The sequence below is a fragment of the Drosophila sulfurigaster genome, chromosome 3 (assembly GCF_023558435.1).
Source record: "Drosophila sulfurigaster albostrigata strain 15112-1811.04 chromosome 3, ASM2355843v2, whole genome shotgun sequence".
Taxonomy (NCBI): domain Eukaryota; kingdom Metazoa; phylum Arthropoda; class Insecta; order Diptera; family Drosophilidae; genus Drosophila; species Drosophila sulfurigaster.
The window spans coordinates 44,988,753-45,049,964 of record NC_084883.1 but is presented as its reverse complement, the minus strand read 5'-3'; the positions used below and the strand labels follow the sequence as shown (position 1 = coordinate 45,049,964).

The window sequence follows — 61,212 nt, the reverse complement described above, 5'->3', positions numbered from 1 at the left end:
GTCGGAGCCAAAAATTGAAGCTGCCGCGTTCTCAGCTTTTTTCTCTTTTCATTTTTATCATCAACGAGTTGCAGCTGAAGCTGTTGCTGTTGCTGGCGAGCAGCACAATATGACCCTTGGGTCTGTGTTGTGGATAAGATAAATGAAATGAAGTTTCAGTCAGCAAATATGTGCTCACATGTATGTGCAGCTGATAATGCCCTTAAGTGCTATACTCGATAGCACAATTGTGCTGCTAAGTGAAGGAAACTCTTCTCTACTTCTCTGTTTTCTGCTAACCCTATCGAGCAGAACACTGGCTAATCATATCCCATATCCCATAACCATGCCATAACTGTCTTCGCATCCTCAACTCTGTCATGTAAATAGAATCATGCATGCCACATGACCCAGCTGACCCATTTACCATTTACCATTTACCATTTTTACCATTTCACAGCGCCACAATGCCAATAAATTAGCATATAAGAAGAGACAGGTAAGCAACTTCAAAACTCCAAGCTTGAAAGAACAACAACTAAAAAAAAACACACACTAGAGCGAAGGCAAATAAAAACAGGAAACGAAGCGGTGCACAAACATAAAATCTGCACATGAAAGGATTTTGGAACAAATGAAAACATAAACAAATACATTTTTAGAGTCTGTGTCACACACAAAAATATTCTCAGCCAGATGCCAGGCTCCACACACACACACACACACACACACAAGCACTCAATGAGAACTACTAGTTGCATGGCTTCCTAAAAGTAGACTACGATTTCTATGCTTACGAAAGCTAGAGCAAGCGGGTGGATAGATTTCATTATTATACTTTGTTAAGTAATAATATAGAATTACTCACTTTACTTCTGAAGTTTTGTAGATAGATTAGTGTATAATTTCATTGCATTTATATAATGTCACCCTCATACATACATTTTTTAATATTATATAATTATTGAATATTATATAAATAACTGCATTGTCATTTAATTATTGTTCTTTTTTGTATTCATCGACACACTATTAGTATTCTTGAAATATTTAGCAATTTGTTTATTTGAATTTTGTTCATTGAATTATCAATGCTACACATAATTTAAACAGTTGACATGAATTTAAAGAATTTTGATTTTATTAATCATTTTAGAAAATAAATGTTAGTAAAACTTAAAATTTAAGTTAAAGTTAATTTCACAAATCTCATATATAAAATATATTTACCAAAGTCTAACTCTAACTTATGTAAATCTTCTATTAAATTCTACAAAATTGTTACGTCTCTTCTATTAAATTCTACAAACTTTTGTTACGCCTTAAATGCTGCCATCTACATTCAAATTTCCGGCTACAGGGTATAAAAATGTAAAATTTATTTAATTTGAAATATTCGTTGTGTTTTTCTTTGTGCCGTTTTATGATGCATACACAATTTGCCAAAAGGATTTGCTTGCGAAAAATCCGCAATACATGAATACAAAAATACAAAATACACAAAAGATACAAAGTAACAAAACGAAAGAGTAGAGAAATTGTTAACTAAGCTTCAAGTAAAACGAAGTCTAGATACGCTTGCATTAAACATATTACAAATTGAATGTTTTATATATGCAGCATGTCAGATATTAAATTAATGCAGCTGAGATACGTATCTGTAGATTAGCAGCTGCCACAATTTAATCGCATGCCACACATAACTGCACTTGGTGAGGGCATAAAAAAACACACACATTTCTTTTTACACATGCAGCAAAATCAACTGAATTTACAATCACATACACACAGAGATAAAACAACAACAGCAAAGAGACAATGTACAACGAAATTTACAAATAACTTAACAATTTGCTTTTGGCCCTGTTGACGTGGTGCCATGTGGGCCAAGGGTGAAGGGCGAGCGACCGAGTCATCACGACGATGATGATGATGACGACAGCAGCAACAACAGCAACAACAGAAACAACAAAGTCAACAGCAGGGAACAGAGAACAGCAACTGCTGGTGAAAGTTAAGGCCAATCATTGCAGCCAATGCCAACAGAGTGACATCAACAAAAACAACAACTACAGCAACAACATCTCAAACAACAACAACAACAGCAGCAGGAATTGCTAACAGAGACATGAATTTCAATACGTACGAGTTTAAGCTCAAGTTAGTTGGCATTGGGTACCATATGTGATACACGAACCCATTGATAATCATCATACCAAAACTCAATTCTCAACCTGAGTTCTTTTCGCCGGACACAATGCTAATTTTTGTATTTTTTTTTTGTTAGCATTCTCTGAAATTTTGATCAACCTGCCATAATAGGACATTGCTCTGTTTGCATAACAACAGTTAACAGAAGGTTTTCTCTTGATTACTTGCCCGATATCTATTCTTATCTTTCGGTTTGTTAAAATCATTCTCATACTTTCATATCTCTGATATTTGCCATTTTTGTTTAATTTAAAGTTGCATTTTTGGCTTATCCATGAGCGATTCATCATGAAATCCACCCCAGATCTAGAAGTAAGCCAGTGCCCATAAATTATATAGTTTCAGCTTATATTTTTACCCATCTTTGTTGGTCAAAAAGGGTTGCTTAAGATTTAACATTCATTACATATATTTTGTAGTTTTATTGAAGCTAAATTTTGGAAGCATCTTCTTGTCTCCTACTTTAGTAATATATCTTTTCCTGAAATATTTTCTTCCTTGTAAATTTTCTAATCTGAAAAAAGTTAGCTGAATAAGAGATAGATCATTCAGGCAACTTTTTAGTTATATTCCTTTTCGCATACGCTCCCATCTATTATCTTTCTTTACTTTATAATCATTTTATTTATAATTAACATAAGTTTTGTTTTGTCTAATCAATTGCCATCTTCACACACTACTTTATTAATTTCATAGAGTATATTTACGTCTTCTACTTGAGCAACTTTTCCTTCCCAGTAATATTTTTCTTCGTTGTGAATTTTCTCATCCGCTCCTATCTCTCAATCCATCGCCCATTTTCGACTTGAACTCGTCATAAATTTTAATACACATTTTGGTTTGCAAATTGCTCAAAAGATGCATTTCTCGCGGTCTTCCCCGCAGCCCTTTATCTCTCTCCCTCTCTCTCCTCTTCATTTCTGCCCACTTTGTATCTTCGCCAACAGTTGTCTTTGCTGTTGTTGCCGCTGCTGCTGCTGTTGTCCTTTTGCAGCGACAACTGTGACGAGCCCGTCAACTTTTGATTGACTGCTAAGTTCAACCGTTGTGGCTCTTAGCTCGTTGGCTTTTGGCTCCTTCTATATCCCAAGCCTTCTTCTTCTCCACTCTGAATCCCTTTTATCCTCTCCCCCTTTCGTAGCCACTCACAACGCACTGGGATAGAACGGCAGCAAATTGCATAATTTTTACATAAATATGCTGACGTGCATTCATAATCATAAAAAGGGTTAAAATTCCATTCTTTTGCTTCTCCTTGTGTTCCATCCATTCTTTTGTTATCCCTCAGCTCTTAGCTCTTAGCGCTCAGCTTGTTGCTTGTTGCCCAGTTATTTATTTGGCCGCCTCGTACTCTCGACTACGACTATAGTAAAGACAGACATACAATATTCCATATAATATGCAGCCTAATAGGCATTCGCTATAAGGTCTTCCATCTCCTCACTCGCCAGTTTCCAATTGACAAAATGTATGCAAAGCTAAAACAACAACAACACAAACAACAAGCAGATCAGAGTGCATAAAATATTTATGATATCGTATTGTATTGGCATTATTTTCAGCTTGAATGCCAGCTTATAAGTCCGAAACTACTCTACATGAATTACCAATGCGTAAAAGTGCAGACATTTCTTATGGATAATACAGCCAAACATATTCCTTGTTCTACAGGTGCAGTCAGCATTTGGCAAATCCACAAATTCTTTGCCTGGCATCGACTCTTTTATTTAGCCGCTGGTTTTCCTTTGAATATTATGATTACTTTTTTTGATGATGAAGCTGTAGAAAGAGAATTTGCAAAATTCTTAGAAAATATGCGGAATATTTGGGAATTCGATTAGTGAAAAGCTCATTGTATAAAAACTGTAAAAGATTGAAGAAAATATTAGTTGGTTAATTATTGGAAGCAACTTTATTTCGCTTTTATTTTATTAGGCTCTAAAATATATCAGTAATGAATTTGAAATTTGTGTTTCAGCATAAATACTAAAACGTAAAAACCAAGAATAAACTGTATGAATCATAAGCATCTGATGGTCAACCTTTTGTTTAGATTATAATTTATTTTAAATTGGAATCGATGAAAATCGAATAACAAGTGAAATTTTTAAGCGATACAATACAATAACAACTAAAATCTTTACGAGTCCTACGAATTTGGCTGACATCAGATAAAAACTCTATAAATTTTTAAAGAAATAATTTTCTATTGGCAAAAACGCCTACTTACTACTACCAAATGTATTCGATGGTACATTTTTTAGAATTTTTTTGCGGTATATTTTAAATAAATACCGCACTCACAGTCGAGCAGTCATAAAATTGACTAAATTTTTACTGAATTGAATTATATTTAAAACGAAAGCTTAAATTTGTACTTAACATTATGAATAATGCGTTAGCAACAAGGGTAAAATTTATGAAAAATAGGCACCTGATTAACTAGTTTGTATTTCGATTGTAATCTTCATTGAATTGAGTTCAAAAATTTGTTTATTATAAAATTATATTTATTTGTTTGAGTTAAATCGATAACAACATGATAAAGTTAAATAATTCGAGTAACTACAACTAGTGTATTTGATTCGGCAAAGTTCTAAACAACTTATTTGCTAGTAACTAATTGTTTTAATCTTTCCAATATCAAAGCATCTAGTCACTTTCACTAGTTTCTTTAAAAAATTCTTTAATTCTCTTGTTTCTACTTTAACCACGCAACTTTAACATTTTTTCCTTCTGCAGTCGTGTGAAATATATGGGTAAGCTATGTGACTCTAAGGGTCGGCCATAAGTTTAAAGTTGCCGGCAGTATCCAATACTCGTAGCAATATTCTTTGGTGCCAAGGCTGTGGATATGTGTGTGCTTCGTATCCTTCCTACTGCCCATCCATAACGCACATTTGGACAGTTAAAAGCAACGAGCTGTGAGAGTCAATTGCATGCAAAACTGTGCCATTGTCAGTACGATGTTGTTGCTGCTGCTGCTGTGACAAAGGCCTGGCCATGACTATGTGACGACCTAGGGATAAGAATAGCGCGATGAGCGTTGGCGGACAAACAAGGGCAACCACAAAATGGCCACCGCAACAGCAACAACAGCAAGCGTTGGCCATAAACGACATGTGCGGGTCAAAAAGGACGCCCCCACAACCGAGCAACAACCAAACAGCTGCAGCAGGAGAAACATCAACAGCAGCAGTAGCAACAGCAGCAGGATGATGATGATGATGGCGACAACTACAAGCAGCCAGGCCAATGAGCCAACCAATGAAGCCGCACTAAAGGCGCGCCCTCTAGGACCCTTGTCGTCTGCCGCCTGCCAACAACGAAAGAGAGCTCATGTTGTTGCAGCAACAGCAGCAGCAGCAACAGCAACAGCAATTGTCGTTATAAATGGCAGTCATAATAAGTGGGTTAAATGCCCAAGCGAACATGCCTGGCCAGAGACTGGGTCTCTGTGTCAGCTGGAAAGTGTGGAAAATGTGTGGCACAGGAAAAACAGAGGCAAACGAAGAGGAGTGTTGATTCGTTGTTGATTTTGTGTCTTGTGGTTGCGGTTGTGGTTGAGTGTGTAAGGGGCGCAAAACTAATTACCGATAGTTCAAGAGGTCACTTGTTGTCCATCGACAAACTCTTTAAATTGCAATTAAATGCCACTTGGCAGCCAAGGCGACGGCGGCGTCTTGCCAAGCTCAAGTAAAATTGAGCTCGAATTCGACCCGAACTGAGGCGATTATAAAGCAATCAAGTACTTAGCTTGCCTTGCCCCCGGTTGCCGTCTTGCCACAGCTTCCACAGCCACAACCACTGGGAGCACATTCACAGCATTCACATCATTTGCAAAATCATAATTCGCGTGTTAAGCGCGCATTAGTCTCACGTTGATTTATCACAGCAGGTACAACACAGCTCTCTAGAAACTGGGTCTGCGTCTGAGTCGAAGTCTGGATCTGGATCTGGCACTGGCTTTGACTCTGATTCTTAGTCTGGATCTGGGTCCTGGCAATCGCTGCCTGCCTGCCTTCATCTCTATTCTCCTCTCTCTTGCTCTCTGGCATGCGGTTTTAATAACCGAATTCGCAGCTAATTTCAAGCAGAAAGTTCAGAGCCAAAGGCATGTGGGTGCATGCGATGATGCCCTAGAGATGGCAGCGTGATTTGTTGCGTGAGGTAGGAATCTAGGTGTTAAGTATATAAAGTCTAAAATATTTGTAAAGTCGAAGCCTTTTTAGTCTTTTCTATATAAATATAAATTCAATAGAATAAAAACTAAACATAGTATGTTATGTTCAAATCATCATTTTTTATTAGCCGTCGATAATAAGATACTACAATAAAGTTTTACAAGTTAGAAAAAATTTAAATATAAAATATGATGTATGGTATGAATTCGAAACTCCGTTAAAATTTTATATTTTTAAAAAATGTTATTATAATTTATCTATCCAGACTATTTCATTTTCTATTGTTACAAAAAGCAATTATAACAATATAAAATATTTTATCTACTACAAAATGTAAAGAAATTTAATCTGGTATATTGCACACTATGGTATTTTTAAATGTAGGTCACCTAAAATTGTATTTTTTTTTAGTATTTTTGAGCAAAAATTAATTCAGTATATTTGAAAATTATTTTCACTGACTTGTTTTTAATGAATTTAAGTAACTTTATATCAAGTCAAATAATGTATATTTCATTTGAAATTGATGTAATCTAAACTAATACTTTGTAAAAAGGATTGAATAAATATAAATAGATCTCTTTCAATTTAAAATTAAAAGAATGTAAACATTACTAATACCTTGTAAATGTGATGTATTTTAAGATTACATTGTCCAGTAATCTGTTAAGATAAATATCTTTGAATACAATCCATTTAGTTGCTGTATCTGAGGTCTAGTATATCGATGCTTGACTGTATTGTCATACACATATGACTGCTGCATTTTAGTTTAAATGCAAAGTCAACTGGCTGCGTGGCACTTTTTTTTTGCCTGCCACATGGCTCATCTCTAAGGGGCATACATCAAGGCAGCGCCTGATGTTCGGTGTCCCTGCCCCTGCCCCTGTCTCTGTATCTGTATCTGTGTCTCTTTGGCTTTGCCAGCTGCGCATTCGTTAAGCCAACGACTTACTTTTTCGGCTGCTTCACAGCGGTGCCTCTTCCCCTCCCATCTGCTCCCTCTGTCCCCCCTCTTTATGAGTTTTGGCTGCAAAGTGGAGCAAATTTATGCCCAATTTCATGCGAGTGGCAAATGATTTATGCGACAGGCCGTTGCAATTGCCAAAAAGGATATGTGCGTTGATTTCGCCTGGCCCCAGGACAAATAACTTCATTACGTTTCTCTCTCTCTCTGTGAGAGCTTCTCCGACTTCATCTGCCTTTGTTTCTGCCACGGCAAAAGGTTGCCCCCTGTCTCCGCTTTGGGTAATGATGTGCCATGTTGTTGTTGTTGCTGTTGTCGATGTCGTTGCTGTTTGGAATTGGGTTTGGATTTGGTATTGGTATTGGGATTGGTATTGGGATTGGGTTTTTGGGATTGTAAAATATATGCAAGGCAAATCGCACGATTCTCGTGATGTTGCTCATATTTGGGCACCGTAACAAGCGATGCAACACGCGACAACAACAACAGCAATAGCTTGTGAAGAGCAACAACAACAGCAACAATTGCTGCGGCAACTAGCAGCAACAACAACGCGCGAAAATCACATTCTACTTATGGCGTGAATTTCGCGATCGTCTGTTGAGTATTTTTTCTGTATTTTTTCATTTTTTTTTTTTTGTTTTGACTTTGGCACTTGGCACAAACGAAATTCGATTCAAATTCCCAAATTTAAATTTAAATGCAACTTCGACGACAGCAGCAACAGCAACAACAACGACATTGAGGCAAGAAATTGGCAGGAAGTCACGCCATTTGAACCATTTGTTTGTTAACAATAAACCGTTAGTAACATGACGCTGATTACACATGCATCCATGCTAAATGACAACATTTATCATTAGGAGGACAGCAGCAATTCCAACATTAACAGCAACATTAACATCAACGGCAATAGTAATAGCAATATCAACTTGCAACAGCCACAGAAATGTGGCACCAACGATTTGCCGATAATTGCACAGCAACTGCATCGCAGTTTCAAACTCATTGGCAACTGTCGGCTTAAGGGATTCAATTGACAGGCATTGCCAATGCCCCGATCAAAATGCCCCTAAATCCGTTGCATGCCACAGGGTACCAGTGGTTGTGGTTGCTGTTGTTGCCACGCACTTAATTAAGACGACAAGTGAACGACCTTAGCTGTCAGTGCGGTGCATGTGGCAAGCTGTGAATTGCGCTCAAAATTGCTGTGGTTCAGCGTCTTAACTTATTAAATATGTGGTTTAAAGTGCAGCGGGATATCAGCTCAAAAGGCAGCTTAGCTGAGCGGAGCTAAGGCATGAGATACATTTCGAAGAGGTGTCTCAGAGGGGTCCTCGAAAATCCAAGCATACAGCAGTAATTTCTTAATTGAGTATCATTCTTTTCTGAAAAATATAGAATGAAGAGAGTGAAGTAGAAAGATACGAAATGATGCAATGCGTAAGATAGATTTCAGAATTGAAAATGAGTAAATAATATGGGCAAGAGAGAGATGCATCTTTAATATTACCTTACTTCTTAAATTTGGTGATTATCCTATTTAAAAATATAACAGGACTATGAGACACTCGCTACCTATTGTGAATAAAAGCAATCCAAAGCGGTATTTATTTCAAAATATATCATATTAATATAATACCATAAAATCTCATCATTTATGAATATTAATAATTTCTTCATAATTCTTTGAAGCGAGAGTGAGATCAGAAAAGAAATAAAAAGGAAAGCCAAACATATATTTCAAGCAATACGCTTCTACTTCAGCTGGTTCAACCCTCTTTTTGCTTTATCAATTCCTCATGAACAACTCTGCCGTCGTTTTGACAAACTGATGCGAAAGCCAACCATTGATTAGCCCCATAAAAAGCACACAAATCTTCAGAGCTGCAGATGAAGTTGAAGTTGAAGCTGGTCTCTCTTTCATGGCTTTGGCTTTGGCTTTCATGTCGAATCGATCAGCAACTGGTAAAAGAGAACAAGAACAACAAATAAAATATGTTTTGTGTATTAATAAAAGGCCAGCCACAACGATTGCACTTCACACCTCATTGAGATTGGCCATAAAGATGCCTTAATAACTCAGCTAAGCTGGACAACGATCCAAAGACGACGACGCCACGAAAAGGATGCCCCAAACGGAGGCATGCCTCTTCCCTCTCGACTCCTTCGTCTGCTGTCAGTATCGTTTATGGCTGCCCATATTTAATTTGCCGCTTCGCGTCGATGGCCAATTGAAGCGTTTCGATAAGGGGCCAAATTCATAAATATGAAAATGGCTTCATTTCGTGCTCGATTCGAACTGAAATCGTGTGTTGCTGCGATGCCTTTTGGACTGTGCTGCGTTGGACTTTGTGGACTGTGTCGATTCGCCCTTGTTCATATCGCTTAAATTAAAACTTAAATTTCAACACGCTACTCACTGCATTGGCGATACGGGGCCATATTTTACGGCCAAAGCATACACAATAACAATAACAGTAACAGTAAGAGCAGCAACAACTGAGGCAACAGTCAACTCAGTGGCAAGCTGACAATGGGAAAGGCGTTGCAGCTTTATCTGACAAATGCGCGTATATCTCGAAAGTTGTTGTTGATGTTGCTGCTGCCGCCGCTGCTGCTGCTGTTGCTGTTGCTGTGCTGAAATGTGGCAGCAACATTCAAAGCCAAAACGAAAACTGACCCTCACATTCATTTATCAATGCGTCTGAATATGTCGCCGTTGCAACGCGTTGGCCAGGAAGAAAGTGCTAGCTGCTAGCCGCACCTCTAACTAACAACAACGGTTGCTGCTTCATGTTGCTGTCGTCTCCAACAACAGCAGCAGCCAACAACGATCGTCGTCATAGAACCGAAGCCGGCTTGTCTTGATCTACCGCCGTCCAGTTGCAGTTTGCTGTGGCAGAGCGTCGGCTACTTCATCATCATCTAAAATGTGCGGCGCGTAGTCAAGGCCTGACATTTTTGAGTCGTTGTTGGGCGCTGCCATAGACAACAGCAGCAGCAGCAGCAGCAAAAAGGTAGCAACATCAACAAGAGCAACAATAACAAACAAACTGGGCGAGCGAAGCAAACGAAGCAAGCGAAGCCTCTCACAATGATTAATTGACTTTCAAAATTGCTGAAATTTTTAATTTATTATACGCGCCAAAGTGATTAATCAGTAGACAAAGCTGCGACCAAGGGAGCGACCAGCAGAGAGCTGGGCTCAGACTGGCCCAAGTAAAAAGGTAAACAGCAGCAGCAGCAGCAGCAACCACAGCAACAGCAGCAATCAGAGTCAACGGCAATGCACGTAGGCAGCAAGCTGCGGCGACGAGATTGAAAGTGCTGGACAGCAGCAACAACCACAGCAACAACAACAACAACCACAAGTGGTTTGCTTGTTTTTTTATGATGTCGCTGGCAATTCTTTTGCTGCGCATCAGTCAGCGTCAAAGACGTTTAAAGCCTTTAATTGCCGCCACTGTAGCGATGTTGTTGCTATTGCTGTCGATGTTTCTGCTGCTGCTGCTCGTCTGCAACATGTTGTTGGCTTAGCTTAGATTATTCAAAGCACTTTGATTGAGTTTAAAGCTACACACACACGATTCTTTTGGGGGGCGTGTCGTAAGTAGAAAACCCTCAATATGTGTATTAATTAAAGTGAGTGCAACAACAAAGGAAACATAAATTTACCAATAAGACACTTTCATTGTGTCGAAGCATACAAAACTTCAAAACCGTTAGTTTTCGGCTGCGTTCCGTTTCTCATTTCTTTAAGGCTTTTGATGTTTGGCGCACAGACACATTAACATAAATATGAGCCTGAGATAAGTGCGCAAACACACCCAAAGCGCCTCCTTCTCCTCCTCGAACAGATTTAGGAGAAGATTGAGGAGGAGACAAGGCGGCACATCTGCATCTGGAGGCCAAGACTCCTTGGCTCGCATTGACATGCGTTAGACAGCCAACTCGCGAGTCGCAGAGTTGAGAGTCGAGGGGCGTGACCTGTTGCAGCGCTGCAAAAAATAAAACAGCAACAACATAACAAGTAAGAAAACTGGAGAGAAATGTGATCGACTGAGAGATACTCACTTGAATAGGATCGATATCACACTCGGTCTTAAACAAATTTCCTAACTGCAGCTTTAAAATTTCGCAAGTTTTCTTTCGATTATAAAGCAGAACAAAGCGTCGTTAAATTCAGAACTAAATCTGCATAGAATCTACACAATTATTGTCACCAACTTTGGTGTCTAGTTCAGAAAAATATTTACATATTCTATGGTCTTAATATTTCGTTAATTTTCTTCCAATTTTGAATCAGAAAAAACGTTGTTTAATTCTGAAATAAATCTCCATAAAACCTATTCAAATATTGTCGCCAACTTTGGTCTCTAATTCCGAAGAATAAATATAGTTTGTCTGCTTGAAGATCTATCAACATTTTTCTTTAACACATAATCATAATTCCCTTTCTTACACTTCAAGCTAGCGGGTATCGAAAAGAGAAAAGTGCACTGCGCTTTGGAATCTCAATAGATAGATCGTAAACACAATTACGTTTTGCGGTCAGAGCAACATAAAAGTGGGTGTGGCACAAGCGCTGTGGTACAAACGCCGTCCACATATTTGACGCATCGCTGCAGCAACATTCAAATGTTTTGGTGCATCGCAGCTAAGCTAAAGATGTGCCAAGGCACTAGACGAGGCAATCAAATGAAGCAGCTTCATTGCCATGATCAGCCTGTTGCTGTTGGTGTTGCTGTGGATGATGATGTGGTTGCTGTTGCAGTTGTTGCTGCTGCTGCTGATGAGTAGGACAATATCAAGGCTTGTTGCCGTTGTTGATGGGGCCCAATGTTTCGGTCAGTTGCCATAACGAATCGCACAACACATTAAGGGTTGTCTGCTCCCATGCTCTCTCTCCCTCTTAGTATAAGCAAGTCAAGAGGCGGCGGCAAACAACGCGCAATTTATAAAATGTCTTAATTTTGTACGTTGCCATTGCCACAGCAACATTGGCAACAGCAACATTCGGGCGGGCGTCAAGCGAAAAACGCCGCAGGAAGGCGCAACTTGCAGAGAGTCCAGTCCGGTGAAGTTCGGATCGTTGCCAGTTGGCTAAAATGACTGACGCTGATGCCTGTCAGTTGGTCAGACAGCCGGCAACTTGTTGCTGTTGCTCTCACTGTGTGTGTGTGTGTTGCTGCTGTCGCCTTCATCAATTGTGTTGGTGCCGTGTTGTTGCTGGCGATAAATTGCATTTTAAGCGCATTTTCCCTGGCATTATTATGACTTTATAAACTCTGCGGGCTTTATGCCATCGCGCACAATGGGCACTTTGCATTCGCCGTTGTTGTTGTCGATGTTGCTGTTGTTGTTGCTTTCTCACCGCCCCATGCAACGCCTATTGCAAGCAAGGTGTGAGCTATTTTTATATATATAAAAAAGATATATATATTTAGTGAATATCCCTTTGATTGCCTCTGTGGAGAGTCAGGGAAGTAGAGACGGGGCTGGGCTGGTCCAATCGCTTGGCCACTTGATGTGCTGCTGCCATGTTGCCTCGTCTGTGCTCGTAACAAGATAATTGCTTAATTTGATTAGCAATTGTTGCTGCTGCTGCTGTTGTTAGTATCGCTGTTGTTGCAGCCGCCTGCTGCAGCTGTTGCTGTTGTTGTTGCTGGCGGCCAACGCACCGCTGGGCGTGCAAATTGCTAACAATTTTGATATTTAAATTATTGAGCCTCTTGCCAAGTCGAAACGCAACGCAACGCAACACAACGAAAGCGCAGCTCAAGCTGAACATCAACAGCTAAGGCAACAGCAACAACATGACAGCTCAATAAACATTCCATCAAGAATGGAGTGTAAAAATCCAATTTTCATAAGTGGCCGCCAGCCAACCATTCGACCAGCCAAGCCAACTGATGACCACTGACTACTGTCCACAGTTTTGTCCTCTCTTCCTCTCCCTCTCTCCTCTCTCTGTCTCTGTGTCCCCACTGCCCTCGTCCTTGTCCTCGTCCTTTGCTTTGCATTGGCATTGAGCAAAATGGCATAAATTAGCAACTGTTGCTATCCCGCGAGCAGCAGCAGCAGCAACAACTGCAGCACGCTGACAACCAGTTCCTAATTATGAAATGCACTTTTTATAAGTGCACTTAATTTGTCAATTATTCCAAAGGGGGAAATATACTACACACACACACACATACAGACAGAGCGACCTTTACCAAGCAAAAGGTAAAAATATAATCAAGGAAAAATGCAAAAGTCAATGGGCAAATGTACTTTGTGTGTACGAATTATTAACTCAAATTGAATAAGTAGCTCAAGAGCACATTTAAAATTAATTAGTTATATTTTAAGTACATTTAATGTGAAAAAAGTATGTAGAATAACATATATATAAATCTATTTATAAGCTAAGGATGCATTTAAAAGATAATTTTTATAAATATAGACGAATGTATCAAATCAGTTACGTAATAAACAATTACGCCAAAAAGTAATTATTTTCAAATATTTAATATTCGATAATCCGATAATAACAAGTTCTTGGTCTGAACCACTTCCAACTTCCGGCTATTGACGAATGTAACATATTTTTAATGATTATTAACAAGGTTCCAAAATAATCCTTTCATTAGATTTCATATGACACTGATATTTATGCCGCAATGCATAAATTTCTAGTATTGACTAAACATTGTCTTTTTTAAATAGAAAACAAATGTTTAAAAATAGTATGTTATATTCGTTTTTTAAGTCTTTAACTCAAGAATAATAATCTACTTTATATTTATATTACATTGTATAAGTTATTTCAGAAATTCATTTGATTCGCTAAAATGTTTTTTAGTTTCCTTTAGTATATTTTAAATGTTATATTATATCAATATACCAAATAAAGCCTTCGATATATTGTTACTATAATTGTAGACTATCTCGCAGTCTATGTTTTTAAATAATTTATGAAGTTAATGAAAGAGTACGTGCTCTTTTGTGAATTAAATTCTTATTTTTAAAATGACAGTCAAAAATTTAGAGATTTACTTTATTACTCATTTCATTATAATATAATATTTTTGTTAATTTAGTTAATATTTCTGACTTACTTTCTTCCTTTTGTTTAGCTGCTTGTATTTAATCACTTGATGAAAAATAGTTTCAGAAGCATAATGAAATTACCCACTAATCAGGTGAGTAAGATGATAGCTCTACTTTCATAAACTCAATGGCTGGCCATTTCTCAATTTGCCGCTACAATTGCAAGACTTTTTCGATAAATTTTGTGGGTAGCCGCAAGAGATGTGCTTAAATTTGATATTTTAATAAATTAAGCGCAACGAAACTAATGCAACCAACACCAGCCGTGACGGCTATTCGGGAATTCAAGAGGCCTCCAGAAGAGGAATCCACCTCCCCGCCCCTGATTTAGTGACCATGGAGATTGGAAGATCAACGATCCAGTAGCTAAAGTTGGGGCGCTGGCCACAGATGCCTGCCAACTGATTGCAATTTGAAATATTCAACGAGCGCTGAACAAGTAACAGGAACAAACGACAAGAACTTCTGTTTGGTCGGACAGATGGGCGGACAACTCGAGCAGCAGGTAGAGAAAGGGGAAGAGAGAGGGGTAAGGAAGCTATCTGGTGGTAAGGCGACCCAAAACATGATTGGCATTCGCCCAGGCTTAGAGACCCAATCCCAGTCGCTAGCTTGACCAGCTCAGTCGCCAGTCAGTGTAATGAGCACCTCTCACTCTCCTCTCTTTCCTCTCTCCCACACACCTCCCGCTCGTGTCTCTCTCTCTCTCTGTATTTGGGTATGCGAACCCACAGCAACGAACTTGTACCTACCTACCAGCACGATCAGCGATAAGTTGAGCCTCTGCTCATATACGAAATGGTTTTAAATTTTTCGTCTAGTGTTTGATTCTTATTAAAAGATTGGCGAAAGCATCTTACAAGCGCATGTCGTTTACCTCTTCTCCTAGAGACAAAAACTAGATACGATGCGCTCTTCCCTCAGCCAGCAGGCAAACCTAGCTCAACCCAACCCAAAATCCAAATCACACTCCATTCTCCCCATTCAGCGTAAAGGAGAGACTCCTGCATACAATTAGCCCACAACAATTTGGAGGCACACAAATGCAAAATGTGCTTGTAATTTATTTAAATCTCGCAACGAAGCATCAACAGGTCCATTTCCACTTCCACTTCAAATACTCTCTCGGCTCTTATGAGCCATAAGTCCAATCAGCTAAATAATCAGCAAAAAACAGCTAAACGACAAACAGCACAAGCTGAAGCTGAAGCTTAAGCTCTAAGCTGAAGCTGAGACTGAAGCTGAGGCTGAATCAAGGCTTGGCAAGGCCTCTTCCATTCATGCACTCTTGCCACTTGACATTGCCAACAGGCAACACAGACAACAGGCTCAACTCGCAACCGAAAGATGAAAGTCATGAGGCTTATATGTACTTTCCAAAGTGTACTGCCATTGAGTGGATAGTTTAGTTTTGTGTGCAATTCAATAATGACCAATTGAAGTTGAGTTTATGATCATTATTATCACATCGTAAAAACAGACTTTATTTCAGCTATCAAAGAGAAAAAAGCAATAGTTTATGTACAAATGATTACAATCGCTTTCATAAGTACTGAAATTGTACATGAGTATTATAAACTCATAACAACAAAAATTAGTGGAATTGTTGAATATTTGCAATTATGGTAAAAGTGGCTTTTATTCTATTTTTAAAGAGAAAAGTTTGAGTCTGTATGTTTGCACCTGTTCTAAGAAGAGTGTTAAATAAATAAATTAGTTTAATTCTATATGTATTAATATGGATAGCGATGGAAAGTTCCTTAAATAAACCAAACAAAATAAGAACATACAAACTTTATATAATTCTTTCTTAATGATGAGTTCGGAATGCTCTATTAGAAATAATCTTTTCATACAGATTATAAGGTAATTATATAAGATTATATACGTATAGTACGCTAATTATAAACAAACACATTACTTAACAAATACAATTATATTTTTATTATATTTTTAATTTCTTTGATTTCAAGATTATCTCTCAGAAATTTTCAAAGCAACATTTTAAAAATTTTTGAAAGATAATCTTGAAATCAAAGAAATTAAAAATATAATTATATTTATGCTGAACTTTTCGTAAAGATACTTAATATTTCTAACATTATATTGTTAATATTAAATAAGGATCCACAGACCCTTAAGTAACACCTTATTGTTATCTTGTCAGGCGACTATTAAACTCGAACTTTTTCTATACTTCCAGATATGTAAATTAGCTAGAATATGAAATGTTTCGAGATAATCAATAGGATTTTGAAGATACTTAATGTTACTTATTAGCAAATTAGATACATTTTTATTTATTTCCAGATGATCAATAAGATTTTTGAGGCACTTTTTGTTATTCATTAATACATTAACTGTACTTTAGCTGAGCAATTTAAGAGGATCCCTGCATCAGGGGATCTTGAGCTTTTAAATGTTACTATAAATGGAGAGAACCACTAATAAGTGTTATTTATTATTACGTCTACGAAACTCTAATTATTTGTAGACTTTTATCTTTGCAATTTAAGTAAATTTTTTAAATAGTTCAATAGGATCTTTAAACGAGCAGAAACTTGCTCTTCGTCAACTTGTTGGTTATTTATAGTTTCTAACAGTTTACAAATTGCTTCTCACGTGAACTAGACTTTTAATAACAAGAAACAGTCAATGCCATCCAGATGATACACGTACTCGTATCTTTTGCAAATTTATGTGGTCGACTCCAACTGTTGTGGGGCCAAATCATGAATGAAGCCTGCCCCAAATCGTCGTATAAGAGTATGTGTATGAGTGTGGAACGCAATGCAATTACTTATCACAGTTGGAGTTGGAGTTGAATCCGAAGCTAGCAGCTAGAGAGAACTGAGAGACTGGCATTGAAATTACTCCACAGTACTTCACAGGCTAACCGAATAGACGAGACCACGAGAGTTAAGTTTGAGTCTACGTATGCAAATGGCAAATGGGAAATGGCAAATGCCATGTGTCTCTCGTTCTCTAGGTGCTATGCTGTGCCGTGGACACGACTATTACCTGTCACATTGTCAGGTGATTGCGAAATTGTTGCGTTACGCCAGTGCCCAATGCCCATTGCACCAACACCAACGACAACGAAGACAACAGACAACAGAGCACATCGCACACATTGGCCCAATGGGCGCGACGGCCTTTAAATTTGTGGGAAACATCAACTGCAGCTAAGTGCTGGCCCATTGATGAGGGGCCCCCAGTTGGAAACGTGACTCGAACGTGACGTTTGTGCAAACAGGAAGATTCAACTGACAGCGGCAATAGTCCGCGGCAGCAACAGCAACAACACTGGCAACAGCACCGGCAACAGCAACAGTTGGCGCTCTTGGGACTCTTAGTCCCAAGTCCAAGTCCAACTCACTGTCACAGTTACAGACAGACAGACAAGAGTTAATACAGTTCAACTCAAGATGGAGCTGCAGTTCGAGTTGCAGTTGAAGTTGCAGTTCGAGCTGAAGCTGATCTGTAGTTGAGTTGATTGCCAGCGTCGCACAGTGGGATCGGATGCGTAGCTAACTAAGCTTCAAAATTTAATAGAATACTGTTAAGCTCAAAAATTGTTAAGATTGTAAAGTCAAAAATGATGTGAAAAGATTATTATTATTTATATATTAGGTTGGCCAAAAAGTCTTGCGGTATTTTTATTGAATTTTCAATTGTTCATAAAATTGGTTATAATAATGCGATTTAAGTCAAATATGCGCCGTTTTGTTCGATGACGAGTTCCCAACGAGATGCCAACTTCATAATGCCCCTCTTATAGAAGCTCGCTTTTCTATTGGCAAAAAACTCAGAGAGCCAATTTTCACAGGACTCTCTTGTGGCCAATTTCCGACTACCAAGGTCGTTCGCCATGGACAGAAATAGGTGGTAATCACTTGGTGCGAGATCCGGACTATACGGTGGATGCAATAGAACCTCCCATCCGAACTCCCGGAGCTTCTGGCGCGTCACCAAAGATGTGTGTGGCCTGGCGTTGTCCTGATGGAAGACAATTCGGCCTCTGTTGATCAAAGATGGACTCTTCTGCATGAGTGCTGCATTCAAGCGGTTAAGTACAGGTTCGAATTGAGCGTTTGGCCATAGGGGAGCAGCTCATAGTGGATGATTCCCTGCTAATCCCACCAAACACACAGAAGAACCTCCCTGGCCGTCAATCCAGGCTTGGCCACCGTCTGGACAGCTTCACCGCTTTTCGACCACAACCGTTTGCGCTTCACGTTATCGTAAGTGATCCACTTTTCATCGCCAGTTACCATCCGCTTCAAAAACGGGTCGATTTTGTTGCGATTCAGAAGCGATTCGCATGCATCCATACGGCCAAAAATGTTTTTTTGCGTCAAGTCGTGTGGCACCCATACATCTAGCTTTTTAATCCAAGCTTCTTCAAATGGTTTAAAACGGTTTGATGACTCATGCCAAGCTCTTGGCCGATGCTACGGGTGCTACTATGCCGATCTCTTTCGATCAATTCGGCGATTTTATCGCAATTTTCGACGACAGGCCTTCCGGACCGTGGCGCATCTTCGACCACCTCCGCACCAGAACGAAAACGTTGAAACCATCGTTGTGCGGTGGAAATGGAAACTGTATCGGGTCCATAAACTGCACAAATTTTATTGGCAGCATGAATTGCATTTTTGCCTTTATCGTAGTAGTACTGTAAAATATGCCGTATTTTCTCTTTATTTTGCTCCATGTTTGTGACGCTATAACTCACGAACGACTCAAGACAAACAACAATAAATCAATGTTAGCGCGGGAAAAGAGCTTTCCAAAAAGGTATCGCATGAACCGATTCGATAAATAAAACTAGAACTACGCGCTTGCAAAGACACCTATCGGAAATACCGCAAGACTTTTTGGCCAACCTAATATAATGTATAGTTAAGTAATAATAATTTACGTCGTGGAAATAAACTTATAAGGAAAACATACTAAACTTATCAATAGTTCAGAAAAGCTTATTCATATTACCATGACTTTCTATCACTATGAATATAAATACTTATAAACTAATGCAAAAGTGTCTACATCACTTAAGTTCCACTAAAATATATTAATTGTTATGTTGTATAATAATGTTTTTTTAAACTTTTATTATGAAAAAGTTTGTCTCAATTGTATCTTATTATATTAATATATTTTATTTGAGAATCATATATTGAATGAAATCATTATTTAGTAGTATTAAACTTATGGCCCTAAAAATTCAACACAATTTTAGAAAATCTATAAAAGCTTTATATATAATATATGGTAGATTAGAATGATCAAAATAATTATTGTATTTTTAATATTATGTTTCTTTGATAAGGCTTTTTGGTTATCAATTTAGCACTCGTTAATTAAGATTGTAAAGTTTTATAAACATCATAATTTTCAAAATTAATAAAAATGATGTCAACTCTTAAGGTCACTTTACGTCGAAGTGAACCACTGTGCCAACGTTGCTGGTGGTCAAGGCAAAAGGCAAACTGCGAAACCCAAATCCAAAACGGTATTCGCAAAATTACTCGTACTTAAACGTTTGTTATTGTTGTCGGTTGTTGGCCAACGACTTTGAATGCGTTCAAGCATCGACTGAGGCTGAGACTGCGGCTGAGACTCAGGCAGCGACTGCGACTGAAGTTAATGTTGATGTTGGTGATGTTTGGCAGAAAGCCGCAATGTCTGGGCCAAGGCGTTTTCGCCAAGTTTTCGACTTTATCAGGGCGCTTACATCATCTGTGGCGAACAGAGAGCAATGCTCAGGCTTTCAAATCATTTGCATTGTAATATTTTACAATTTGCCGAACCGCAGACTCAATGCGTAGGCCGAGATCAAATGGGCACCATGTCGAATGGAGTAAGCACAAAAGCTTGGTGTGTGTGTGTGTGTGTGTGTGTGTGTGTGTAATTGATGAAAGTCTCAAATCGCTATTAATGTCATCGATAACAACATGCTGAATGCTGACTGCAGACTGTCCGAGGAGAGAAGAAGAGGGAGGGAACAACTGTTGCATCTGCATGTGGTGGGTCCGTTTCTGGTGACGACCCAAGCTAGACGTTAGCACAGCGACTTGAGGCTCATAAACATTGGCGACACAAATCAAAACATGTCACAAACAGTTGCTACGCCTCAAAAATTCTTGGAAAGCGTTTTTCTTCGTTTACTTCCTGGTGCCAACTGTCAACATGTCTCGCTTTGAGCCCGACTAGGTTAAGTTCTTGTTCCCGTTCGCGTTCTCGGTCGCAGTCTCAGCCCTTTGGCTGATTTATGAGCCGCGTCAATCGCGCTCAAGCCTAAGTAGCTAGCCAAACAATTACCAAGTCATAAACGTTGCCCATAAACCGTCTCTCTGCAAACAATGTAACTGCATTTCTTCAACTCCATTTTCCCTTCAGTCTTCTCTCCCTTTTCACATGGGAAAGCGAGACACACACTCAGTCAGTGATCAGATGTCCTGTTTTCTGCTCACAGCCACAGCCACAGCCAACGCCTTTATTTCGGCTGTTGAACAAACACTCAAGCCCTAAATGACGGCCCATTGTATTAACGTGGCTTATCGCCACGAAGAAAGCCTTTTAATAAACCATATACGTGCATTTAATGTGCAGACCGTGAAGATTCGTCGACGCATTCTTCAACAACAACTAAATAATCACTAAAGCAAAACTTTAGACATGAGTAATATGAAAATTGAAAAAACATTTTAGCGCTGCAGAAAAATATATGAATACGTCTTTTTTGACGGATTCCAGGAAACAGCCAAAAGCCAGAAGAATTTCCAAAATGAAAAGAACGAAGAGTTGTTACACTTCTTTATTATTTTAAGTGTAATCATAAATTTGAAGACGTAATACAAGTAACAAATGTTTCTTTCGATAAAATTAAAATTCATAAAGTTCGCTCAAACATTTACATTTTGTTTATAGATCTTAAAAGTATTAATAAAACTAATATTATTATTATTAATGTTAATTAATTAATAATGTTTTGTCCAGGTAAAGTCCTCTTTACTATATTATGCCGATCCCCAGCTGCATCGCTCAGTGTTAACTGCAGCAACATTGTGAAGCCCAGCAATAACATTGGTAGAAAAATCTTTATCCTTAGCATAATGTAAAACACCTTCGCTCTTTAAAACTGCGTTTTATTAACTAACTTGACATTCTTTCCTAAACACAAAATAGAGTTTGTGACAAAATATAATCAGATACGTCAACCGCAACCAATTAAATTAGATCTGTAGTAGAGTGAAGCCAACACTACGTCCACATAATGTCATTACCTCTTTTTACAATCGAAAAAAAAGGATTTAAACAAATAAGTAAACAACAAATTAAATCGAAACCAAAATACTTAAATTTTGTAGTACAATTACCAGTATATATTTTTATAAATCTGACATCGTTACAAGCTTTATTTGTAAATTATAAATCATTCACGCCGGACGACGACAACGACCTGCATACACTTCAAAGCCACTTGGACATTGGGGCTCCCTGGGTAAGGTCCTTTTTAACACCCGATCTAGAAAACAATCCTCATTGCTCAATGTAAACGGTAACCGCAGCAAAGTTGTAAAGCCCAGCATTAACATTGCTAGAAAGAACTGCAATCTTAGCATATTGTAAAAAAACACCTCTTATTCAATCTAAGTTCTCAAGACTGACTACAAATGATTGCCAAGCTTTCTTCGCTTGAAATTTTAAACGAACAAAATTATCCTCATCTAATGGAATTAGGTTTATTCAATTTATAACAAATTCAAGCCGATCTGTGTCCATATAATGTCATTACGCCTTCTCAAGAATGCAGATCAAATTATAACAAGTAAGAAAGTTACAGTCGAGTGTGCTCGACTGTGAGATACCCGCTACCCATTTTTAATAAAGGCAAAATATTGCGGTATAATTTTCAAAATATACCGAAAACACTAAAAATACTAAAAATATACCAAATGATATGTTTGATATATCGATATAGTACACCATTCAAAATATACCATAGGCGGCACAATATACCAGATTGTTAGCCAAAGCAACTAAGACGCCTAGTAAGTAGGCGTTTTTGCCCATACCAAAGTATTTCTTTAATAACTTCCACAATTTTTATCTGATCGCAACCAAATCATAGCTTTAAAATTAGGCTTGTTATCCGTTTTTTTTTTTTTTGATTTGTGGGGGCGGAAGTGGGCGTGGAACAAACTTGATCTGCCTGCAAACATCAGAAATGTTGTCGAAAAAAAAATTATAGCTCTATCTCTTATAGTCTCTGAGATGCAGTGTTTCATACTGACGGACGGACAGACGGACAGACACACAGACGGACAGACGGACATGGCTATATCGTCTCGGCTGTTGACGCTGATCAAGAATATATATACTTTATTGGGTCGGAGATGCCTCCTTCCACCTGTTACATACATTTCCTGCCGGCACAAAGTTATAATACCCTTCTATCCTATGGGTAGCGGGTATAAAAAGTGTAAACAAATAAATAATGAATAAATAACTTGCCTTTTTTACTATAATTTCAAGAACATATTCTTAAACATCGCTGAGATCGTTACAAGCTACTCCAGCAAATTGTAACAACTCTGTAGTGTATTAAAATTGATGTGATGCGATATCTGTAAAGAGAGCCTGACGTGGAGACGTGCAACCGAAATGGCCCAAAGCGCGATACTCAACACTTTAAACAAGTTTTTGACACCGCAAACTGATTTGCTCAGTCAAAGAAAAGAACAAAAAAAAAACAAGATTCTTTTGAGCCATACATAAAATGAAAAAGGAAAACTTTTTATATTGGCCATTTCAATTATCTTAATGCACTTTAATATGAACAGGCAGAAACGACGTGAACTGAAGAACTGAAAGAAACCCTTTTTACCGTTTGCTGTTGGCTCTCTGACGCACCTTTTAGCCAGTGTCTGGCAGTCTTCTTCTCTACGTATGTGATTGTGATTATCAGCTAATAAGGCATCAATAAATTTTGGTAAGCAGCGAACTCTGCAGCGGCAGCAGCCGAAAATGCCATGAGGTCTCGGGATCGCCTCGAGATGATGCCGCAGATTGCGCCAGGCAGATTGCAATTAATTTGCAATAACTTTTGATAAATGCTCAAGTGTTGCCTTTTGTTGTTGTTGCTGTTCTTATTATTATTCTTCTTTTCCTCAGCTGGGTGTGTGTGTGTGTGTCTGTCTTTGTAAGCAGGAAAGTGGAATTACCGTCGCCCGATAAAGAGTTGACGCGATTAAATGCCAAAGATTGCATAAAGGGGCTCCATAATAACTACCGTTAACAATGTGAGCCACAAAAATCTTAAGCAACTTGGCTGAAAAGTTAACAATTCTTAAAAATTTTATCAACAGTAAGTACATAGTGAAAAGGATGTATTTAAATTTAAGTTAAAAAAATGAAATAAAATACAAATAATTAAAAGATATTGTAAATAAATTAATAATAAAAACTTAATTAATAATCTCAGCCTTTTCCAGTAATATTACAAGTAAGAAGTGAGCTCGACTGTGAGATACTCGCCATTCATTATGAAAGACAAAAAAACAAAACAATATTCATTTTAAAATATGGCAAAATTATTATACAACAAAAACTCTAAATATAGATTCAAAATATACCATAGAATGAAAAACATACCAGATTGTCTGCCAATACAACTATTACCCGTAGTAAGTAAACAAATCAATATTCAACTTTCGATAAGTTATAAAAAATCCATTTTAATTCGTCTCCCAAAATCTCACCACGGTATAGAAATGAAATGTTTTTAAAATTTATTGTCAAGCAATTGCACAATTTATGGATTACTTATTGATTTCATTAACAGCTGCTAAGTTTATAAGATGTGATGTAAAAAGAAATATCTGTGCATTCCGTAATTCCCTTTTTTGCAGCATACAAAAAAAATCTCAAAAAAAGGTAAGAAAAAACGATGCCAAAGGCTATATCATTTTATTAACTTGCCATCAAATTTTATATGCAGCCGCTAAGAAAAATGCCAAACGATCAGCATAAAAATCGCATGCGACAAATTTGCCAATGACGTTGCAGCAATGCGGCAAATGTTGCAATGTGGCAAGCAACGTTGCACAGTTTTCTGCTTGAATTGTGAGAGAGTACGAGAGTATGCTGGAAATTTGAAAAATGTCATCAATAAGCGAAAAGTTAATAAAAAATAATTAATTTAAGCGAGCAGCAACTGTTGCTGACTGGTCTGGGCGGGTCGCAGTCTATTCATCCGCATGTGGATGTAGCTGCAAGCGCATTTAAATTGAATAAAAGTCGCTGAAAAGCCAAACCAACTGACAACGCCTCAAAAACATTGGGGCAACAGCAATGGCAACTGTTGCTGTGGCAACAGCAACTGCTGCTGCTGCTGCTGCTGCTGTTGCTGCCGTTATGCGCTTAACATCTTGGCATCCAATCAATTAGTTTTTATGCGCTTCATTGCCAAGCGCTGGCTGTTCCTGTCCCAGGCAAGAGCTGGCCAAACCCAGAGAGCTCCCTTTCCCCCTCTCCTCGGACGAAGCTATGGCTAAGTCGTCAGCAGTGTCAGCAACAAATTGGCGAAGGGACAACGACAACTACAGCGACGACGATGATGACGACGACGACGACGTCGACGACAACTCGCAGCTGGCAACCAGCAGCTTTTGCCGCCAGCTTCTACTAAAACGTAATGCGCCATACTTTCTCAAAAAATAGCAACAAAAAAAGTATAAAATTGAGGGAAAAAAAAAGAAAGAAAACATCAAGAGCTACAGCTACATTCGATGTGAACCCAGAGTTTGGAACAAGTCAAGAGTGAGAGAGATATTCAAATGGCTTTCAAATGCCAACGAAATGTGCGCAACTTTTGCGGTTTTCAACGATTGACAAATCAATTTGGTTGCTTGCTGCCTCCTTTCGACTCGAGGTTTGGGGTTTCGAGGCTTTTGTTTGCACAAAATGCAACACCTGCTGGTCGTTGTTGTTGTTATTGCTTGTGTTGATTTTACTCGTAGCTTAGCTGAAGGCCAAGAATACCCGCTAGCTGACACCTAAGCAAACGAAAGACGAGTCGAGCCAAGTCAGTCGATTCAGCCACGTCGATCAAAGCCATTGCACACACTTGGCAAACAAATGTATGCGCATTGCTTTCCAGCACTGCGCGAGAGAGGGGAGAGAGAGAGGCTGGGCAGATCGACGACAAGCTGCATAAATGCATGAGGATGGGCTCAAGAATCGCATCTGCATTTTGTGGCCAAAACGAACTCGATGCCAATGATGGCATGCCATTTTGGCCATGTCATTGCCGCCTGTTGTTGCCATTTGTTGCATTTGCCATTGTTGCTGTTGTCCAAACACAACTGAAGTGTTAAAAACATTCCCATGTCAGGTATTAGCAATTTAAGTTAACCTCCGTCCCGCCAACGTTCTTGATTCTTGATATTGTATTTGGATTGACGCCAAGCTAACTCAACATATTTTTTTATCGCTACAAAGCATTGCAACAAAGTTTTCAATGCGTCGAAACTAATTTACCTGGCTTACCAATCAATTCTTATCGCATGCATTACTCTTTTAAAGATGTTGAAGTGCTATAAATTAACTTGTTGCAGTTCGTTGAATTTGACATTTTTGTGTTTGTCCAAAAACAACATTCCCATGTTGCTAATTTTTCCCACTTAAGTTAATATGTTAATGTTGATAATGCATTTGAGTTGTCGCCAAACTAATTCAACATTTCATTATTCTACAAAGTTATGTTACACTTTCGAGTTATGTCATCACTCTTAAGGTATCCGAACCTCATATAAATAATACTTGGATTTCAAGAGTTTGCCAGTTCTTCGCAAGTTCTACAAAATGGTGTACCTTCAGTTCCTCTTTCTCGTTCTGACTTCTCTCCTCTATCACGGAAGTGTCCAGGCTCAATATACACATAGCAAACTAATAATAAATGGTGCCAATGCAGCTCCTAAACTAATTCCGAATCAAGTCTTTGTTGACCAACACCTATCGGATTCAATGTAAGTGAAATTGAGCAAGTTAATCATTTATACCGCTAGTATTTCATTTATCACTAAAAAAAAAAATATAACATTTAGCAAAACAATAAAGGACGCAAATGATTTCAAGACTCAGCTGGCGAATGCAGGCGAGAAGCTCGTCGTCATTGCCTTTTTTGCCACTTGGTGTTCACCCTGCAAGAAGATTGAACCCAAGCTTAAGGAACTCGCCCAACAATATACTGACAAGCTTATTATACTCAAGGTTGATGTTAACAAGTGTGAAGACATTGCTATGGAAAACAATGTATCCAGCGTGTCCACGTTCCTGTTCCTAAAGAACTCCAAGAAGGTTGATCAGTTTTCCGGATCAAATGCCGCTAAACTGGCAGATACTATTGCAAAGCACATTTAAACAACGCATGAAATGTCTATTAATGGATTCTATATAACAAATACACTAACAACAAATTCAAGAATACCTCTAAAAGACAATTCACTTAACGTAAGAGTTGTTAAAATTGTTTTTACGAAAATGTAACATTCAAAATTAAATTAAATGCCTTTTGCATTATGGTTTCCACCCAAGATTGTGAGCATTATTTGGAACAATTACATTAGATTGATTTTTATGCTCAAGCGCAGAATATGGTTTTTTAAAGTAATAACCATTAACGTAAAGTTCGCCTAATACATAACAATTTAAAATTTAATACTAAATCGAAAAACATTGTAAAAGACAATAAAATACAAACTATAATGTGACAATGTCAAAAGGTGTACAATTGTACGACGAATACGCCATACAGTTTTACCGTTTCTTCCCCCTTAAGTTAACCTCTATACCGCCACCGTTAATATTCCATTTGGATTAATGACAGTTTAACTCAACTCTATTAAAAAGATACAGAAAACATTTTTTACTCTACTATTAATTATTATTAATCTATTAATTTTTTTTCTTTCAACAAAGTGTTCACCTAAGCTTCAAAGTTAATTTGCTAAAATAGCCATCGCTCTTATCGCACACATAAGTTTTCTAAATGTTTTCCAAACTTCATATAAATGAACTTGAATTACTTGCGCGTGCCAGTTCTTCGCAAGTTCCACAACATGGTTCAACTTCAGTTGCTGTTAGTCTTTCTAACTTCTCTTCTCTTTCAAGGAAGTGAGCAGGCTCAATATTCACCCTCCAATCGGATAATAAATGGAGAAAATGCAGTTCCCAAACAATTTCCCTATCAAGTCTATTTAGAAGGACGTATAAATTATGATTGGAAAACTAGTTGTGGTGGTGTTATAATATCAAATAGAACCGTCCTCACAGCAGCTCATTGTATTTCGGATTCAATGTGAGTCAAAACATTAAAATTATGTGAACAATTTTCAATCTTTATTCAATTATATCAAGCGATGCCCTTAAAATCTACTTTGGAACTGTCGACATAACCAATATTTATGAAACGGGACAACAACGTTTGATAGTAAAGCGAAAGAATATTATCGTTCATCCAGAGTATGATCCACACGAATTGCGGAATGATATAGCTCTGATCAGATTACCAGCCGAAATTCTATTTGATGAGTATATTCAGCCTGCTAAGTTGCCTGATCCAGACAAATTATATGATAACGAAATTGGAGTTGCTTCCGGTTGGGGCATATCTGATAGTAAGTGTGTAGAATAATCAACATTTCCAAAGGTCATATACTAAACTAGATATTCTTTATTTTAAGGAGATTCCTGGTATGCGACAAACAACCTACAGTACCTTAATGTAACTATATTCCCTTATGAAGACTGCAAACCACTTGTGCACAAATACAAGGGATTCCACGCATCATTCTATCCAACATCGAATATTTGTTTGAAGCCCAGTCAAGGCATAACATGTAATGGCGACTCTGGTGGCCCATTGGCGATTCGGAATGAAGACGGAACCAATACTATAGTGGGCCTCACATCATTTGGTTTGGAGGACACTTGTGAGCCTAATATGCCTGACATTTTTACAAGAGTCTCATCGTTTTTACAATGGATAAAAGAAAATGAATGAAAAGTTTGAGAAAATAAGAAAAATAAGTAAATAATAATCAACATAAAAGTAAATAATTTTGTAATGATTTTCTGTGTACAAAATTTTAAAATAAAAAAAATATATGTATATGGAATTTTAACCATATTGCGACACTTCTTTACGTTTGAGGCATGTTAACTATGATACGATAAATAAGTAAGAGATACCCGTTACCCATTTTGAATAGAAGCAAAACCGTGCGGTATATCAATAAAGTAAAACATTCGAAATATACCATATAGGTCAAAACATATCACATTGTAAGCCAAAGCACCAAAGACCCCGTCAAGACTTGACGTTTACCTACAAGACAATTTTATTACAGTCAATACAATTGGAATCATTCAGATATCTACTTCATTTGCAATCAAGATCAATAGTATGCAAGTAAAAATTTAAAGTCGATTAATATAAACAAAAATTGTTTTGTTCTTCTCGTTCCTTCCAATCTTAGGTCCACCTCCATACAGCTAAAGTTGATACTATTTTTGGATTGACACCAAGTTAACTCAACTCTATTTAAAAGATAACAAACAACCTATTGTCTGTATCTACTCTAGAAAATTTTAATTTTCCGCTTTCAACAAAGTCTTTTCCTAAGCTTCAAAGTTAATTTGCTAAAATAGCCATCGTTCTTATCGCACACATAACTTTTCTAAATTTGTCCCAACTTAATATAAATGAACTTGAATTACTTGCGCGTGCCAGTTATTCGCAAGTTCTACAACATGGTTAAACTTCAGTTGCTGTTAGTCTTTCTAACTTCTCTTCTCTTTCAAGGAAGTGAGCAGGATCAATATTCACCCTCCAATCGGATAATAAATGGAGAAAATGCAGTTTCCAAACAATTTCCGTATCAAGTCTATTTAGAAGAACATATAAATTATGATTGGCGACCTAATTGTGGTGGTGTTATAATATCGAATAGAACCGTCCTCACAGCAGCTCATTGTATATCGGATTCAATGTGAGTCAAATCATTAAAAATATCTGGTCAAATTAATACAATTTTCAATCTATATTCAATTATATCAAGCGATGCCTTTAAAATCTACTTTGGAGCTGTCGACAGAACCAATATTTATGAAACGGGACAACAACGTTTGATAGTCAGGAGGAAGAATATTATCGTTCATCTAGAGTATGATTCAAACCAATTTCTCAATGATATAGCTCTGATCAGATTACCAACCGAAATTCTATTTGATGAGTATATTCAGCCTGCTAAGTTGCCTGATCCAGACAAATTATATGATAACGAAATTGGAGTTGTTTCCGGTTGGGGAATATTTGATAGTAAGTTTATACAATGTTCCACATTTCCAAAGTTCATATACTAATCTAGATTTTCTTTTTTTTTAAGGAGATTCGCAGAATAAGCCAAACAATCTACAATATCTTAATGTAACCATATTTCCTTATGAAGAATGCAAACCACTTGTGCACAAATACAAGGCGTTCCACGCAAAGTTCTTTCCAGCATCATATATTTGTTTGAAGCCCAGTCAAGGCAGTCCTTGTCATGGCGACTCAGGTGGCCCACTGGCAATTCGGAATGAAGATGGAACCAGTACTATAGTGGGCCTCACATCGTTTGATATGGATGGCACTTGTGACCCCAATACGCCTACCATTTTTACAAGAGTCTCATCGTTTTTGCAATGGATAAAAGAAAATGAATGAAAAATATAAGAAAATAAGAAAAATTAGTAAATAATAATCAACAAAAATGTAAATCATTTTGTAATGAGCTTATGTGTAAAAAAATTTAAAATAAAAAAAATTACCAAAGGTTATATTTTGTTTATCGATGAAATTCAAAATATACCATAGAGGTTCACATTGGAGGCCAAAGCAGCAAAGACCCTGTTGCCTCCTTCTGCCTATTACATATGTACATACATTATATAATATGATTATGGGTAGCAGTATGCAAGTAAAAATTTAAAGTCGATGAACAGAAACAAAAATTTATTTCTTCTTCTTGTTTCTTCCAATCTTAAGTCCATTTCCATACAGCGAAAGTTGATACTATATTTGGATTGACACCAAGTAAACTCAACTCTATTAAAAAGATAACAAACAAACTATTGTCTGTATCTACTCTAGAAAATTTTAATTTTCCGCTTTCAACAAAGTTTTTACCTAAGCTTCAAAGTTAATTTGCTAAAATAGCCATCGTTCTTATCGCACATATAACTTTTCTAAATGTGTCCCAAACTATATATAAATGAACTTGAATTACTTGCGCGTACCAGTTCTTCGCAAGTTCCACAACATGGTTCAACTCCAGTTGCTGTTAGTCTTTCTAACTTCTCTTCTATTTCAAGGAAGTGAACAGGCTCAAAATTCACCTTCCAATCGGATAATAAATGGAGAAAATGCAGCTCCCAGACAGTTTCCTTATCAAGTCTTTATTGAAAAACATGTAAATTATGATTGGGAACCTAATTGTGGTGGCGTTGTAATATCGAATAGAACCGTCCTCACAGCAGCTCATTGTATAAAGGATTCAATGTAAGTCAAATCATTAAAATTATCTGATCATCTTAATAAAATTTTTAATCTATATTCAATTATATCAAGCGATGCTTTTAAAATCTACTTTGGAACTGTCGACAGAACCAATATTTATGAAACGGGACAACAACGTTTGATAGTAAAGCGAAAGAATATTATCGTTCATCCAGAGTATGATCCGCACGAATTGCTGAATGATATAGCTCTTATCAGATTACCAGCCGAAATTCTATTTGATGAGTATATTCAGTCTGCTAAGTTGCCTGATCCAGACAAACTATATGATAACAAAGTTGGAGTTGTTTCCGGTTGGGGCATATCTGATAGTAAGTGTGTAGAATAATCAACATTTTCAAAGGTCATACACTAAACTAGATATTCTTTATTTTAAGGAGATTCCTGGTATGCGAAAAACAACCTACAGTACCTTAATGTAACTATATTCCCTTATGAAGAATGCAAACCACTTGTGCACAAATACAATTACGCAAAGTTCTTTCCATCATCGTTTGTTTGTTTGAAGTCCAGTCAAGGCAGTCCATGTAAAGGCGACTCTGGTGGCCCATTGGCAATTTGGAATGATGATGGAACCAGTACTATAGTGGGCCTCACGTCGTTCGGTGTAAGCGAAACTTGTGAGCCCAATATGCCTGGTATTTTTACAAGAGTCTCATCGTTTTTACAATGGATAAAAGAAAATGAATGAAAAATACGAGAAAATTTGAAAAATAAATAAATAATAATCAACAAAAATGTAAATCGTTTTGTAATGAATTTCTGTGTAAAAGATTTAGAAATTAAAAAAAATACGGATTTTTTTAGCCTTTACGTTTTGAGACATGTTGACTATGGACACGATAAATAAGTAAAAAGGCTACAGTCGAGTGGGCTCGCGTTGGGAGATACCCGTTACCCACATTAAATGGAAACAAAACAGTGCAGTACTATTCTTAAAGTAAAATTAATAATAAACCACAAAAATCTAAACAATACCTCAGGCCATATTTGGTATATCGATGAAGTACTAGATTCGAAATATGCCTTAGAGGTCGGTCATATACCAGATTGTCAACCAAAGCGGCAAAGACCCCATTTGCAGTAGGGGTTTTTTAGCATACAAAAGTTGTTCTTTAATAATATCTACAACTTTTATCAGATCAGAATCAAACGCTTTTTATTTAGCTTTTGTCGATTTGTGGAGGGAAAGAGGGCGTAGAAAAAACTTGAAAAAAATTTGATCATTATAACCGCTGTAGAAAAGAAAATTATATTTCTGTCTCTTATAGTCTATGAGATATACGTGTCATACAGACGCAGGGACAAAAAAGACAAATGGACAGACGAATATAGCTATATCGTCTCGGCTGTTGAAGCTGATCAAGAATATATATACCTAACGGGATCGGATGGCTCTTTCTGCCTGTTACGTAAATTATATGATTATGGGGAGTAGGTATAAAAAGTTTTGAAAAAAAATTTACAGGATTTGAGGTACAAATACAAGACAATTTTATTACAGACAATGCAATTTGAATCATTTAAGATCTACTTAATTTGCAATCGAGTTGAGCAGAATGCAAGTAAAAATGTAAAGTTGATTAAGGGCGCTTGAAATACATTGAAAGTTTTGCAGCTATTCTTAAACGCATAATCTATAAAATTAATACAAACAAAAATTAATTTTTTCTTGTCGTTCCTTCCAATCTTAAGTTAACCTCTATACCGCGAAAGTTGATTTTTCAATTTGAGCTTCAAAGTTAATTTGCTTAAATGACAATCATTTTTATCGCACACATAACTCTTTTAAAGGTGTCCCAACCGTATATAAATTTACTTGGATTTTTTTCGCGTGCCAGTTCTTTGCAAGTTCCTCAACATGGTTCAACTTCAGTTGCTGTTAGTCTTTTTTAACTTCTCTTCTAATTAAAGGAAGTTAGCAGGATCAATATTCACCTTCCAATCGGATAATAAATGGAGAAAATGCAGTTCCCAAACAATTTCCTTATCAAGTCCTTACTGAAAAACTTGTAAATTATGATTGGAAACGTAGCTGTGGTGGTGTTATAATATCGAATAGAACAGTCCTCACAGCAGCTCATTGTATACTGGATTCAACGTGAGTCAAATCATTAAAGTTGTCTGGCCAATTTAATAAAATTTTCAATCTATATTCAATTATATCAAGAGATGCTTTTAAAATCTACTTTGGAGCTGTTAACAGAACCAACGGGACAACGGGACAACAACGTTATCGTTATTATATATATTATATATTATCGTTCATCCAGAGTATGATCCAATCCAATTTCCCAATTATATAGCATATATGATTGCCTGATCCAGACAAATTATATGATAACGAAATTGGAGTTGTTTCCGGTTGGGGAATATTTGATAGTAAGTATATACAATGTTCCTCATTTTCAAAATATTCTAGATATACACATTCTTTATTGTAAGGAAATTCCTGGAATACGCCAAACAATCTAAAGTACCTTAATGTAACCATATTCCCTTATGAAGAATGCAAACCACTTGTGCACAAATACAATTACGCAAGGTTCTTTCCATCATCGTATATTTGTTTGAAGCCCAGTCAAGGCATAACATGTAATGGCGACTCTGGTGGCCCATTGGCAATTCGGAATGAAGATGGAACCAGTACTCTAGTGGGCCTCACATCGTTCGGTTTGGAGGACACTTGTGAGCCCAATATGCCTGACATTTTTACAAGAGTCTCATCGTTTTTACAATGGATAAAAAAAATGAATGAAAAGTATGAGAAAATTTGAAAAATAAATAAATAATAATCAATAAAAATGTAAATAATTTTTTAATGAGCTTCTGTGTAAAAAATTTAGGAATTAAAAAAAATTACGGATTTTTTATCCATCTCTTTACATTTGAGGCACGTTGACTATGAACACGATACATAAGTAAAGTCGAGTGTGCTCGCATTGTGAGATACCCGTTACCCACATTGAATAGAAACAAAACAGTGCCATAGAGGTCATATACCAGATTGTCAACCATTTTTAATTTGTCATACAAAAGTTTTTCTTTAATAATATCTACAAATTTTATCCGATCAGAATTAAACGCTTTTTATTTAGCTTTGCGGAGCGAAAACGGGCGTAACAAAAATTTGAAACAAATTTGTTCATTATGAGCGCTGTCGAAAAGAAAATTATATTTCTGTCTCTTATAGTCTATGAGATATACGTGTCATACAGACGGAGGGACAAAAAGACAAATGGTCAGACGGACATAGCTGTATCGTCTCGGATGGCTCCATTTGCTTGTTACGTAAATTATATGATTATGGGGAGTAGGTATTAAAAATTACAAAATTTTGAAAAAAAAATTTACAAGACTTGAGCAGAATGCAAGTAAAAATGTAAAGTTGATTAAGGGAGCTTGAAATACATTGAAAGTTTTGCAGCTATTCTTAAACGCATAATCTATAAAATTAATACGAACAAAAATTAATTTTTTCTTGTCGTTCCTTTCAATCTTAAGTTAACCTCCATAACGCGAAAGTAGATTTTTCAATTGGAACTTCAAAGTTAATTTGCTTAAATGACAATTGTTCTTATCGCACACATAACTCTTCTAAATGTGTCCCAACTCCATATAAATGAACTTGAATTACTTGCGCGTGCCAGTTATTCGCAAGTTCTACAACATGGTTCAACTTCAGTTGCTGTTAGTCTTTCTAACTTCTCTTCTCTTTCAAGGAAGTGAGCAGGCTCAATATTCACCCTCCAATCGGATAATAAATGGAGAAAATGCAGTTCCCAAACAATTTCCCTATCAAGTCTATTTAAAAGAACATATTAATTATGATTGGAAAGGTATTTGTGGGGGTGTTATAATATCGAATAGAACAGTCCTCACAGCAGCTCATTGTATATCGGATTCAATGTGAGTCAAATCATTCAAATTATCTGACCAATTTAACACAATTTTCAATCTTTATTCAATTTTATTAAGAGATTCCCTTAAAATCTACTTTGGAGCCGTCGACATAACCAATATTTATGAAACGGGACAACAACGTTTGATAGTAAAGCGAAAGAATATTATCGTTCATTCAGAGTATGATCCACACAAATTGCTGAATGATATAGCTCTGATCAGATTACCAGCTGAAATTCTATTTGATGAGTATATTCAGCCTGCTAAGTTGCCTGATCCAGACAAATTATATGATAACGAAATTGGAGTTGTTTCCGGTTGGGGAATATTTGATAGTAAGTTTATACAATGTTCCACATTTTCAAAATATTCTAGATATAGACATTCTTTATTGTAAGGAAATTCCTGGAGTACGCCAAACAATCTACAGTGGTTTAACGTAACCATATTCCCTTATGAAGAATGCAAACGACTTGTGCACAAATACGAGGGATTCCACGCATCATTCTATCCAACATCGAATATTTGTTTGAAGCCCAGTCAAGGCTTAACATGTAATGGCGACTCTGGTGGCCCATTGGCGATTCGGAATGAAGACGGAACCAGTACTATAGTGGGCCTCACATCATTCGGTTTGGAGGACACTTGTGAGCCCAATATGCCTGACATTTTTACAAGAGTCTCATCGTTTTTACAATGGATAAAAGAAAATGAATGAAAAGTTTGAGAAAATAAGAAAAATAAGTAAATAATAATCAACAAATATGTAAATAATTTTGTAATGATCTTCTGTGTAAAAAATTTAAAAATTATAAAAATATATGTATATGGAATTTTAACCATATTGCGACACTTCTTTACATTTGAGGCATGTTAACTATGATACGATAAATAAGTAAGAGATACCCGTTACCCATTTTGAATAGAAGCAAAACCGTGCGGTACTATTATTCAAGTATACCACAAAAATACCAAAATATACCGAAGGCCATATTTAGTATATCAATGAAGTAAAACATTCGAAATATACCATATAGGTCAAAACATATCACATTGTAAGCCAAAGCAGCAAAGACCCCGTCAAGACTTGATGTTTACCTACAAGACAATTTTATTACAGTCAATACAATTGGAATCATTCAGATATCTACTTCATTTGCAATCAAGATCAATAGTATGCAAGTAAAAATTTAAAGTCGATTAATATAAACAAAAATTGTTTTGTTCTTCTCGTTCCTTCCAATCTTAAGTCCACCTCCATACAGCTAAAGTTGATACTATTTTTGGATTGACACCAAGTTAACTCAACTCTATTTAAAAGATAACAAACAGACTATTGTCTGTATCTACTCTAGAAAATTTTAATTTTCCGCTTTCAACAAAGTCTTTTCCTAAGCTTCAAAGTTAATTTGATAAAATATCCATCGTTCTTATCGCACACATAACTTTTCTAAATGTGTCCCAACTTCATATAAATGAACTTGAATTAGTTGCAAATGCCAGTTCTTCGCAAGTTCTACAACATGGTTAAACTTCAGTTGCTGTTAGACTTTCTAACTTCTTTTCTATTTCAAGGAAGCAGGATCAATATTCACCCACCAATCGGATAATAAATGGAGAAAATGCAGTTTCCAAACAATTTCCGTATCAAGTCTATTTAGAAGAACATATAAATTATGATTGGAGACCTAATTGTGGGGGTGTTATAATATCGAATAGAACAGTCCTCACAGCAGCTCATTGTATATCGGATTCAATGTGAGTCAAATCATTAAAAATATCTGAACATTTTAATAAAATTTTCAATCTATATTCAATTATATTAAGAGATTCCCTTAAAATCTACTTTGGAGCTGTCGACAGAACTAATATTTATGAAACGGGACAACAACGTTTGATAGTAAAGCGAAAGAATATTATCGTTCATCCAGAGTATGATCCAATCCAATTTCTTAATGATATAGCTCTGATCAGATTACCAGCCGAAATTCTATTTGATGAGTATATTCAGCCTGCTAAGTTGCCTGATCCAGACAAATTATATGATAACGAAATTGGAGTTGTTTCCGGTTGGGGCATATCTGATAGTAAGTTTGTAGAATAATCAACATTTTCAAAGTACATATACTAAACTAGATATTCTTTATTTTAAGGAGATTCCTGGAATTTGCCAAATAATCTACAGTATCTTAATGTAACCATATTCCCTTATGAAGAATGCAAACCACTTGTGCATAAGTACAAGGGATTACACGCAAAGTTCTTTCAGCATCGTATATTTGTTTGAAGCCCAGTCAAGGCAGGCCATGTAAAGGCGACTCTGGTGGCCCACTGGCAATTCGGAATGAAGATGGAACTAGTACTATAGTGGGCCTCACATCGTTCGGTATGGACGGCACTTGTCCGCCCAATACGCCTGTTATTTATACAAGAGTCTCATCGTTTTTGCAATGGATAAAAGAAAATGAATGAAAAGTATGAAAAAATTTGAAAAATAAATAAATTATAATCATCAATAATGTAAATAATTTTTTAATGAGATTCTGTTTAAAAAATTAAAAAAAAATACGGATTTTCTTACCCACCTCTTTACGTTTGAGGCACGATAAACAAGTAAAAAATTTAAAGTCGAGTGTGCTCGCATTATGAGATACAAACAAAACAGTGCGGTACTATTCTTAAAGTATACTAAATAATATACCACAAAAGACTAAAAAATACCCCGGACCATATTTGGTATATCGACGAAGTACTACATTCGAAATATACCATAGAGATCATATACCAGATTGTCAACCAAAGCGGCAAAGACCCCATTTCCAGTAAACGTAATTTAACATACAAAAGTTTTTCTTTAATAATATGTTATCTTCAACTTTTATCCGATCTGAATCAAACGCTTTTTATTTAGCTTTTGTCGATTTGCGGACCGAAAGTAGGCGTGTCAAAAATTTGAAACAAGCGCTGTCGAAAAGAAAATTATATTTCTGTCTCTTATAGTCTATGAGATATATGTAGGTGTTCATATAGACGGATTGACAAAAAGTCAAATGGACAGACGGACATGGCTATATCGTCTCGGCTTTTGACGCTGATCAAGAATATATATAACTAGTGAGGTCGGAGATGGCTCCTTCTGCCTGTTTGTTTTATGATTATGGGTAATAGGTATAAAAAATTATACAATTTTGAAAAAAATTTACAGGAAATACATTGAACGTTATGGAGCTATTCTTAAACGCATCATCTATAAATTTAATACGAACAAAAATTAATTTTTTCTTGTCGTTCCTTTCAATCTTAAGTTAACCTCCATACCGCGAAAGGTGGTTTTTCCAATTTTAGCTTCAAAGTTAATTTGCTTAAATGACAATCGTTCTTATCGCACACATAACTCTTCTAAATGTGTCCCAACTCCATATAAATGAACTTGAATTACTTGCGCGTGCCAGTTATTCGCAAGTTCTACAACATGGTTCAACTTCAGTTGCTGTTAGTCTTTCTAACTTCTCTTCTCTTTCAAGGAAGTGAGCAGGATCAATATTCACCTTCTAATCGGATAATAAATGGAGAAAATGCAGCTCCCAAACAATTTCCTTATCAAGTCCTTACTGAAAAACTTGTAAATTATGATTGGAAACGTAGCTGTGGTGGTGTTATAATATCGAATAGAACCATCCTCACAGCAGCTCATTGTATAAGGGATTCAATGTGAGTATAATCTATATATATATTATATCTTACCACTTTAAAAGAGATTCCACTCTTTCATCAAGGTATGCCCGTAAAATATACTTTGGAACTGTCGACAAAACCAATATTTATGAAACGGGACAACAACGTTTGATAGTCAAGAGGAAGAATATTATCGTTCATCCAGAGTATGATTCAATCCAATTTCTCAATGATATAGCTCTGATCAGATTACCAGCCGAAATTCTATTTGATGAGTATATTCAACCTGCTAAGTTGCCTGATCCGGACAAATTATATGATAACGAAATTGGAGTTGTTTCCGGTTGGGGCATATCTGATAGTAAGTTTGTAGAATAATCAACATTTTCAAAGTACTACTAAACTAGATATTCTTTATTGTAAGGACATTCCTGGAATTTGCCAAATAATCTACAGTATCTTAATGTAACCATATTCCCTTATGAAGAATGCAAACCACTTGTGCATAAGTACAAGGGATTACACGCAAAGTTCTTTCCAGCATCGTATATTTGTTTGAAGCCCAGTCAAGGCAGGCCATGTAAAGGCGACTCTGGTGGCCCACTGGCAATTCGGAATGAAGATGGAACTAGTACTTTAGTGGGCCTCACATCGTTCGGTATGGACGGCACTTGTCCGCCCAATACGCCTGTTATTTATACAAGAGTCTCATCGTTTTTGCAATGGATAAAAGAAAATGAATGAAAAGTATGAAAAAATTTGAAAAATAAATAAATTATAATCATCAATAATGTAAATAATTTTTTAATGAGATTCTGTTTAAAAAATTTAAAAATTAAAAAAAATACGGATTTTTTTACGTTTGAGGCACGATAAACAAGTAAAAAATCTAAAGTCGAGTGTGCTCGCATTATGAGATACAAACAAAACAGTGCGGTATTATTCTTAAAGTATACTAAATAATATACCACAAAAGACTAAAAAATACCCCGGACCATATTTGGTATATCGACGAAGTACTACATTCGAAATATACCATAGAGGTGATATACCAGATTGTCAACCAAAGCGGAAAAGACCCCATTTCCAGTAAACGTAATTTAACATACAAAAGTTTTTCTTTAATAATATGTTATCTTCAACTTTTATCCGATCTGAATCAAACGCTTTTTATTTAGCTTTTGTCGATTTGCGGACCGAAAGTGGTCGTGTCAAAAATTTGAAACAAATTTGATCATTATAAGCGCTGTCGAAAAGAAAATTATATTTCTGTCTCTTATAGTCTATGAGATATACATATATGTATGTTCTATGTTCATATAGACGGATTGACAAAAAGACAAATGGACAGACGGACATGGCTATATCGTCTCGGCTTTTGACGCTGATCAAGAATATATATAACTAGTGAGGTCGGAGATAGCTCCTTCTGCCTGTTTGTTGTATGATTATGGGTAATAGGTATAAAAAATTATACAATTTTGAAAAAAATTTACAGGAAATACATTGAACGTTATGGAGCTATTCCTAAACGCATCATCTATAAAATTAATACGCACAAAAATTACTTTTTTCTTGTCGTTTCTTCCAATCTTAAGTTAACCGCGAAAGTTGATTTTTCAATTTGAGCTTCAAAGTTAATTTGCTTAAATGACAAACGTTCTTATCGCACACATAACTCTTTTAAAGGTGTCCCAACCGCATATAAATTTACTGAGATTTGTTACGCGTGCCAGTTCTTCGCAAGTTCTACAACATGGTTAAACTTCAGTTGTTGTTAATCTTTCTAACTTCCCTTCTCTTTCAGGGAAGTGCGCAGGCTCAATATTCACCTTCTAATCGGATAATAAATGGAGAAAATGCAGCTTCCAAACAATTTCCGTATCAAGTCTATTTAGAAAGACGTATGAATGGTAATTGGACACATGGTTGTGGTGGTGTTATAATATCGAATAGAACCGTCCTCACAGCTGCTCATTGTATAAAGGATTCAATGTGAGTCAAATCATTAAAAATATCTGTCCAATTTAATAACATTTTCAATCTATATTCAATTATATTAAGGGATGCCTTTAAAATCTACTTTGGAGCTGTTGACAGAACCAATATCTTCGAAACGGGACAACAACGTTTAATAGTCAAGAGGAAGAATATTATCGTTCATTCTGAATATGATCCACACCAAAGACTTAATGATATAGCTCTGATCAGATTACCAGCCGAAATTCTATTTGATGAGTATATTCAGCCTGCTAAGTTGCCTGATTTGGACAAATTATATGATAACGAAATTGGAGTTGCTTCCGGCTGGGGCATGTCTGATAGTAAGTTTGTAGATTAATCAACATTTTCAAATGTCATATACTAAACTAGATATTCTTTATTTTAAGGAAATTCCTGGAAACCGACAAGCAATCTACAGTACCTTAATGTAACCATATTTCCTTATGAAGAATGCAAACCACTTGTGCAGAAATACAAGGCATTCCACGCAAAATTCTTTCCAGCATCGTATATTTGTTTGAAGCCCAGTCAAGGCAGTACTTGTCATGGCGACTCTGGTGGCCCATTGGCAATTCGGAATGAAGATGGAACTAGTACTATAGTGGGCCTCACAGCATTCGGTACGACCATAACTTGTGAGCCCAATATGCTTGTTATTTTGACGAGAGTCTCATCGTTTTTGCAATGGATAAAACAAAGTGAATGAAACAAATAAATAAAAATTAAAAACCGTATGATGATTTTAAAATTCTGTAGTAATGGTGTACTAGGTTTATGATCGTCGCAAAATAAATTGATATAGGATAAACTGCAATTACTGACTCCAAGCTAAAAGCAATTTTATAGCTTCGTCTAACAATGTTTTTCAATATAGAAAGTGATTCTATATAAAAGTTTAACATAGTATCGTTCACGCATACGAATAACCTATATGTACTTAGTTTAAGTCGGCGAATTTAATATTTTATTTTATTTGGTTGCAATGTTACAATCTCAAAATTTCTATAAATGTTTACCAGATTCTTGCAAATATTGATGACCGATTTTTTTCCAACTTTATTAAAAATAATTTATAAATGTCAAAAGAATACAACAGCACCTTTGTAGAGCCTATAATATTATATCAGTAAACCCATAATCATGTGTGGTCCCTATAAACTCACACTCAATTTATTTTTCTGTTTGAAACAGTTCGATATTTGGCTAAAATTGAAAACTAATGGAAAATAATTTGAAAAGTAAGCAAAGGTTATATAAATTCATATTATCTATTTTTGTCAGTGTGCAGCTAATTTGTGTCGCCTTCAATTTCGCTTATCGACAAAACTAATTTACGCCACATAAATCCATTGTCACTACCGGGTTATTATCGGATTCATAAATCTTAAAACCTTCCTCATATTGAGTACTGACTATAAATGAGGGAGTATTTCCTACGACTGTCAGTTCATCTTCAATAACTAAACATGGTTCAACTCCAGTGGGTGGTAATCTTTCTGACTTTTCTACTCTATCAACGGAGTACTCAAGGACAAACTCCACCAACGGAACGTTTTCTAAGCGCACGTCCTCAACAATTTCCTTATCAAGTTTTCATTGAACAACGTCAAGATTGTAAATGTGACCCTGCGAAAAGTTGTGGAGGTGTTATAATATCGAGCCGAAGTGTGCTCACATCAGCAAGTTGTGCTGGTGATTATTCAGTGTAAGTAGTCTTTAATTATAATCTAGAAAACATACTTTTCAATTTACAAATTTAGGGAAGCCCTCAATCTTTACTTCGGTGCAGTGGATAGGACAAATGAAAAGGAAGTGGGACAACAACGTTTGACAGTGAAGCGCAGCAATATTTTCGTTCATCGTGAATATGATCCATACCAACAACTCAATGATATAGCTCTCATAAGACTCCCAGTCGAAATTCGATTTGACGAATTTATTCAGGCTGCTCAGTTACCAGATCCTGAAAGCCTTTATGAAAATGAAAGTTGTATTGTCTCTGGTTGGGGCGACGGTTCAGGTAATTGAATATCATTTTGCAATTGAAACACTTATATATATTTCTTATTTTTAACAGGGTTTGCTATTTCACCTCGCCTTCATTACTCCAATGTTACCGTTTTGTCCAACGAAGAACGCAAAACAGTTGCTCACCATCATTGGACTGGAAAATTCTATCCGGCGTCGTGGATTTGCTCAAAGCCCCATGAATGCGGTCCACACACAGCAATCTCAGGAGACCCGTTGGTCAGAAAGAATGATGAAGGGTCAAATACTGTGATTGGTTTAATATCATTTAATCTTTCATCGAAGAAAAATCCAATTGTGATCTCCACAAGGATTTCATCATTTTTGCAGTGGATAAATCGATTTGAAGAAATCAATCCATAAATTATAATAAACATACGTGAATATTTTCATAGTCAAAGTGGCATTTTTTATTATTTTCTGTATAAGTAGAAGACCGAAAACTAGAGCAACAACAAAAACATATTACGGATCTATCAAATGTACTATTTATATCCACGGTACCTAAATGGGTAAAACGATAGTATAGCTAATGCGAACAGGCAGAAGTAGGCATCTGTGACCTCAAAAAATATACATATTGTGGATCAACGCCAATAGACGAAACGATATAAATGTGAACTTCTATCTGCCTTTTCGCCTGTCCTTATGAGCAACAACGTCCCAGAGACTATAAAAAGTCGAGCTTTATAGATTTTTTTGATAAAAACCTTAACTTAATTTCAAAGCTAGACTCGTGATTTTTCATACAAACAATAATAATAACAGTGTTAGTGATTTTTGATTTCTCAAATTAGATGCGGTTAGGTAAAAATCTTATAAGTTGATCAAGAAATAATGCTATACGGGCTCCAATTGTCGAATCTTTATTGCTTGAGCTAAATATATTTTGGTATATTTTGCACCCTATGGTACATTCTGAACTTGCAAGTATGTACCGATATACGAAATAAAGCTCTGGGTATATTTTAGTAATTTCTAAGGTATAATATTTATATATATTTTACCTATAATACCGCACTGTTTATTTTTTAAAATGACCAACGGGTATCGCACAGTCGAGCACACTCCAGTGTAATTTTCTTACCTTTTCCATTTATTTTTTAAAAGGATATTAAGCAATATTAACATACACTAGTTGCATAAATGATAATGAATATTAGAGCAGATTAAAACGCAGTCATAAAGATAAGGTGCACTGACAAAAAAAGACCAAGTTCTAAAATCAAAAACATTTCTCTTAAAAAATGTGTTCTGGAAATAAGACCCCTTTAAGAACAAATTCTTAAAGCTAAGAACATTAAAACTGATCAACAAACAACTGATTCAAATAACGCAACTAAATCATAAAAAGGTAAAAAAAAAATATATAGTAAAAAAAAAATTTAAAAAATAATTGAAATATAATATAAATAAAATAAAACAAATAAATTATAATTTAATATAATAATTTTTTTTTATCTTATAATAAGATTTTTGTTCGCAAACCAATGGGATTTTTTTCTTCTTATAAATAAGAACTTAGATCTAATATTAAATGTTCTTGAAGTTCAGATGTGTTTTCTAACATTAGAATTTCCATGTTCCTAACAAACTTTTTATACCATAATTCTTAGTGTCAAGACCAACCAACCTCTTTGATTTTAAAACTATTTTTCCTGTGTGCATACAATCTTCTTACTGAAGTATTTACATATTTGCCAAAGTTGTAAAAAGTCGTATCTATTTAAACAACTATAAATAACTCAAACTCACCTAACGCAATTTCAGTTGCACTACTATATAAGCATGGTGTTCTATTCGGATTTTTCAGTTGTTTTTTATCTAACAATTTTACAATGAGTCGGCCTAATTGGCAACTGATCATCGTCACATTTTTACTGTACCAAAGGAGTATTAGCGGCCAAGATACTCCTTCCAAACGCATTGTAAAGGGTTTCCCTGCAGAACCCAAACAATTTCCATATCAAGTATATATTTTGAATCTGGAGGACGGCCGCTCTCTCTTCGGATGTGGCGCTGTTATAATATCAAATCGAATTGTTCTAACAGCTGCTCATTGCATATCCAAAGAAATGTATGTTAAAATGTGAGATAAAATATTTAGTCCAAATAATCAAATTCTACAATTTGTTATAAAAGGAATACTATGGAAATTTACTTTGGAACTGTGGACAAATCTAATAAAAGGGAAGTCGGGCAGCAACGATTGATAGTAAAAGCAAAGAACATTTACGTACATCCAGAATATGACGACAATCAACTTATAAATGACATAGCTCTCATCAGACTTCCAGCCGATCTGCTATTTGACGAGTATATTCAACCTGCCAAGTTACCCGATGCAGACGAACTTTATGAGAATGAAAGTGCTGTAGTATCTGGATGGGGTCAAACAATTTTCAGTGGTAATAATATGATTTTTTAGGTCGAATCCATTTTCAAAATATTAATCTTTATTACAGGTCCACAATCCAATCATCTGCAGTATTACAATGTAACTGTGTTTTCAAACGAAAAATGTAAAAATTTAATGATCGCTGTTTCTAAGATTTTTCCGACTTCATTTATTTGCTTAAAACCAAGTCAAAGTACTCCATGTCATGGCGACTCTGGTGGTCCATTGGCAATTCGGAATGAAGATGGGAGCCACACTTTACTGGGTCTAACATCATTCGGTAAGCCAGGTTGCCCAACTAATTCACCTGGTGTTTACACTCGAGTATCATCGTTTTTAAAATGGATAAAACAATATGAATAAATGAAAAATTTTGTATTTTCAACAAAATACTATATCTATTTAGTAAGTCCTTGTTTTAATTAAGTAAAGTGTCCTAAAAACTGATAAATTGTAACGAAATCAGAGCATAAACAAAAATACCCATCTAAGTTTTTTGGTAGAACTTTCTTCTCTTAGTCTTCAGAAGATTGCTCAGTAACCCAACATTATTGTAAAATTTTTTTTTTTATAAATAAACTACTACTGTTCAAACCCAACAAACAAATATATTGTTATCCTAAAAATGTAAATTAGAAGCAGTATGTCCACACGTTTTTTAGGTTCAGTTAAATGGTTGTCCTTAAAAACTTTATTATCTGAATCAACAATTAAGTCTTTAGTTTTGTAAACAAAAATTAAAATCAACCAGAGATTTCAGTATGATTTTTTATCCACGACAAAAACGATGAGACTCGAGTATAAACCGAAGGCCTATTCGTCTCACACGCTCCTACGACAAATGATGCAAGACCCAGTAAAGTACTATGGCCATCTGGGTTTTTTATAGCCAATGGACCACCAGAGTCTCCCTTACAAGGTGAGCTGCCACTTGGCTTTAGACAAATATATGATTGTGGAACAATTTTAGGAGTTCTCGTCAATTCTTTCAGCTGTGTTGCACATTCATCAAGCGATAAAACGCCGACTACGTAGTACTTAAGAACAGCTGAGAGAGTGTTTGAAGCTGTTGGAAAATGATTATAAGAAATCAGTAATTTAAAATGCATATGTTAACGTACATTCTGTGAAGCCCCAGCCGGAAACAACTCCCATTTCATTATCATATAGATGCTTTGGATTTGGTAATTTGGCTGGTTGAACGTATTCATTGAAGTGCAGTTCGACAGGCAGCTTTATCAGGGCTATATCATTGATGAGCTGAGATCGATCCCAATCTGGATGCACTACAACATAAGATCGGCTTACTGTCACGCGTTGTTGTCCTGGTTCTAATGAATCCGTTAAATTTACAGCGCCGATAATAATAAAAAATGCAGCTCTAAGGCGGATAAACTTAGTTATAGTTGATATCAAAATAATGTAATGATAACTTACGCATTGTCAGCAATACAATGGGCTGCAGTTAGGACCGCTCTGCTGGATATTATAACGCCGCCACACATTGGAATCCAATTGTAATTCTTAGATATATACAAATATGTTTGGTAGGGAAATTGCTTAGCAACTGCATTCGAGCCATTCACAATGCGCTTCAGTGGATCAGATGCCACCTCATTCAGTTGATAGAAGAGAAAAGTTAGGAAAATTAGTTGCCACTTCAACGAAACCATGTTGAAAGGTTAAAGAAGAACTAAGTGTAATAGGATATGCTTCCGAGTATTTATAGCAACCGAAAGCAATTAGTTATGACAACTTTGTTGCAATCAGGAAAGAACCGTCACTGTGTATTAATTTTATTACCATTCCACGCAACTATGTTTCTTATATAATTAATTTTTGTAAATACAAGTCTTCTATAATATAGTACATTTATGTAAATATGATAAAAGACTATCGACAAATAAGTGATCTACACCTTTGTAATTATAATATTATACTTTCGACCTATAAGTGCAACTACTTAAGTTTTATAGTACATCTTTGTAAATAAGATAAAACTACTTTCGACTTAAAGATGTTTTGATAGAAGATGTGTGAGTTCTGATAGAACTGATAGCAGACTTTCGACCTATAAGTGTTTTATTATATAATACATTTTTGAAGTATGATATAAACCTTCGACCTATAAGTGTTCTATAATAAATTTTTCTAAATATGCCGACCTATAAGTTCAACTAAGTTTGTTCTATAATACGTGTTTGTAAATGTGATATAAGACTTTCGACCTATAAGTGTTATATTATACATTTTTGTAGATATGATAAAAGACTTTTTATCTATAGGTGTTCTCTCAAAAATTTGTATACCCGCTACCCATAGGGTAACATAACATTTTGCAAGTTCTAAAATCGAAAACATTTCTCTTAAAAAATGTGTTCTGGAAATAAGCCCACTTTAAGAACATTAAAACTGATCAACATACAACTGAACAAAACGCAACTAAATCATAAAATGGTAAAATAAAAAATATGTAGTAAAATAAAATCAAAAAAATAATTAAAATACAATATAAATAAAATAAAACAAATAAAATATAATTTAATACATAATATTATACTTTTCTATTCTCAATATTTATTCCCAATATTTGATATGTTTACTTTATATTTTTTAATATTTTTTTCTTGAAATTCTGTTATATTCTAGAAATTTGAAAATATAAATTATCTGCATTATTATTCAACACTTTGTACTATTTTACATATATTAATCGTTGTTTTTTAATATGTTGGTATATATTTTATTCTATATCCAGCATATTTTTAATATTATTGGTATTTGTTAGTATATTGTTAATGCTCTCGGTATATTTTTTTTTTTATTTTTTTTTTACTAAAGGTTTTTTTATTAACTTTCATGAATGTTTAAGCAATCTCAATCTCGCAGACTTCAAGAATTACTTCATACTTCCATTAAAATATGTTCTTCCTGAGGTATTTGTATATTTGGCCTTATCTTTTTAAAAATACTATAAATAACTCAAAGTCCACATTTCTACAAAATTGTTACACGCAAATAAATATCGTACATAACATTACGCAAGGGGGTTAAGCAAATGTAAAACATACTCAGTTACTCTACTATATATAACTATGGTCATGCCTTGGATTTGTCAGTCACTCTTTAACGAACAATTTTAGCATGAGTCAACTTATATGGCAGCTGATCATCGTCACATTTCTATTGTACGAAAGAAGTCTCAGCGCCCAAGATACTAAAAAAAATGTTTTATACAAACAATAATAACAACATTGTTTGTGATATTTGATTTCCCAAATTAGTTGCAATTAAATAAAAAATAATTGTTCGCGAAAAAGAAAAGATATAATGATATATTAATATGCACTGACGCGGTATTTTTCCATTCTAGCGGGAATGTTAATGAAGAATAAATCTCAGTCATATAGAATTGGTTTATACTATTATTTCCAATAGAAGAACTTCTTATTGAAGTATGTTAATTGTATATTTATCAAAGTTGTAAAATCGTCTTATCTATTTAAGTAACTATAAGTAACTCAAACTAACCTTACACAATTTCAGTTGCATTACTATATAAGCATGGTGTTCTTCTATTCGATTTGTCAGTTGTTCTTTAACTATCAATTTCGCCATGAGTCTACCTAAATGGCAGCTAATTATCGTCACATTCTTACTGTACCAAAGAAGTATCAGAGCCCAAGAAAATCCTTCAAAACGCATAAGATATGGTTTCCCTGCAGATCCTAAACAATTTCCATATCAAGTATTTATTATAGGTCTGGAGGATTACCACTCTAAAGGCTCATGTGGTGGTGATATAATAACAAACCGAATTGTTCTAACAGCTGCTCATTGTATACCCAAAAATATGTAAGTCAAAATGTGAGATAAAATATATACATATATAAAATAATAAAAATTTGCAATTATTAATAAAGTCATGCTGTTCAAATTTACTTTGGAACTGTGGACAGATCCAATGAATTGGAAGTCGGACAACAACGATTGATAGTAAAAGCGGAGCATTCTTTCGTACATCAAGAATATGACAACAGTCAACATCTCAATGATATAGCTCTCATCAGACTTCCAGCCGATCTGCTATTTGACGAGTATATTCAACCTGCCAAGTTACCCAATGCAGACGAACTTTATGAGAATAAAAGTGCAGTTGTATCTGGTTGGGGTCTTACATCTTATAATGGTAATACTATGATTGGTTATGTCGAACCCATTTTCATAATATTAATCTATATTACAGATCCGCAACCAAATCACCTGCAGTATTACAATGTAACTGTGTTTTCAAACGAAGAGTGTAAAAATTTAATGATCGCTGTTTCTAAGATTTTTCCGACTTCATTTATCTGCTTGAAACCAAGTCAAAGTACTCCATGTAGAGGCGATTCCGGCGGTCCATTGGCGATTCGGAATGAGGATGGAAGCCACACTTTACTGGGTCTGACATCATTTGGTATAACAGGTTGCCCGATTAAATCACCCGTTGTTTACACCCGAGTATCATCATTTTTACAATGGATAAAACAATACGAATGAATGAAAAATTTTGTATTTTCTAAAAATACTATAACTATTTAGTAAGTCTTTGTTTTAATTAAGTTAGGTGGAGCATAAACAAAAATACACATCTAAGTTGTTTGGTAGAACCTTCTTCTCTTAGTCTTCAGAAGATTTCTCAGTAACCGAACATTATTGTAATTATTTTTTTTTTTTAAATAAAATACTACAATTCAAACCCAACAAACAAATATATTGTTATCCTAAAAATATAGATTAGAAGCAGCATGTCCACACATCTTTTGTGTTCAATTAAATGATTGTCATTAAAAACTTTATTATCTGAATCAACAATTAAGTCATTAGTTTTGTAAACAAAAATTAAAATCAACCAGAGATTTCAGTATGATTTTTTATCCACGACAAAAACGATGAGACTCGAGTATAAACCGAAGGCTTATTCGTCTCACACGCTCCTACGACAAATGATGCAAGACCCAGTAAAGTACTATGGCCATCAGGGTTTTTTATAGCCAATGGACCACCAGAGTCTCCATTACAAGGTGAGCTGTCACTTGGCTTTAGACAAATATATGATTGTGGAACAATGCTAGAAGATCCCCTCAATTCTTTCAGCTGTGTTGCACATTCATCAAGCGGTAAAACGCCGACTAAGTAGTACTTTAGAATAGCTGAGCCAGTGTCCGAAGCTGTTGGAAAATGATTATAAGAAATCAGTAGTTTAAAATGCATATGTTAACGTACATTCTGTGTTGCCCCAGCCAGAAACAACTCCCATTTCATTCGCATATAGATGCTTTGGATTTGGCAATTTGGCAGGTTGAACGTAATCATTGAAGTGCACTTCGACAGGTAGCTTTATCAGGGCTATATCATTAATGAGCTGAGATTCATCCCACTCTGGATGCACTACAACATAAGATCGCTTTACTATCACGCGTTGTTGTCCTGGCTCTGTTGGATCCGTTAAATTTACAGCGCCGATAAAAATAAAAAATGCAGCTCTAAGGCGGATAAACTTAGTTATAGTTAATATCAAAATAACGTTATGATAACTTACGCATTGTCAGCAATACAATGGGCTGCAGTTAGGACCGCTCTGCTGGATATTATAACGCCGCCACAAGTTGCATACCATCCGTAATTCTTAAATGTATATAAGAATGTTTGGTATGGAAATTGCTTAGCAACTGCATTCGAGCCATTCACAATGCGCTTCATTGGCTCAGATGCCACCTCATTCAGTTGATAGAAGAGAAAAGTTAGGAAAATTATTTGCCACTTCAAAGAAGCCATGTTGAAAGGTTAAAGAAGAACTAATTGCAATAGGAAATGCTTCCGAGTATTTATAGCAACCGAAAGTAAATAGTTATAACAACTTTGTTGCAATCAGCAAAGAGCCGTGACTTTTTATTAATTTTATTACCATTGCACGCAACTACGTTACTTCTATAATTAATTTTTGTAAATATAAGTCTTCCATTTTTCTAAATATGATATTAAACTTTCAATATAAAAGTCTTCTATAATACGTTTTTGTAAATGTAATATAAGACTTTCGACCTAAAGGTGTTCTATTATATATTTTTGTAAATGTGATAAAAGACTTTCGGCCTAAAGTGTTCTTTGGCAAATAAGTGATCTACACTTTTTTAATTTACTACTGCAACTACTTAAGTTTTATAATACATTTTTATAAATATGATAAATTACTTTCGACTTAAAGGTGTTCTGATTGAAGATGTGTGAGTGCTGATAGAACATGATAGCAGACTTTCGACCTATTATAATACATTTTTGATGTATGATATAAACCTTCGACCTATAAGTGTTCTATAATAAATTTTTCTAAATATGCTATAAATCTTTCGACCTATAAATGCAACAAAGTTTGTTCTATTATACATTTTTCTAAATATACTATTATATAAACCTTTCGACCTGTGTATAAGTGCAACTAATTTTGTTCTATAATACATTTATGTAGATGTGATAAAAGACTTTCTATCTTTATGTGTTCACCTATACGTTTTTTATTTACATGTCATATTTATGATAAAAAACTTTCGACCAATAGGTAACTTTCTATCTATAGGTGCAACTAATTTTCTGTCCTTAATACATTTTTGTAGATATGATAAAATACTTTCTACATACACACATTATATACAGTTTTGTATTGACATATTATATTTATAATAAAATACCAATGAGTAGTTTCACCTTTCGACCAATAGGTACAACTACTTATCTTCTATAATACATATTTCTAAATATGATAGCAAACTTTCGACCTATAAGTGCTTTGGAATATTCAGCAATTTAAGTGCTGAATGCGAGGCTGAGAGTCCATGGGCGTTGCATGGCAAACGCATTGGCGAAACACGCCCAAAATTTGACACAGACAAAAGCCTAAACAAATATGCAAAGCCAAAGCCCACTCAGCTGGCAACAGCAACAGCAACAACAACATGAAACGTTTTGTGTCACAAAATATTTGAATGTAAAGTGCGCGGCTCCGCGCGACTTGCAACTTGAGAGTCTTGCAACTCTTGGCTTTTGCTGTCTCTATTCCTTGTTGCAGCCAGCCAAGTGGTGCAAGTGCCACCAGTTCCCCAGCCAACAGCATCGATGCCTTAACTGACGTGCGCCTGCGCGGCTCTTGCCTCCCCCCTTCGGCCCCCCGTGATTGTGCCCCTAGGTCGGATCACTAATTGGTCACGACAGCAGCTAGCGTTGAGTTTTGAAAAGCGAAAAGTAAAATCCATTGAATTTGGCAACGCTCGATTGCCATTTGTTGCTGTTGTTGTTGTTGCTGTTTGTTGGCCAGCTGAAACCTTCAATTTTGGTAGCCAGACAGCGAAAACAAAGCTGCCCCCAAAGACACCTGCCCCCCTTCACGTCCGCCTTCTGCCAACTGCCAACTGCCGCCTGCCTCTTGATGGGGTCTTAAAGTTTAACATCGCAATTGATTTTAGTCGTCAGTTTTGTGGGCTTTTGATTTTCGTTATTAGTACTGTTGTTGTTGTAGTTACTCTTGGCTATTGCTATTGCTTTTGTTGTTGCACTGATGGCGCAAACTTTAAGCATTCAACATTAAACTGTTCGATTAGATTTAGTTTGTTGCCTCTTTTTTTGTTGTTTGATTTTATGCAATGGGTTTTTTTATTCGCCTTTTTTTTTGCTTTGCCAAATTTATAAACGACTGCATTGAATTTTATTATCGAATATCAATTTGAATGCATTTTTAATCATTGTTTTATGTTGGACCAAATTGAAAATTATTATTCTGACTGTTATTAATTCAAATATTTATTGTTATTTAATAATGCACAATGCGCCATGACGTAACAGTCAAAGTGCACTTGCAGCTTACCGCTGCATAAATTGAATTTTAAATTACAATAGATAAATTAAATGCGGACAAAATACAAAGCGACCAGGAAGAATTAGAATTCATTGTATTGTTTTGGAAATAATACGTTTTTAATAAGAGCAAAATTAAGATAGATTATCGATTTAAGAATTTTATTTATGAGTTGGGTAATCATTTGCAGATTTAAAATATTGCTAAAGATAAATAAGTTTGACTTCGATTGGCTTGTTCTGTTAATCCTTTCAGAGCCGAGTTAAATAGCAGTGATTTTGCAAATATTTTAGGTGTTATTAAAAATAATATAGAAATGAATAAAATACTAAAACTAATCGACACTTTTCAAATGTTAATATGAACACCAAAAAAGTTTTTTAATAAGCTGAGAAAAAACCAAGTAAAAGGGCTAAACGAGTGTGCCCGACTGTAAGATACCCGCCACCCATTTTTAATAAAAGACAAACGGTACGTTAATAATTTTAAAATACTCCAAATTAATTTACTACAAAAATACTGAAAACGTACTGAAGGCTACATTTGATATATAAAATATACCATAAAGTGCAAATTATACCAGATTTTTAGTCAAAGCAACAAAGGCTCGTAGTAAGTGAGCGTGTTCTCCCGTACAAAAGTATTTCTTATATAATTATCCGATCTCTTCTACAGACATAACATGAAAGTCCTATCCTGTATTCTTAAGCTTTGCATGAACATAAGAACCAAATAGTTAAATTTTAAAAAGCACAAGTATAATTGACTTCAAACCAATTACTTACAATCCAGTTTAGTGTATTTCATACTGATGTACTATAATTTGGCTTATTCAGAGTTTTATTGATTCATTTGCATGTTGCGTTGTGTGCAGACCAACTAGTAGTATCGATCTATCGATACTTATTGACAGTCTTCCCAGATGAACATTAGTACACATACTTATAGTCTATAATTATTTCTTTTTTAGTTCGTTTGAAGTTTTCTTTAATTTTCTATTCAATTTCAATTGCTTCCTGATCCATTACCTAACTAATTGATACCTCCAAGCTACCTTGTTTTCTTGCCAGCACTTAAAACTGCAATGAATCAGGATACATATTAATAAAAACTTTCCAGATTTATCTCTCAAATCCCCAGTACTTCCCGATTGCTTTGCATATGCTCTGTCCCCCCTCCCCAAAACCCCCGTCCTCTTGATCTCCATTAAACAATCTGTCTGTTGTTAATGTAATTTTGTGATAATTTATTGGCTCGGTTGTTGCAAGCACGCAATAATCGAAATTTTCGGCAGTCGCCAACGGCAACTGTTTCCAAAATAATGGAAAAAAGAAGGTAGACAACGTCATTCATCAAATAAAATTTACTTAATGAAATTAATAAATAAATTATGATATAAATCTTGTTACAATCGCTGTAGCCTTATGAACGACGCCGCCGCCAATATTTGTTGGTGTTGCAGTTGCCGCTGTTGTTGCAACGACAACTGCAGCAACAAACAGCAACAGCAACAGCAACAGCAACATTTTTATTAAAAGCTCTAAATTATTGGCAGTCGCATGCGACGGCGGCAACAAAGCAAACGAGGCTGGACAACTGGACGAATGGACAACTTGCCACATGGAGTCGAGAGCCGAGCGTCGAGAGTCAAGCGTCGAGCCAAGTGGCCTGTGCCACATTAACGAGCAAATGTCAATTTCGCAGCAATCTTTTTGCAATTTTTGTGTTTTTAGTTAATAATTTTTGCTGTCCAACTGTCGGCAACAGCAACAGCCACAACCAAAGCCACAGCCACAGCCAAGGGGCAACAGTTGCTGCTGCTGCCGTCGTCGTTGTCAGCGATGCGCGTGCGCAGAAGCAACGACAACAACAACAACAGCATCGAACAACAGCAACAATACGTTGCACTTACGTAATGTGCTAAAAAAAATATTTGTGTATTGCTAAAATTAAGTTAATTTATATTTTTTGCTGTAATAATTTTAATTGGTTTTTCATCGCATTGCCGAGGGTAGCTTAGTTATGCTGAGACTCAAAATTTTATTTATTGTAATTGTCGATTGCGTAGTTGACAATATAATTTAGATGCCTATTTAAGTCGCTAGGTGGTCATAAATGTGTCAATGCAATTAGTGGTATAACAAAAATTTCTAAGGTATAACTATATAATAAAGATACTATAACATTTTAAATAGTTTTACAACTGAATTGATTCAAAATTTCTGCTTGCTTTTTACTCAGTTGAATATATATTAAGTATTCAATTAAAATTGTTTAGAACACTTCATAAATTAAAGTACTTTTTAGAACATGTTATTAGCTTTTTTTAATCTCTTCATAATTTTTAATATAATAAGAAGGAGACATATTTTTTGCAAACACTCGATACAATTATTAAACTGTTTTGAATAGAAAGAAGTTTTGAAAGCTTATCTCTTTTGTTATATTATGAGCTTAAGAATAAATTTTCTATCTTTATATAATGTAATTTTTTTCTTCATAAAAAAAATACCAAAGTAATTTAAATAACACATCTTTTTATAAAAGAATTTAATATTAATATTAATTTTGCAACTTAATTCATTATTAATTTCGGATTATCTATTATACAATTGAATCTACAATATGTTTTTTACTAAAATTGATTAGAACAGTTCATAAATTAAAGGAATTTATAAGAACTTATTTGTATTTTTCTTCAATTGTAATAACTCGTCAAACATTTGACATCAATATTAAAATATTGTCAGTCGAAAGCATTCCGAAATAATTATTTCTGTTCTGTGATGACTCAAAGAAAAAATTTGGTAGCTTTCATATTTCCAATTTAAGTAACATATCTTGGTTGGAAAGATTGGAATAATAATAGTAATAAGTAGGAAATTTCTCAGCTGAATTCATTCATTATATTTGTTTGTTCTTTACAGAGGTTATGAGCAGCTCTCAATCAAGATTGTTAGGGTATTTATACATCTAACTCACAATTTTGTAGTGGACAGTTGATAAATTTTTTGAATTTTCCGACGTATATTTTGTGATTTTTTGTTGCATTTTGTTGGCACGTAAATGTGTCAAATATTGACAATTTATATAAGTAATGCACATAGGTGCCTAGATAGCTGTCTAGATGAGGGGGCGGTTCAAGGGAGGTTTAAAGGGGGAGCGAGAGGGGGAGATGGAGCATAGGCGATAGGCAAGAAATATGAGTTAAACGCGTTTTTTAGGTCGATGCCAATTTTGTGTTTTTTTTTTCCTTCTGCAGTTTGCAGTTTGCCGTTGCTGTTGTTTGTATGTTGCTGCATTGCAATTTTGATTGCTGTTGTTGCAGTTGCTGTTGCCGTGGTGGTTGTTGCTGCTGTAAACAGGAGATTGTTATTTGCAACCCGCTGTGCGTACACCGCAAACTGGACAACTTAATTTGGCTAAAGTCGCTTGTTAGTGTTGCCAGCGAGCCTATAGAGTCATGTTGTTGTTGTTGTTCTTGCTGTTGTTGCAGTTGTTGTTGAAGTTGTTGCTGTTGCGGTTGTGGTTTCGCTCTGTGATTGCCGTTGCCGTGTTGCTCTGTTGCTGTTGCTGTTGCTGCAGCATCACTGTTGCACATATGAGTGCAGTGCAGTGCTGTGAATAAAGATGAAGCTTGCCCTCCTTTCCCCTTTTCCTCTTGCTCTTCTTCGCTGCCTCCCCCCCCCCTCGACAGTTCTACAGTTGTCAAAATGGCATTGGACAAGTTTATATAAATCTTTTTTATTTCCTTTTCTTTTCTCACTCAGCTTGTTATTGTTGCTCTGGCAATTGCTGTTGTTCTTGTTATTGTTGCTGTTGCTGTTGTTCTGGAAACGGCAACAATTAGAGGAACAAGCAGTTATCAAAGTTAATAGAACATTGCTATGCATAACCAGACATTCTTCTTGCTCTTTTTTTGTCAGCCTGGGAACATTCCTTGAGCGTTGTTTGGATTGGGAAATTCTTAGTGATAGTTTATTGGAGTAAGTTTAAATTGCAATTAATTTTAAAGTTTAGTCACTTCAACAAGCTTTATCAAATTGATATTTATTTTAAAGGAAGTTTTAGTTAATATGACTTTGTTTACTACAACTTATAAGCATATCTTCATATCATTGTATACTCGTAATAATAATATACTAAAATATTCGCCTGTTCTGCAGCCAATCCCATTATATTGAGAACTTCCTTTAAAAATCTTCATATAATATACTAATTTATCTAAAATACATACATAGATTCAAAAATCTACTTTTATTTATCAGTATTTATTAACTACATATAATTAAAAAAAAAAAAAAACTTAATAATTGTTTGTATTCTGTTTACAACTACTTCACTACTAAAAAAAAAAAGTTATAAATTCAAGATTTTGATATTAGTACACTAAAATATAGAAGTAAGTTTATTTCATTCTTCATTTTGATATCATTTGATAAGAGACCAAGCTTTTATTAATAGGACCTTCTAAGAAGAATGGTTCTAAAGAATGATTAGCGATAGTTTTACAAACTGAACTATAGGCTAATGCATTTACATTTAAGTACAAAGATTAATGGAATTTCGATTGACATGAAAATGTTGTAAGGTGTTTTTAGTACTTCATAATATTTCATTTTTAACCTCATCTAAAATATTCAAATTTGATCGTTTATATATTCAAACCATCATTTCAAGTTAATTGCCCTTTGCAATTTCACTATCAATTGCTAATGACTTGCGTTTATTGCCAGTTTGCCAGTGCTTAAAACTCACATCCAATTACTTTAACTAGTCGCGTAGTTTGCAGTCATTTGTTTTGCTTTTTTATGGTGTTGTGCGGTGTCTGGTCTTTGCTTTCGTCCTGATCGTCTATCATCCCTTTGGCCACTTTAATTACTCATGCCTTTTGATTAATTTGTTGACTTGCTTAGCTTAATAATTGCCACACGAGCAACGGGACAAAAAAAGAGATGGAAAAGAAAAGAAAAGGCAACTGCATTGCGGCGGCGACATTTTGCCATTTGCCACGCCAAGAGTGTGTTGCAACTTGGCTGCAGCTGCAGTAAGTTGCAACAACTGGAAAGTTGTCGCGTCACATGCAACAAAACGACATTTATCATGTTAACCTTTGAAGTGCATTTGTCTAGACGTCTTCAACGAGAGTTGCTGTTGTCGTTCATGTTGTTGGTGCTGTTGTTGCTGCTGTTGTTGTCGCACCGGCGTTTCCTGCCGCCAGTTATGACAGCAAACGGCATTAAATACAAAAAGCAAAAACACGCATACGGAAAAACATCAGAAAGCAACAAGGAATCATAATAATTTGTAATAAATTAACGCCTCGTGTGCACAGCAACAACCACGACAGCAACAACGACAGTAACAGCAACAGCAACGCCTAGGCAAAAGTCGGCATTGGGTCTAGGAGCAAGGATTAAAACACGCCCATGGCCCAAGCCCAGAGCACAGAGCAACTGCAGCCGCGTTTCCTCGTCATCTTCATTAAGTCAAGGCGCGTTGTCGTTGTCGACTTCACATCACAAACACACACACATGGAGACAGGTAAGTGGTGCCCAACTCCCTCTGGCCCATATCCTTTTGTCTAATTTCACGCTGTCGTCTCTCATCAAAGCCTGACGCGCGTCCCCGGCGAGTAATTCATCATTTCGCGTGACGTACTCGCCTCCAGCTTGCAACGGCAACAGCAGCAACACACACACACATACAGCACACACACACATACTCAACACACATACATAGAGACATAAATTCTCAAGTGCCAAATGCATTTTTTATATGCCTTTGACTTGCCTCCAACTTCTGGCAATGGCGTGACAATCGACGACGCGACGTCTCCAACATGTTGAGACTCAAGCTCAGTGCTTTCTGCTCTCTGCTCTCTTCTCTTCTCCACTTCTCCCCTATCGTTCTCCATCTCCACGACATACTCGTACTCCAGCGAGTCCATACGCCATGCTCAAGTCTCGGCAGCGTCGTTAGCTGCTAATTATTCAAATTAATTGTTTAGCTCGAAAGACACGCGCACGCGCAACTCAAACGCCAATCAAAGGCGACAGTTGCCCAGGCCAAAAAAAACACACAGTTGAAGCTTTTGCTCTTGCTCTTCCCATTGTTGTTGTTGTTGTTGCTATTTGATGTTGTTTTCTCCTGCTCATGTTGTTGCCGCTGTTGCTGTTGCTGTTACTGCTGACGTTGCTGTTGCCGTTGTTATTGCTTGCTCTCTTAACGACCTACGATTAAAAGTTGCTCCTCAAAACACAAAAAAAAACCCTTTGTGACCACTCCGAATGCCATTTTCCAGCGTTTTTAATTGAGTTGTTTGGGCGTCTCTGAAGCTGCCACTAGAGATGAGCGCGTGTCGTGACACGATTGACAGAGAAAAGGATTAAGGAAGGAGCTCCATATAGCTCAGTACTTTTGGGAGAATCCAGAAAATACATATTCATTCCAAGTTTTCGAGAAATCCTACTTCTGTGGTATGACAAGAATATCTTTTTATAAATATAGACAATTTCTGTTTTCTTTTTCGAATTAGAGTTATAACCCCTCCAATTTTCGTATTCTTTCGGACTTATGATTGTATCTCTGCTATAATATTTGGATACGTTAATGTTCATTATGTAAAATTAAGAAACAAATAACAGATTTTCTTAATTAAAAGAAAATATTTACCGATATTGTGTGACAATGGATGTTTTATATATTACACAAATTACAAAGAAAACATAATACAGAGAAACTTCATATTCCCACTTTAAATTTTATTTACATTGCAAAGAATTCAATTTAAGCTTTTGATTTTATTAGCATTTCAGATCATGAGTATACTCATATGCATTGAATATCTGAATATTTTAAAATTATTAGAAATTAGAAACGCCGACATAATCGACATAATCGATTAATTTAAATTTAAGAAAACTTACATAAGTATTCAAAAAACATTTTAATAATTATATTGATTACATTTTTAAGATATGTTCCATATCAGCTAGAAAATTCTGAGCCGATTTTTCAATGTCTCCACAAGTCTTATTTTTGGAATAAGCATAATAACATAATTAAACAAATAAATCTGGCTTCAGAGCGAACAAATATTTTAGACGAGTAATATGAAATATACTATTGAGTTAGGATAAGGTAAATTCCAAATAAAATTTAATTATTTAACTTCATTTATTTACAAATATTCCCAAATTAACAGACATTTCCATTGTTAACCTGCCGCTCATCACGCTGGCAACTCTAAAACAGTTTGTATGTTAATTCTGGATTACGAGTATATTTGGCAATTATAGTTCAGGCTGGGAAAGTACTCGAGTACCCATGCTAATACTCATACTCGCATTTGAATTCGTATTCGTACCCACTGACTGGGGCAGTTCCTTTCGAAACTGCCAAACAAATAGAAATGCAATTTGAATGCAAAGTTTAATTTTAACAGTTTTCGTAGTTTTGCGACTTGTTTGCAAGTTCCAATTTAGGTCGCCTCAATGGCATCGCCAGTTAGCTAGCCTGGGCAGATAGTTAGGTAGGAGCATATACACAGGTAGGTAGGCAGGTAGGTTGGGATACCTGTCAGTGTTTAGCAGCCAGTGGAACTGACAGTGGGAAATGCAAAATGAAACTCCCAACTGTCTCTCTGTCTGTGTGTCTATCTATGTGCTGTTGTTGTCGTTGATAGACTGCCAGCAAATTGGCTCTAATGGGTGTTAGTTTAAGGAGGAGTTTCAATATGCAACTGCCAATTTGAATTAACCGCAATACAATTCAGTTAATGCAATCCAAACTCGAAGCTGCTTCTCATACTTCTCTCAACTTCACAATTCGGGCAATTGAGTTGTTTTCCAGCATTCTTCTCATATTTTGCTGATAAAGGCAACAAGTCCAACAATTTTGTCTTTTTTTTTGTTGGTTTCTTTTGGGCAAAGGACGAATGCAAAAGCGAACAACGACAACTCCATTTATTTGCTTTAGCTTCAAGCAGTTGTTTTATGTACTCGTACTTCAACAAGGAGACAACAAAATTGGTTCGAGTGTGAGCTATTGATGAACTGCAGAATACCCTGTAAGAAGAGTGACAAGAAAGAAAGTAAAGAAGATGTCTTAGTCATCTATAACGATATTTCGCATGATTTCTATAGGTTATAGTATTTTAATATTATATAACATATTCAGATCCTCTAGCAATAGGATAAATCAAGTTTCAATATGCCTTGCTAAGAAATTCAGATTTTTTA

At 35.7% G+C, this 61,212-nt stretch overlaps 13 protein-coding genes across 18 annotated transcripts; 11 read left to right on the top strand and 2 right to left on the bottom strand.

Moving 5' to 3' along the window:
• Positions 1-26,306: 26,306 nt before the first annotated feature.
• On the top strand, positions 26,307-27,051 carry LOC133844535 (thioredoxin-2-like). Its single transcript, XM_062278585.1, has 2 exons — positions 26,307-26,477; positions 26,556-27,051. Exons 1-2 carry the CDS (start codon positions 26,314-26,316, stop codon positions 26,869-26,871), a joined length of 480 nt encoding a protein of 159 aa, XP_062134569.1. The 5' UTR covers positions 26,307-26,313; the 3' UTR covers positions 26,872-27,051.
• A 503-nt stretch (positions 27,052-27,554) lies between these two features.
• Positions 27,555-28,634, top strand: LOC133842620 (chymotrypsin-2-like). 2 transcript variants are annotated; one of them, XM_062275801.1, is made up of 3 exons: positions 27,555-27,808; positions 27,868-28,127; positions 28,197-28,634. In XM_062275801.1, exons 1-3 carry the CDS (start codon positions 27,570-27,572, stop codon positions 28,511-28,513), a joined length of 816 nt encoding a protein of 271 aa, XP_062131785.1. In that variant the 5' UTR covers positions 27,555-27,569; the 3' UTR covers positions 28,514-28,634. The 2 variants fall into 2 exon arrangements, with proteins under 2 accessions (XP_062131785.1, XP_062131783.1); XM_062275799.1 differs by having other exon boundaries at positions 28,194-28,634.
• A 565-nt stretch (positions 28,635-29,199) lies between these two features.
• On the top strand, positions 29,200-31,813 carry LOC133842075 (chymotrypsin-2-like). Of its 2 annotated transcripts, none has more exons than XM_062274991.1 (3): positions 29,200-29,501; positions 29,571-29,830; positions 31,447-31,813. In XM_062274991.1, the coding sequence occupies exons 1-3, from the start codon at positions 29,215-29,217 to the stop codon at positions 31,758-31,760; spliced, it is 861 nt and encodes a 286-aa protein (XP_062130975.1). In that variant the 5' UTR covers positions 29,200-29,214; the 3' UTR covers positions 31,761-31,813. The 2 variants fall into 2 exon arrangements, with proteins under 2 accessions (XP_062130975.1, XP_062130974.1); XM_062274990.1 differs by lacking the exon at positions 31,447-31,813 and adding an exon at positions 29,898-30,330.
• On the top strand, positions 30,796-33,891 carry LOC133842077 (chymotrypsin-1-like). 2 transcript variants are annotated; one of them, XM_062274993.1, is made up of 3 exons: positions 30,796-31,051; positions 31,121-31,380; positions 33,515-33,891. In XM_062274993.1, the coding sequence occupies exons 1-3, from the start codon at positions 30,813-30,815 to the stop codon at positions 33,844-33,846; spliced, it is 831 nt and encodes a 276-aa protein (XP_062130977.1). In that variant the 5' UTR covers positions 30,796-30,812; the 3' UTR covers positions 33,847-33,891. The 2 variants fall into 2 exon arrangements, 1 of the variants encoding a protein (XP_062130977.1); XR_009894354.1 differs by lacking the exons at positions 30,796-31,051; positions 31,121-31,380 and adding exons at positions 33,087-33,170; positions 33,240-33,451 and having other exon boundaries at positions 33,515-33,603.
• A 784-nt stretch (positions 33,892-34,675) lies between these two features.
• LOC133842076 (chymotrypsin-2-like) lies at positions 34,676-35,811 on the top strand. The gene is made up of 3 exons (XM_062274992.1): positions 34,676-34,978; positions 35,048-35,307; positions 35,371-35,811. Exons 1-3 carry the CDS (start codon positions 34,692-34,694, stop codon positions 35,688-35,690), a joined length of 867 nt encoding a protein of 288 aa, XP_062130976.1. The 5' UTR covers positions 34,676-34,691; the 3' UTR covers positions 35,691-35,811.
• Positions 35,754-37,471, top strand: LOC133840098 (collagenase-like). Its single transcript, XM_062271759.1, has 4 exons — positions 35,754-35,763; positions 36,511-36,730; positions 36,800-37,059; positions 37,126-37,471. Exons 1-4 carry the CDS (start codon positions 35,754-35,756, stop codon positions 37,257-37,259), a joined length of 624 nt encoding a protein of 207 aa, XP_062127743.1. The 3' UTR covers positions 37,260-37,471.
• A 916-nt stretch (positions 37,472-38,387) lies between these two features.
• On the top strand, positions 38,388-39,406 carry LOC133842074 (chymotrypsin-2-like). Of its 2 annotated transcripts, none has more exons than XM_062274989.1 (3): positions 38,388-38,683; positions 38,749-39,008; positions 39,072-39,406. In XM_062274989.1, the coding sequence occupies exons 1-3, from the start codon at positions 38,397-38,399 to the stop codon at positions 39,389-39,391; spliced, it is 867 nt and encodes a 288-aa protein (XP_062130973.1). In that variant the 5' UTR covers positions 38,388-38,396; the 3' UTR covers positions 39,392-39,406. The 2 variants fall into 2 exon arrangements, with proteins under 2 accessions (XP_062130973.1, XP_062130972.1); XM_062274988.1 differs by having other exon boundaries at positions 38,728-39,008.
• A 986-nt stretch (positions 39,407-40,392) lies between these two features.
• On the top strand, positions 40,393-41,385 carry LOC133842081 (chymotrypsin-1-like). Its single transcript, XM_062274996.1, has 3 exons — positions 40,393-40,642; positions 40,712-40,971; positions 41,038-41,385. The coding sequence occupies exons 1-3, from the start codon at positions 40,404-40,406 to the stop codon at positions 41,355-41,357; spliced, it is 819 nt and encodes a 272-aa protein (XP_062130980.1). The 5' UTR covers positions 40,393-40,403; the 3' UTR covers positions 41,358-41,385.
• A 708-nt stretch (positions 41,386-42,093) lies between these two features.
• Positions 42,094-43,079, top strand: LOC133845447 (chymotrypsin-C-like). The gene is made up of 3 exons (XM_062279909.1): positions 42,094-42,356; positions 42,412-42,671; positions 42,729-43,079. Exons 1-3 carry the CDS (start codon positions 42,118-42,120, stop codon positions 43,040-43,042), a joined length of 813 nt encoding a protein of 270 aa, XP_062135893.1. The 5' UTR covers positions 42,094-42,117; the 3' UTR covers positions 43,043-43,079.
• A 1,425-nt stretch (positions 43,080-44,504) lies between these two features.
• Positions 44,505-45,482, top strand: LOC133842082 (chymotrypsin-2-like). Of its 2 annotated transcripts, XM_062274999.1 has the most exons (4): positions 44,505-44,756; positions 44,822-45,087; positions 45,145-45,176; positions 45,231-45,482. In XM_062274999.1, exons 1-4 carry the CDS (start codon positions 44,518-44,520, stop codon positions 45,438-45,440), a joined length of 747 nt encoding a protein of 248 aa, XP_062130983.1. In that variant the 5' UTR covers positions 44,505-44,517; the 3' UTR covers positions 45,441-45,482. The 2 variants fall into 2 exon arrangements, with proteins under 2 accessions (XP_062130983.1, XP_062130982.1); XM_062274998.1 differs by having other exon boundaries at positions 45,145-45,482.
• Positions 45,483-45,745: 263 nt separating this feature from the next.
• On the bottom strand, positions 45,746-46,765 carry LOC133842080 (collagenase-like). The gene is made up of 3 exons (XM_062274995.1): positions 46,515-46,765; positions 46,199-46,458; positions 45,746-46,143 (listed from the first exon to the last, which is right to left on the bottom strand). Exons 1-3 carry the CDS (start codon positions 46,748-46,750, stop codon positions 45,821-45,823), a joined length of 819 nt encoding a protein of 272 aa, XP_062130979.1. The 5' UTR covers positions 46,751-46,765; the 3' UTR covers positions 45,746-45,820.
• A 1,908-nt stretch (positions 46,766-48,673) lies between these two features.
• On the top strand, positions 48,674-49,660 carry LOC133842083 (chymotrypsin B-like). Its single transcript, XM_062275000.1, has 3 exons — positions 48,674-48,932; positions 49,001-49,266; positions 49,324-49,660. The coding sequence occupies exons 1-3, from the start codon at positions 48,694-48,696 to the stop codon at positions 49,617-49,619; spliced, it is 801 nt and encodes a 266-aa protein (XP_062130984.1). The 5' UTR covers positions 48,674-48,693; the 3' UTR covers positions 49,620-49,660.
• Positions 49,661-49,892: 232 nt separating this feature from the next.
• Positions 49,893-50,917, bottom strand: LOC133842079 (collagenase-like). Its single transcript, XM_062274994.1, has 3 exons — positions 50,662-50,917; positions 50,346-50,605; positions 49,893-50,290 (listed from the first exon to the last, which is right to left on the bottom strand). Exons 1-3 carry the CDS (start codon positions 50,895-50,897, stop codon positions 49,968-49,970), a joined length of 819 nt encoding a protein of 272 aa, XP_062130978.1. The 5' UTR covers positions 50,898-50,917; the 3' UTR covers positions 49,893-49,967.
• Between the last annotated feature and the right edge of the window lie 10,295 nt (positions 50,918-61,212).

What these genes read in the sequence shown, in the direction of transcription:
- LOC133844535 (XM_062278585.1), top strand. Translation starts at nt 26,314, where the DNA reads ATGGTGTACCTTCAGTTCCTCTTTCTCGTTCTGACTTCTCTCCTCTAT. An exon ending in CAACACCTATCGGATTCAAT is followed by an intron (nt 26,478 to 26,555) that starts GTAAGTGAAATT and finishes TATAACATTTAG; the next exon opens with CAAAACAATAAAGGACGCAA.
- LOC133842620 (XM_062275799.1), top strand. Translation starts at nt 27,570, where the DNA reads ATGGTTCAACTTCAGTTGCTGTTAGTCTTTCTAACTTCTCTTCTCTTT. An exon ending in CATTGTATTTCGGATTCAAT is followed by an intron (nt 27,809 to 27,867) that starts GTGAGTCAAAAC and finishes AATTATATCAAG; the next exon opens with CGATGCCCTTAAAATCTACT. An exon ending in CGGTTGGGGCATATCTGATA is followed by an intron (nt 28,128 to 28,193) that starts GTAAGTGTGTAG and finishes CTTTATTTTAAG; the next exon opens with GAGATTCCTGGTATGCGACA.
- LOC133842075 (XM_062274990.1), top strand. Translation starts at nt 29,215, where the DNA reads ATGAACTTGAATTACTTGCGCGTGCCAGTTATTCGCAAGTTCTACAAC. An exon ending in CATTGTATATCGGATTCAAT is followed by an intron (nt 29,502 to 29,570) that starts GTGAGTCAAATC and finishes AATTATATCAAG; the next exon opens with CGATGCCTTTAAAATCTACT. An exon ending in CGGTTGGGGAATATTTGATA is followed by an intron (nt 29,831 to 29,897) that starts GTAAGTTTATAC and finishes TTTTTTTTTAAG; the next exon opens with GAGATTCGCAGAATAAGCCA.
- LOC133842077 (XM_062274993.1), top strand. Translation starts at nt 30,813, where the DNA reads ATGGTTCAACTCCAGTTGCTGTTAGTCTTTCTAACTTCTCTTCTATTT. An exon ending in CATTGTATAAAGGATTCAAT is followed by an intron (nt 31,052 to 31,120) that starts GTAAGTCAAATC and finishes AATTATATCAAG; the next exon opens with CGATGCTTTTAAAATCTACT. An exon ending in CGGTTGGGGCATATCTGATA is followed by an intron (nt 31,381 to 33,514) that starts GTAAGTGTGTAG and finishes CTTTATTGTAAG; the next exon opens with GAAATTCCTGGAATACGCCA.
- LOC133842076 (XM_062274992.1), top strand. Translation starts at nt 34,692, where the DNA reads ATGAACTTGAATTACTTGCGCGTGCCAGTTATTCGCAAGTTCTACAAC. An exon ending in CATTGTATATCGGATTCAAT is followed by an intron (nt 34,979 to 35,047) that starts GTGAGTCAAATC and finishes AATTTTATTAAG; the next exon opens with AGATTCCCTTAAAATCTACT. An exon ending in CGGTTGGGGAATATTTGATA is followed by an intron (nt 35,308 to 35,370) that starts GTAAGTTTATAC and finishes CTTTATTGTAAG; the next exon opens with GAAATTCCTGGAGTACGCCA.
- LOC133840098 (XM_062271759.1), top strand. An exon ending in CATTGTATATCGGATTCAAT is followed by an intron (nt 36,731 to 36,799) that starts GTGAGTCAAATC and finishes AATTATATTAAG; the next exon opens with AGATTCCCTTAAAATCTACT. An exon ending in CGGTTGGGGCATATCTGATA is followed by an intron (nt 37,060 to 37,125) that starts GTAAGTTTGTAG and finishes CTTTATTTTAAG; the next exon opens with GAGATTCCTGGAATTTGCCA.
- LOC133842074 (XM_062274988.1), top strand. Translation starts at nt 38,397, where the DNA reads ATGAACTTGAATTACTTGCGCGTGCCAGTTATTCGCAAGTTCTACAAC. An exon ending in CATTGTATAAGGGATTCAAT is followed by an intron (nt 38,684 to 38,727) that starts GTGAGTATAATC and finishes CCACTTTAAAAG; the next exon opens with AGATTCCACTCTTTCATCAA. An exon ending in CGGTTGGGGCATATCTGATA is followed by an intron (nt 39,009 to 39,071) that starts GTAAGTTTGTAG and finishes CTTTATTGTAAG; the next exon opens with GACATTCCTGGAATTTGCCA.
- LOC133842081 (XM_062274996.1), top strand. Translation starts at nt 40,404, where the DNA reads ATGGTTAAACTTCAGTTGTTGTTAATCTTTCTAACTTCCCTTCTCTTT. An exon ending in CATTGTATAAAGGATTCAAT is followed by an intron (nt 40,643 to 40,711) that starts GTGAGTCAAATC and finishes AATTATATTAAG; the next exon opens with GGATGCCTTTAAAATCTACT. An exon ending in CGGCTGGGGCATGTCTGATA is followed by an intron (nt 40,972 to 41,037) that starts GTAAGTTTGTAG and finishes CTTTATTTTAAG; the next exon opens with GAAATTCCTGGAAACCGACA.
- LOC133845447 (XM_062279909.1), top strand. Translation starts at nt 42,118, where the DNA reads ATGGTTCAACTCCAGTGGGTGGTAATCTTTCTGACTTTTCTACTCTAT. An exon ending in TGTGCTGGTGATTATTCAGT is followed by an intron (nt 42,357 to 42,411) that starts GTAAGTAGTCTT and finishes TTACAAATTTAG; the next exon opens with GGAAGCCCTCAATCTTTACT. An exon ending in TGGTTGGGGCGACGGTTCAG is followed by an intron (nt 42,672 to 42,728) that starts GTAATTGAATAT and finishes TATTTTTAACAG; the next exon opens with GGTTTGCTATTTCACCTCGC.
- LOC133842082 (XM_062274998.1), top strand. Translation starts at nt 44,518, where the DNA reads ATGAGTCGGCCTAATTGGCAACTGATCATCGTCACATTTTTACTGTAC. An exon ending in CATTGCATATCCAAAGAAAT is followed by an intron (nt 44,757 to 44,821) that starts GTATGTTAAAAT and finishes TTGTTATAAAAG; the next exon opens with GAATACTATGGAAATTTACT. An exon ending in GGGTCAAACAATTTTCAGTG is followed by an intron (nt 45,088 to 45,144) that starts GTAATAATATGA and finishes TCTTTATTACAG; the next exon opens with GTCCACAATCCAATCATCTG.
- LOC133842080 (XM_062274995.1), bottom strand. Translation starts at nt 46,750, where the DNA reads ATGGTTTCGTTGAAGTGGCAACTAATTTTCCTAACTTTTCTCTTCTAT. An exon ending in CATTGTATTGCTGACAATGC is followed by an intron (nt 46,459 to 46,514) that starts GTAAGTTATCAT and finishes TATCCGCCTTAG; the next exon opens with AGCTGCATTTTTTATTATTA. An exon ending in CGGCTGGGGCTTCACAGAAT is followed by an intron (nt 46,144 to 46,198) that starts GTACGTTAACAT and finishes ATTTTCCAACAG; the next exon opens with CTTCAAACACTCTCTCAGCT.
- LOC133842083 (XM_062275000.1), top strand. Translation starts at nt 48,694, where the DNA reads ATGAGTCTACCTAAATGGCAGCTAATTATCGTCACATTCTTACTGTAC. An exon ending in CATTGTATACCCAAAAATAT is followed by an intron (nt 48,933 to 49,000) that starts GTAAGTCAAAAT and finishes TTATTAATAAAG; the next exon opens with TCATGCTGTTCAAATTTACT. An exon ending in GGGTCTTACATCTTATAATG is followed by an intron (nt 49,267 to 49,323) that starts GTAATACTATGA and finishes TCTATATTACAG; the next exon opens with ATCCGCAACCAAATCACCTG.
- LOC133842079 (XM_062274994.1), bottom strand. Translation starts at nt 50,897, where the DNA reads ATGGCTTCTTTGAAGTGGCAAATAATTTTCCTAACTTTTCTCTTCTAT. An exon ending in CATTGTATTGCTGACAATGC is followed by an intron (nt 50,606 to 50,661) that starts GTAAGTTATCAT and finishes TATCCGCCTTAG; the next exon opens with AGCTGCATTTTTTATTTTTA. An exon ending in TGGCTGGGGCAACACAGAAT is followed by an intron (nt 50,291 to 50,345) that starts GTACGTTAACAT and finishes ATTTTCCAACAG; the next exon opens with CTTCGGACACTGGCTCAGCT.